Source organism: Hydra vulgaris, chromosome 04 (genome assembly GCF_038396675.1).
Source record: "Hydra vulgaris chromosome 04, alternate assembly HydraT2T_AEP".
Lineage (NCBI taxonomy): Eukaryota > Metazoa > Cnidaria > Hydrozoa > Anthoathecata > Hydridae > Hydra > Hydra vulgaris.
Window position 1 is genome coordinate 20,875,001 of NC_088923.1, and position 60,000 is coordinate 20,935,000.

The 60,000-nt window shown below is 27.8% G+C and overlaps 3 protein-coding genes across 6 annotated transcripts; 1 reads left to right on the top strand and 2 right to left on the bottom strand.

Moving 5' to 3' along the window:
- Positions 1 to 9,974: 9,974 nt before the first annotated feature.
- On the bottom strand, positions 9,975 to 12,978 carry LOC136079643 (uncharacterized). 3 transcript variants are annotated; one of them, XM_065795748.1, is made up of 4 exons: positions 12,660 to 12,978; positions 11,917 to 12,040; positions 11,665 to 11,766; positions 9,975 to 11,580 (listed from the first exon to the last, which is right to left on the bottom strand). In XM_065795748.1, exon 4 carries the CDS (start codon positions 11,561 to 11,563, stop codon positions 10,088 to 10,090), a length of 1,476 nt encoding a protein of 491 aa, XP_065651820.1. In that variant the 5' UTR covers positions 11,564 to 11,580; positions 11,665 to 11,766; positions 11,917 to 12,040; positions 12,660 to 12,978; the 3' UTR covers positions 9,975 to 10,087. The 3 variants fall into 3 exon arrangements, with proteins under 3 accessions (XP_065651820.1, XP_065651818.1, XP_065651819.1); XM_065795746.1 differs by having other exon boundaries at positions 9,975 to 11,766; XM_065795747.1 differs by lacking the exon at positions 12,660 to 12,978 and having other exon boundaries at positions 9,975 to 11,766; positions 11,917 to 12,082.
- Positions 12,979 to 20,174: 7,196 nt separating this feature from the next.
- On the top strand, positions 20,175 to 21,140 carry LOC136079266 (52 kDa repressor of the inhibitor of the protein kinase-like). The gene has a single exon (XM_065794992.1). It carries the CDS (start codon positions 20,175 to 20,177, stop codon positions 21,138 to 21,140), a length of 966 nt encoding a protein of 321 aa, XP_065651064.1.
- An 11,635-nt stretch (positions 21,141 to 32,775) lies between these two features.
- LOC100215136 (uncharacterized) lies at positions 32,776 to 55,015 on the bottom strand. 2 transcript variants are annotated; one of them, XM_065795749.1, is made up of 9 exons: positions 54,909 to 55,015; positions 54,710 to 54,782; positions 52,591 to 52,699; positions 52,346 to 52,448; positions 46,559 to 46,642; positions 46,398 to 46,484; positions 45,414 to 45,483; positions 42,107 to 42,549; positions 32,776 to 33,197 (listed from the first exon to the last, which is right to left on the bottom strand). In XM_065795749.1, exons 1-8 carry the CDS (start codon positions 55,002 to 55,004, stop codon positions 42,128 to 42,130), a joined length of 1,044 nt encoding a protein of 347 aa, XP_065651821.1. In that variant the 5' UTR covers positions 55,005 to 55,015; the 3' UTR covers positions 32,776 to 33,197; positions 42,107 to 42,127. The 2 variants fall into 2 exon arrangements, with proteins under 2 accessions (XP_065651821.1, XP_065651822.1); XM_065795750.1 differs by lacking the exon at positions 42,107 to 42,549.
- Between the last annotated feature and the right edge of the window lie 4,985 nt (positions 55,016 to 60,000).

A 60,000-nucleotide genomic window follows, 5' to 3' on the forward strand; every position in this document is an offset into this window, starting at 1 on the left:
TTGCTTTCATTTAATTAAAGTAACATAAATGTAAACTTTAATTAAATGAAAGCAATCTTTTTTCCTTATTTCTCAATTTTGATATCAACTTACTTGCTATGAAATAACAATTGCTTTTTTTTACTTAAAGTTTATATTTCGCAAACCATAAATTTTTGAATAATTCGTTGGTTTTGTTTGTTTGTTTTTTATTATTTGTCATTTTTTCTTTTTCAAATATATTACTATTACTAATCACTCAAAAAAAAAATTTGTAAAGTGATTTTCTATTAGTTTATATATATATATATATATATATATATATATATATATATATATATATATATATATATATATATATATATATATATATATATATATATATATATATGTATATATAATAAATTTAGTAAAATTATATATTATTATTACTATTATTATTATAGTTGTAGCCGTAAAATATATATATATATATATATAATATATATATATATATATATATATATAAATATATATATATATATATATATATATATATATATATATATATATATATATATATATATATATATATACATATATATATATATATATAAATATATATATATATATATATATATATATATATATATATATATATATATATATATATATATATATATATATATATATATATATATATATATATATATATATATATATATATATATACGAAAATAAATACCTCTTAAAAAATTATAAAAACAAATGACCAAATTAAACTATCCCCATTCCAAAGAAAATTATTTCATAATTACTTTCTGTAACTTCCCTTTAACAAAAAAATATAGTAATTAAAAATTTTTTATAATAATTTATAACTTCCTGTAAAATATTTTTTTCTATAAATTGAATTTTTTTTGAGATTTAGTAACTCTTCCTGATGATCCAGCAATGGTGAAACTTCAAGTCGAAGATAAAAGTTAGATAAGTGTTTTTTACTAATTTATATATATATATATATATATATATATATATTATATATATATATATATATATATATATATATATATATATATATATATATATATATATATATATATATATATATATATATATATATATATATATATATATATTATAAATATATATATATGTTTCAGATTCAACCAAAACTGCGTCAGTTTTTAAATACAAATAGACACTGCATATTCAAGGTGTGGTCTTATAACCACTTTATATAATTTATACAATTTTTCATCAATGATGGTGAATGTCTTTTTTAGCATACCTAAAATTTGTAAATATTTCGAGACAACTAATTGAATATGTGTCATTTAGGAGTCATTTTTAACCTCCACTTGAGGTTTAAAATGACTCCTAAATCGCGTTCTTTAGAAGAGTTTCTTAGGCTTTCATTTATAGCTTGGATATTTTGCAAAAAGTAACTATACATAGGATTGGTTTTACCATAATGGATAACACAGCATTTTGAAATATTTAATTTAAGTACCCAAGTGTTTGACCACTCGTATATCAAGCGTAGACGATACAGCAGATCAACGAAATTAGTCTGCAATAAAGTTTTAGTAAAAAGTTTAGTATCGTCGGCAAATATTTCAGAAGTTTCAGTAAGTTGGGCAAGATCGCTTGTAAAAAGAATAAAGAGGAGCGGGCCGAGAACAGAACCTTGAAGAACTAAAAAGGAATTAATCCATTGTAGTAGTTAGCCGTTTATTCCGAATGATTTAATTTTAACATAAGTCTGTTGTGAGGTACGGAATCAAAAGCTTTAGCAAAGTCAAGGTAGATTAAATCTATAAATTGGTGCAATGCTAGGAAAAACGAAGTAATATCAAAAATCTCTATTAGATTGGTTACGCAGATTTATGGTGAAGGAAGCTATGTTGATTTGAAGAGAGCAGATTGTTATCGTTGGTGTGCTTTAAGATTTTGTTCTTTACAATTTTTTCAAAGATTTTGCACGCAACCGAGGTTAGTGAAATAAGTCGATAGTTTTCAGGAAGTAGTTTGTCTCCTTTTTTTATAGACCGGACTAATATTTGCTAATTTCCAGAGAGTTGGAACTATTCCAAAATTAAAAGATTCATAGAAGATTTTTGTAAGCGGAATTGCGAAGTTTTTGGCACATATTTTAAGTATTAAAGGGTGGAAGCTGTCAGGTCCCAAAGATTTGTAAAGGTTTAGATTGGTAAGTTCATTAATAATATCTGCAATAGAGAAATCCAAATTATTATTATAATTGTATTTAGGTTTAACTTCACTTTTATTTAACAATGGAAAATTTTCGAAGCTTTCAAGAGTAAACATAGAATTGAATTGAGAGTTCAGAAGTTCAAGTATATCAGGAAGAGTTTTAGTAATATTCCCTGAAACGTTTTTGAGAGAACGAATTTTATCTTTAATTTTTAGTTAGTTGTTAATGTATTTGTAGACGAGTTTTGGCTTGTTCTGAGATTTTGATATTATTTCTTTTCATGTAATATTTTTGCTTTATATATTTCAGCTTTAACGGAACAATTAAGACGATTGTAATTTGTTTTGAGATCTTTATTCTTCTATTAAGTTAAGCAGTTTTTAAGCCAAGCCAATTTTTTTGCTCTTATTAAGCTTTTAATATGTGGAGTAACCCAAGGATCATACTTTTTTATTTTTTAATCTTGGCGATAAAAATTTGTAAGCAGTACGATTTTAAGAAATGAATATATTGAACATTTGATCCGCATTTTTGTGTAGAAACAAAATATCCCAATCGATTGATGCAATAAAGTTTGATATTGAATTATAACCACCTTTGTTGAAGCTAAACAGTTGAGATTTGTATTTGGGTAACGGTTCTGAAACTAAGATTCTCCAAGTATTACTAAAGTGAACCTCAGTGTTATTACCTAATATAGCATTAGGAGACAAATTTAAAATAGAATTATTGATGTAGGTAAATAATAAGTCCGACATATTTTTTGAGGAACCATAAGATGTCTGGAAAGTAGTTAAATGTTCCAAAATTCATTCTCGTTAGAATTTTTTGGATTGAAAGATTTAATACCATTATTAGATCACTTCTTATTTGGGAGATTAAAATCACCAACGATCAAATAGTCATCGTAGGCAATAGTTGAAGGGGTATAGTTGAAGGAAAACTCGCAAAAGACATATATTATATATAGACATGTATTATATATATATTTAATTATAACTCTTTTGTAACCTTTTTTTTCCTGACACTACGCTACGGTGGTGGCTGTTAAGTCTAGCTAAAATGACAGTTGAGCTACTTTTAAATGTAAAGATGTTTAAAAAGCCTGTCAAAGCCTAATAATTACTACGGCAAAAACAGACAACATGATACTCCTTTGGTTGTAAAGGATACATAAACTCAAAAGGCTCAAAAACTTTTACTGAATCGCCTGCATATTTTGAAACCCTATACAGACTCAGAATAGGCAGAAATTCGCGCAATCTGATTCGCTGATTTTGAAAGAGAGGCTTTTGCGCGTATGTTTAAATCAGAACCAATGTCAAAAAACGTTTAAATAATAAAAGTGAATTTGAGTAACTTCATATAAAACCAAATAATAATAGCAAAAAAAAATATGATTTTTCTATCCAATTTTGTGAAATATAGTACAAATACTTATACAAACCCTCACAACTCAAACATCCGTGATTTTCAGAATTTTTTCTTAAAAATAAAGATTTGAAAAAATTAGTTTGTTTTTCTAATTGTTTTTATAATTCTAAGATATAAAAAAGACAACCATTGTAACAAACTATTAACCAGATGGTGAAACTTGACTATGCTGTGATTCTCATACGATAGATTTTTTAAAACAGTTTTAAAATTTACCTACTAATATCAATAGACTATTATTAACTTGGTATAATTTTTTTTCAAATTAAGTTCCCATTTATTCAATCATTTAGCAAGAAAAGTATTTTGAAAAAATAACCTAATTTCTTTTTAGAACTTTACACTTATTACTCCCATATATAAATTATATACAACACTAAAAAAGTTTGAGAATATTGCTTATTGGTTGTTATAGCTAGCCCAGATGATTTGCAACACTCTTAAATTAAAAGCAATTGTAAGCAAGAGCGAATTTAGATATCTTTTGGTAATGTATAGTAATAAAAGATCACAAAGCATTGCAGCATAATAAGCTATTAGAAAAAATCTATAACCTGATGTCCACAAGTGTGTTTTGATATAGTAAACTGATTACCAAAAGCAATAAATCTCAACTTAGCACACCTTTATGAAAAACTAAGTGTAAAAAGGTAGAAACAAGAAAGATTGCCAACATGCAAGTTCATGTTGTTGTTTATTTCAATTTCAAAACTCAATACATGTTTGTTGATAAATAGCTTTTAACCTGAACAAAATACTTGTTATTGTATTCTATAATTAATATAAAATGTGTATCCTTTAATAGCAACTGATGGTAAATAATATTAAATAAAGCAGCAAACTTTGATAAATTTTATATATTTATAATGCTAATAATTTATTTTACATTATATATTCCAGAAAAAAAAGAAAATGTCTGCTCTAAAAAAATTAGAAAAAAAATCTTAAATAAAATGTACTTCATATTTACAATTTTTATTCATAGTTTTATTATGCAATTTTTAATATAACCAATAAAAACAAGTGTTCTTTTTTTAAATTTCTGTGAATATCTCTTGTTTATTAATATAAAAACAGAGATGTGTTATGTTTTATTTTGATGTAATATTAATAACTTTTTTTTAAAACTTGCTACTTCAAATGTAAAAGCTAATTTTGATGAAGTTATTTTTATTACAAAAATTGCCACAATTCACCTTTATTTGGTTAAATTTTTTGACTTTAATACTCAGTAAAGTTTTAATGTTCAGTGAAAAAACAAATATCACTTTTTTTGTTAAATTTTCCAATAGATTTTTATCCAATTTATTATTCAAATTATTTCCATTAGATTAATATCCAATTTTCATCCTATATAATATATATAAAGAAAAATATTGATGTACGCCTTATCAGCCTTCTCAAAATTTAGGTTGAACAGTAACTTCTTCAGGGTTCATAGATTTATATGGAACATGTAAGCTAGTTTGGCAAAACATCTGTAAAAATTTTCTTTTTCCAAAATTTTAAATGTTAAACTGTTTATAATTAACAAGTTGGTATAAAGATGCAGTAACGAGCTTAGAACAACCTCTACCTCAGCTTAAAATTTAAACTTTTCATATTATAAGTACTTTACCAGAAGTCTGGTGCAATTGCATATAAACTTTGTATCGAGTATGCTTTATAAAACACGGACATTATATTTGATGAGAAACACATTTAGAAATCTTGCAAAATTGCACACATGCAAATTCAAGTGAAATATTTCAAGAGTTTATACATACAAAACACATTTTATAATAGCTTTTTTTTTGATAATTCTCTTTTCTTTTTTTTATTACTCTTTTTTCATTAAAACGATTGATTTTAACCACTTAGTTTAGTTTTTTAAATCTTTTTTTCTTTCAATTACTGCAATACAAAAATGCCACAATCATTTGCCATAATCTACTTTTATTTATGCCATAATCCACTTTTATTTGGTTAACTTATTTGACTTCAATACTTTTTCTTGCTTTTAATGTCAGTGTTTATATGAAACTGTACAAAAATTACTGTTCTGTAGACAAACATAAATATCACTTCTTTTGTTAAATTTTCAAACATTTTATAACTTAATGCAGCCTGCCAAAATTTTTATAAATTTAAAAAAAGTTTTTAATGGTTTAACACGATGTTTTATTAAAGTTACGTAATAAAAAAATATATCAGCCTCCTCCAAACTATGGTTGAAACAAAGCATGAAAACAAAATCTCCTCAGAGCTCATATATTGACATGGAACATGTAAGCTAGTTTTGCAATTAGTACAAATTTTCTATTTTAAAAAACTCTAATTTTCAACTCTTTATAATAAACATGTAAATCAGTTTATAAATAAAGTTCTTCACCAGTAGTCACGTAAAACTGCATATAAACTTTGTATGCTAAAGTGCTTCACTATTAGTATCGTACAACATACTTATATAAACTATGTATTTGAGAATGCTTTAAGGCCAAGGGCATATTTTAAGAGAAACACATTTGTAGATTTTTTCAAATTTACTTCAACACATTTTTTTTTCGTTTCTTAAAATTAACAATAGATAAAATCTTCATCACCAAGATAAACTTTATTAAAATTTTTACGAGTGAAAATTCTCTTGTACAAATAGATTTTGATACATTTTAAATACTCTGAAGAGTACTAAAAAAAAAAAAATTTCCTGTGTTAATAGTAACACATGACTTGTATTGATAAACTTAGTATATCATAACTTTGAAATTTATTTCAAAAATCTGTTTGTTTTGATTTTAATTATATTTTTCAACAAAATCGCACTTGCCTCTCTTTCAAAATCAGCGAATCAGATTGCTCATTTTTCTGCCTATTCTGAGCCTGTATAGGGTTTCAAAATATGCGGTCGGGGTAGTCGGTAAAATAACTGCAACCGGTAAAATAAGAACTTTTTTTCAAACCATAGCCTAATGGTTGTTAATTATGTCATATTTTATTTTCCATTTGCTGTTAATTTGTTTTTAAACGATATATTTTTAAGGACTTCAGTTTTATTGATTAATGCATTAAAACAATTATTGATTTAAATATATTGATTATAAGATTATTGAATTAAATATTCTTCTGAAATGGATAACCGATTTTTTACTTACGAGATCTAAAGTTTACGCATTTACCGGTTCGCAGTTCGCATTTTACCGACTGTCGGTGGTTTTTTTTAAAAGGCAAAAAATTAAATTTCATAATTTTAGCATCAAAATTTTGCGCAAAAAATTTAATAGCGTTTTAAGTAGATTAGAGTCGCTAATTACCGCATACAAGTAAGTAAAGAGTGACCACAAGACTTGGGCACACTTATCTTGAAGTTTTAAACCACGCCGAATTCGGTTCAGGGTCGTTAAAGCGAATAACGTTGAAGCAAAAAAGTTACTGGTTTCTATATTTCTATATTTCTATATTTTATATCTATTAAAAAAAAATTAAAAAAAAAAAAAAACTTATTTAGTATATACTTTGATATACTTAAAGTAGTAAAACTAATAATATAAAATTGTTGATAAAACATTAATTTAAATTATAATAAAAAGTTAATTTAATGCGTTTAAAATTAAAGATAAAAACCAGGCTGTTTTTTGTTTTTAAAAAAAGAATAAAGAAATTATTCGCTTTAAAATGTTTTCGCTTATAAACCTTTCGCATTAACCTTTCGCTTTTCGCTTTGTCGATGATTTATTGGAGTTGTGCGGTGTAATTAGAAAATACGGGATTTGGCAAAATAAAGTTAACTTATAAAAAACTTAATTAAACTCATGAGAGAAAGTTCAAATAGTGGATGGAATGGTTAGTTATGGTCGCCAGATCACCAGATTCATACTTTCATTCGAAAGAATGAATCTGGTGCTCTGAAGAGAAAAAAAATATTGAAACAGTATTCCTTAGTAAACAAAAAGGTGCTCTAAACAAGTATTTTAAAATATCCTGTGGTACAATCACAAATATCCATCAGTAAAATTATTACTATCACTGATAGTAATAATTTTACTGGTGGAGAAATTTCAAGTGGATCTTTATATCCAGTAGACAGCAAAGTTGTCAAACAATCTCTATAAAGTGAGCATAACATATTCTTGACTCAGGCTGTTACTAATGAAGAATTGTTACTAATGCCTCCACTGTAATTACTATTACTTATGTAGAACTTAAAAATACAGATGAAAAACTGTTGATAGTGTGACATTCTAACTACTGATAAAGTAAATTTGCGTGAATATATTGGAAAAAACAATAAAAAATGATAATAATGTAACTTTTGGTATTGTAGCTTCCAAGTATCAGGAACAAGTTGTTTAACAGCCATTAGGCAATCACCCTGGACTGTGGCCTGAATACCTTAGTGATCGCAATTGCTCAAGTTTTGTCAAATAAGGTCCTGTGCGTATTGAAAAGTTTTTCCCTCGAGATGAAAAAGATTCTTGAAAATTCACTGCTTATTACTACACTAAAGTTCTTCCTAATGTTGAAAAAGTGGCTAGACGTTTGTCGGTTTATTTAAAATCTAAAAATGCAGTGCTCTGTTTTTACCCGTCATTTTTAAATCTGAATCTTTTGCTTGCATCATTTTGCTAGTTAGGTTAATACGAAGGAGAATTTCATGCCAGACACCTAGTGAAACTAGGAAAGAAAAACTTTTCAATTTAATTCGAAATATTTCAGCAATCGGCAGGAAAATAATCACCACTAATTATTTTATATAATGCGTACTATATTTGGTAACGTAATGCTTTCACACTGTTTATGCGTGCTTCTTACTGAGTGTCTGAAAGTGACTTTAGAGTAAAATCTTATTTTTCAAGGCAATTTTTAAGAATATGCCATCGCTTTCTAATAAAAAAAGGTGTACAAATCCTGAATAAAAACGAAAAAAAAAAAAAACTCAAATTATGACAAACACAGGGAACAAAAAAAGCCAAAGGGCCTAGACTAGAAATTCTTGCTTGAATACCAGAATCGCAACCATTCATGTTTGTTCGATTAAGCAAACCTTGACCTCGACATTTCTGCGTGTTTAATCCTAGTTTCTTTAATTCATTTAAAATATTTGTCACATGAGCTCCTGTTTAGCAGTCTACAGGTAAAAACGAAATGAAATGTTCCTTTATGGCAATTTCTGGTTCTATCTGAACAAAACGAATAGTCAGCGACATTTGCTCAGTGTGAGACAGATCTAGAATAAAAGAAAATTATTTTTTTTTTTGTTCTGCATAAATCATTTCATTTTAAATATTTTTACCAAGTAACTGAAAAAAATTTGATTTGCCTGAAGTGCAAACCAGATTTAATTTTCTTCTGAAGTAAAGAAGACACAAATATTCCTTGCAGATTTTTGTGATAATGGCTATATCAGTTGCATTTCAGACTCGAAAGAGCTTGCAAAAGAATTAGACATGGAACCAGAGTTTATAAACACCCATTTCTTAAGACCATGTAAAAAAAAAAGGTTATTTTTTTACAAAAGTATTGATGACCCTATCCAAGATCCAAAAGAACGTTATCGAATAGAATTCTTCAATGTTATTAATGATGATATAGTTGTCATTGAAAGAAAAGTTTAATAAGTTTTAAACTTCTATTAAATGTGTCACTATTAAAATGTTTGAAAAGTAACAGGCTGCTGGATGTGTTTCCCATCTATGTGCGGCTCAGGATGTGTTTCCTAATCTATGTGTGGCTCTGGATGCATTTCCAAATCTATGTGACTCTGTGAATTATAGAAACTATGCCAAATACTATAGCCTCAGGAGAGTAAAGTTTTTCTAAACTTAAGCTGATTAAAACCTATTTAAGAATTACAATAAATCAAAATTGACTGTGCAGTCTTTAATTTCTATTGAATATGAAATTGACGGTAACATGAATTTAACAGAAATAATAAAAAAGTTAGCAGAAGTCTAAGTTCGGATAGTTTCTTTCAATCACTAAAATGTGTCTGTCACTGTGGACCAGAGTGACCGCCAGTTTGAGGTGTTCCCCAGGTCTAATTTTTTTTTTGCAATAGCTAGATATACATTAGTAGACACCATTTATAACATTTAGAACTTCTGGGGTGTTGGAATTTTCGAAAAAAAAATGAGACAAAAAAATCAAAAAATAGCTATACTTATCACTGTGGACCTGAGTGACCACCAGATTAAAATGTTCCCTAGGTCTGATTTTTTTTTTCAATAGTTGGGTATACACTATTTCTAACATTTTGGGAAGACACTATTTATAACATTTTGGGAAGACACTATTTATAACATTTAAAACTTCTAGGGTGTTAAAAAAAATTGAAAAAAAAAAATTTAAAAATAGGTGTAACTTATCCTATACAAATAAAAGCACAAAGTAAAAAAGCTTTATGTTAACTAGTTATAATATAAGTCTAAATCTATAAATAATATACTTTACAATATATACTTGAAATTATAAACATTAAATTAAATTATATAATTATTCAGTTTATTTAATGTTTTTTGATGCAAACTCGACAACACTGGATTTTAGTCGTTTTGCATAATCTATATGGTTAACTCTTCGTTTGTATCTATTCCATGTTTTTTTGAATTCATGATGAATAGCTTCTTCTGTTTGCTCACAGTAAACTCCTAGGCCACAGTCAGTAGAATGAAGAAAAGGAAGTATATGACATACTGCTATGTGAACTTTCCATGTAACACTGAGCTTGATACCCTCAAATGTGGCATGCACGTATTCAATCAAATCTGCATAGGACTTTTTAAACTCCAGAACAGCAGTGCTGATGTTATCCCCTGCTACCATACCAAATGCTTCTGCTTGAAGGCATTTAAACTTTCTAACACAGTTTACTATTGGTAGTAAGTCATATTTTCCATTGTTTATAATATCTCTTTCAAGTATATCCACCAACTTCAGGAACTTGCTTGCATTGTTTCCATCAAACCCTATGCCTTGGTATCCTCGAAACATGATGTAGTTTGATTGTAACCACTTCTCAAACAAAGGCCATACACTAACTAGAAGTACTGCAAGTTTATTTACTATTCCCATTAGAACATGGAGCTCAGGAACAGGAACCAACTCTTCGAGAAGAGTTTCAGGATCTTCCTCTTTGTACAAAAGTCTTGGATTTGTAACATTTTTAAAATGTGACATTTTTGACTTCTTCTTTCCGTCAAGGGTAAAGTTGTTATAATGATCATCCAATGACCTAAGTGTTCGTTTAATTCCAGGCTCAAGAGTGCAGGATCCCTCACAATATAAACAACTGTATTTCCCAGCATGACTACTAATTCCAAACACTGAATTTGCACATTTTAGATCAAATGCAACGTAAAACTTTACATCGTTTAAATTCAGGGGCTCAATAAGCTTCCAAAGATTATCGATAGCTTCAGAAACCCCCTCAACAATTGCTATAAGAAAGGATCTTTTTACTCCAGCATCATCTAGCTCTGAATCTGAAGAAGTTTTTTCCAGGGGATTAAACACATTTACAGTAACTTTAAGGAATCCCTGACCTGAATCCATAGCTATTCTCAATATGGAGTCATGTGGATCCATTCCTCTTTCTGTAATGACGTGCTGTATAAATGTAGATGTATCTTTTACATGAACCAATGTTCTAGTAATGGCTTCTTCTCCATCCATAAAACCTACTTCTTTAGAAGTGTAAAATTCATCTATACGGTTATGGAGAGCTTCAATTTTTTCAAAGATGTTCGCTTCAATACAGGTTTGAGTTCCCATACTAGATCTATATTTGGAACAAAAATTCTTTGTTTGATTTTTTGAAAGCTCAAGAGATTTAACCAACTCCATAACAGTACCAAAGGACACCTGTTTCAGCTCAATTCGGTCAGTTTTTTTGTCAGGAGTTCCAACCACAATGTTCAAAGGAGACCCTTGAGTAGCCAACTGAAACTTCTGTCCTCTACAAATATTTTCAGCTTCCATCTTGTGCTTAAGTATACCTGGCAACATACATAAATAAAATATGTTTATTATTTGGAATTTTAAATATGTATTTATATTAAAGAACAGCTTAATATACTTGCCTGAGGCTACCCGTTCTAAATATTTAGGTCCAAGCTGTTCTGCCGCTTCAATGAGATTGTTCACAGCTCTGCTCTCTGTACAGATATGAGCCACTCCTTGCACTAAATATTTTTGTTTGAAAACAAATGAAAAAAATTTTTAATTAACTAAATATTTTATTAAGTACAATAAATTTTGTTATGCGAAGCATTATATATATGAAGCATTATATATATGAAAAAATAAAACAACAATAATAAAAAAATTCTAACCTACAAAGCCAAAGCATGTTGAACATAGTCTGGAAGACTTTGCATGTTCAGAATCATTAGAAGCACTGATTTCATCAACAATGTCTTTGATATTTGATGATCTTCTAAGATGCAATCTATCAATCTAAAATAATGGAAAAAATATTGATCAGTAAGTGATATTATTTTAGCATACTAAATGGTATTTTACTATACACTATGTAAGTTTAACTATATATACTATATAATTAAATTCTAAGCTTACACTGTAAACAGTAAATAAATAGTTAATAAATAAATAGTAATTAGTTGTTTATCTTATACAACCTTATATACATGTTTTGTATAACTAATATTTATATACTACAATGTAGTATATATGTAGTATGTATGTAGTATGTATGTAGTCTACATACATACATATTATACTCAAATACTTCCATGCATGTCATACTTAAACTAAGTATATGTATATACATATACTAATCGTGCTGTATATATAATATATAAAGTTAAATACATTTTAAGTCTACGCATACAATAGAAAAACTGAAAGTTTTTTTAATAACACATGTATTATTTTTTAATACATGTATATGTATTAATAACATGTACTAAGTAAATGTTGTAGTAACATGTATTAAAAAAAAAATCTGTTCTATATTTTTAGTTAAGAAACTGTGTGATTGTAAATATAACAAAGTATTAACTAGAAATTAATAATAATTATTATACATAAAAAAACAGATTAACATGAATTTTACCTTGGATATCTTCACTATCCAGTTCCCTAGGTACCGTCAACCGGGGTGACTTCGGACAATTTTCGAAGAAAATATTAAATTGTTTCATTAAAATCAATACAAAATGGAAATATTTTTGTTGAACGTACCACTGTAATTATAAAGAACATGAAGAAATTTTGGCTTTCAGCTTTCCAATATTTTATTAGCATTAAAAAACGGTCTAAAAATCAAAAAATCAAAATCGGGAAATGGGGTGACTCCGGACACTTGAAGCTTGAGATTTTAAAAGTTGAAATTTCAACAACAAGAATTTTAAAATGAATGTATAACTATGTAAAAAAGCTGCTTAATTAAAAAAAATTTTATTTCGAAAAACAAAACAAAAAACAACAACTATTGATAAACTATTTCAAATGTACATATAGTTACTGATACAACTAGAATGATTAATTAACTACAATGAAGAATCAATTGCTAATCTTTCTCATTTTGTTTAAATTATTGACAACTGTAAAAGTAAATCATATTAAAATCATTGTCTTTTAAAAAATTCAAAAAATAGTTATAGTTTTGGGCATACAATGCAATCAGTCGACATGGCATTTTCCAAACACTTTGAATGGTACCAACGACCACAACGTTCACAACCACTCCAATCAATTAAAACTTCCTCTTCTTCTTCACTAATTTCAACGCTTTCTTCATTATCTTCTTTTCCACAGATGAAACAAAGATCAGTTTCAATATCTTCAACTACATTTAAAACTACCCCAGATGCAATGTTCAACTTTTTGCCCCTTGGTTTTTTTGTTTCATATGCACCACGATGAGACATTAGCAAAGTTGTAACTGAATCGTTTAAAATGGATGCTGTTGATGTACCAGGTTCCTTGTATTTAGGAATTCTTTTTAAAACCTTTAAACGGTTTATTGGATATAGCCCGCATGTAATAAAGCCAGAAACCAAATTCTGACACACTGTCTCTTGCAACTTAATTGATAAACTTTTTAATAGAGCTGGAAAATGTTCTTTGGGAAAACATCCAGTTTTTCTGCTTTGTTTTCTCCACTCATATAGTACATGTTTCCAACAACGCTTCATTGGACCAAAGACAGATACATCTAATGGCTGCATTAAATGTGTGGCATTAGCATTATGCTCCTTAGCAATTTTAATAACATCTGGATTAAAATGACAGGCCAAGTTATCTCCTAAAAGAAGCTTGGGTCCATTTAAATGTTGAACATTTGGCAAGAAGCATGTTTCAAACCACTTGGCAAATGTCTCCATATCAAACCAACCTGATTTTGTGCAACTGTATATTGTTCCCTGTGGCCCTCCTGTTACCCAACCTTTATAAACGTTCGATGCTCTATAAACTACCATAGGTGGTTGTAGTATTCCTGAAGCAGAGCCACACCACATAAGAGATATTGACGTTTTACTATGTTCTTGAACATTTTCCACACGTCGTCTTCCTCTTCGAACTAAAACAAACTTTTTTCCAGGATTATCTGAAAGGTTTGTCTCATCGAAGTTAAATATGTTTGAAGGTTGAATATCACCAAGAGATTCATAAGTTTTTTCAAATTCATCAAAAAAATTACTTATCATTTCTACTCCTAACTTTGATCGTGATTGTTTAATGTTAGAAGCATTTCTGCCAGAAATATTGTTTCGTTTCATAAAAGAATTTAACCAGTCATTTCCAGGTATCTGCAAATTGAAACTGTTTGACCCATTACGATTTTTGAGGAAATTAAAAGCCATCATTCTGACTTCTAATCTTCCAATAGGAACCCCAATCGGCAACAGCTTCTAGCATTTGAGCAATGAGTACCTCATCTGCTTTGCTTATAATTGTCTGGCCTTTAACCTTCTTTAAAGTGGGTTTTCTAATGTGATCATGCAATGTTGATTTTTTGACTTTGTGCTTATCAGCAGCTTTCCGAATACTCATGCCTTTACTGTGATCTTCTATAGCTTTTTTTATATCTTCTTTAGAGCTTGTTCCATACAACACTTTTAAGTTTGTTTTACGTTTGTAGTTTCGCGCCATTGCTAAAAGAAACTGAAGTAGAATAATAAGTAATGGTCTGTCCGGAGTCACCCTGCAGTCCGAAGTCACCCCGGTTGACGGTACTCCACCTTGTTCTTGTCGAGATCATAGAGGTTTCTGTGGCAATTGTTACAAATAACCTTGGGATAGTTGGTTACATCTAAACTATACTGACTCCAGACGAAAGTTTTTATCTTTGTTTCAATTGCTGGAGTGATCTTTTGAATTTTAGATGACTTTTTCCCGAACTGTGTAAGACAAACAGCACACGTTTTATGTAAACAGTCCGCCATTGTATATACAATTTAATAATTTCGCGGACTTTCAACCGAGTTTTCACCTAATTTATTAAGATTTTTATGGCTAAAAATAAATATTTTTGAGCAAATTTTTTTTGACTTTGTCCAATCACTCAGAAGTTTTTAATGTCATAAATGGTGTCTACTAATGTATACCCAACTATTGAAAAAGAAAAATCAGACCTGGGGAACAACTTAACCTGGCGGTCACTCTGGTCCACAGTGCTGTATTAATGTAAACTATGTGAAAGAATATGTATTACTTTTTCTCTGAAAACACACATACGTTTCACAATTTCGTATTTTTATTTCTTTATTTATGTAAATTATACTTGTTAATTACTGCTCAATAAAAATTACACAACTGATTATAGGTTAAAGATTTTGAAATAAAAAATTGATATATGTAGGTTACATATTTTTACAAGGTCTTAATTTTTGGTTGCACGGGGCCCCAAATGAAACGGCATTGGCTAACATCTTAGAAATCTTTTAGTATGCTCATATTATTAATGTGCTCATATTAACAAGGTGCTCATATTACCTTAATCTACCCTACATTAAATTACACCATTGTACTAATGTTTCAATAAAAGAAATTACGAATTGGGGCTCGGTGATGAGACAAATTGATGTCAACTACTTGCTCCAGCCATTTGTTTTATTATTTATGTCATTTTATAAATTGTAACTTTCTACGGTAAAATTAAAAAAATGACAGTAATGAATAAATAAAATATATATATTTACGCAGTACAGTCAAAAAATAACATTCGAAAAAGTTTAGCGACTTTATTTGGCAATAGAATTGCGTCTAAAAAGTGTTTTTTTATTTAGAAGTTCATTAAACTTTAAAATAATTATTTTTTTAACGGTTTTATCATGATTCATCTTTTAACAGTTTTATTACAGTTTTATAGAACTAAATAAAACTCTTAATAGAAAAGATTATCAGACATAAAATAATGCTATAGTTTATAGCATTATTTTATGTCTGATAATCTATTCTATTCAGATCTAAATACAATGAAAAAAATATTAGCCGACAGTTATTTATGTTATATATAGAATACTTTCTTTTTTTTAAAAAAAATTAATTATGTCAATATCATTAATCCACATACAAAATTTCGAGTTATCCCAAAAGATTTGCTGAAAGGGAACAAAAATATGGTTTGACTTAACAAAGTTCGAGTTGAGAAAACTCAAATTTAGAATAAAAGAATATATATATATATATATATATATATATATATATATATATATATATATATATATATATATATATATATATATATATATATATATATATATATATATATATATATCCAAAAAACATTTTAGCACATTTCTTGTAACAAAAGTCTAGCTTTAACATAGTATTTGCACTAAAATTAGTCTATAAAGCCACATCATAAAAACAGAGGCAGTAGGTCTTAAATAGCTATACTTTTACCTTAATCGAGCATTTCTTGAATTGTCTGATTAATATGTTTGTACGCGTATAAAGACATTTAATCTCTCGATTTATATCAGCATTATCAAACAAACCATTTTCTATTATGTGACCCAGATACTTGAATTTGTCAATGAAAACTAATTCACACGCAGCTAAGGTAAACAGTGTAAAATTGCTTGACACAATCTTACATCTCTGTTTTGGGCTAAATACCATACACACCGTTTTTTTTTTGTATTAAATGACATGTTAATGGCAGTGGCTTCAACATTTAATGCAGTTAATAATTTTTGTAATGCAAACCAAGACGAAGCAATTAGTACAATATCGTCGGCATATGCGAAAAGATTCAAAAAAGTTTCACCTATCTTACATCCAATATGCATACTCGTAGTATTGAAAATCAGTGTTCTTATATAAAATATGAACAAGAACGGTGAAAGAATTCCACCTTGCCGTACACCATTGCTTATGTTAAAGCTATCAGAGTTTACTTTCTGACATCTGATAAACATAGTTTGATTCTTGTACCAAGATACAAGTAGACAAATAACATTCTTGGCAATACTGATCAATTAATTTAGAAAACAGTTTCCATTAATAACGCCATCAAAAGCTTTGTTGAAATCTACAAAGCATGTGAATACATGGCTTCTTCTAGAAATATAGTATTCAACTGTCTTTTTTAAATAATATGTAATTTTAATAATATGTGGAATGATTTTTCTTGAAACCAAACTGAAAATCATCAGCATTCTCATGAGATTAGATTCTTTCTAATAAAATACCTTCAAGTATTTTAGAACAAGTGGGAGAGATTACGATTGCTCTGGAATTATTTACATCTGTTAAGTCTCCAATTTTAGATTTTACTAGAGGTATTATCGTGGCTTCACAAAATGTTGGAGGTAAATGTCCATACAACAAGCATAAATTAAAAAATATACTTAGATAGAGAGACAGTCTATGTCCTTCATATATAAATGATTCCATAAGCAAGTCATCTGGTTCAGCAGATTTTCTCTTTTTTTGCTTATGCAAAGCATTAGTAACATTTATAATAGTAACTCTAACAGATATGTCTAGCAATAAAGAATGCACTTTCTTTTCAAACTGTATTCTATGCTGGTTATTATTAAGTGAATTACATAGTGTTTGAAAATGTTTCTTCTTGAAAATTTATATATAGGGGAAAGGCGCCTATGATGGCATAGCGCCTATGATGGCATACCGGTCATATTTCCATTAAAATTGGTTTTGGTAAAAAAAATGATTAGACCTACATGACTATACTAAATTTACGTTAGTTTTAGTGAAAAAACGTCCCTTGTGCACAAGTATTGTTTTTATAATCAACAAAAATCGATTTTGGGATGTGCTGTTGTAGTTTTATTTCCTTCATATATTTAAGATTGTGATTTTACTATTAACTGTGCAGAAATGAAATTTTCATGCATTTTATATTCAAGTTTTGTGCATTTAGTGGAATAGTTACTTTAATTTTATCTTTTGAACAAAGCAGACACAGCTTGTTTTAATGAAAATGATGAATTTTACCCATGATGGCATACTGACGAGTTGGGGGTGTTGAAATATTGACGAGTTGGGAAAACCTTTTTTTTATAAGAAAAACTTATTTTTAAGTAAAGTTAAAAGAAAGCGATGCTCCAAAATTTTTTTTTGGTCCAAAAAATACGTAAAACGCAATATATCCTATGCGCATGCGCAAAATTTTACAATGCTGGTGTGTAACATGAAATGGTAAATTAGGATGGTTTCGAGTAATTTCTGGCTTTTCTGAGGGAAGACTCTAAGGTTAAATGAAATCATTAAGTTACCCTGTATCCTAACTAGCCCCATCCTTCCCTATGCCATCATAGGAGCAGTGGTTGCCTATGATGGCATACTTGTGCTTTTTTTTACAATAAGAATAACTTATAAAAAAAATAAAACTGATGAAAACTCCCAGGGTAATTATTGTTCTAGATGTAACAAGGAATGTATCCATATCAAAACTTTTATTATTGGTCTTCAGGATACTGAACAATGAAGCTTCAAAGTTAAGTATGCCATCATAGGCGCCTTTCCCCTACATACAATTATATATATTAATTGTATGTATATATAAATTTTATATATATATATATATATATATATATATATATATATATATATATATATATATATATATATATATATATATATATATATATATATATATATATATATATATATATATATATATAATTTATATATGCATATAATTAATATATATAATTTATATAAATATATATATATATATATATACATATACATTGTTTAAACCCTCCTCATACTGAGGGGGTTATAAATTTCATGTATTCATAAATTTTGAACGCTGAGAGATAATACTATGAAACTTAAAATTTATCGATGAGTATAAGTTTAAAAGAGAATAGTAAAAAAATATTTTATTATCTTGTTGTCCTCACCTTTTTGGATTGCAATTTTTTACAAAGCACCATTATTTGACATAAGTATAAACATATTTGTTATCGACAGTTCTCAAAATGTAACCGATAAAACATTACCCGAAGTAGAAGAAAAAGAGGAAGTCATTAAAGATGATAATAATGTTGACAAAAGCTTGTCATGCGAAGTAGACCAAACAAATTTACAAGAATGTGATATTAAAGAAGTAGAGAAACGATATGATATTGACGAACTCTTGCGCGGAAATCAAGAATTATTACCACATGAAATAAATTATATAAGAAGATACATCAATTTCCGAATACATCAAAACATGGTTGCAAACGCGCTTGTAAAGAAGAATATTTACAAAATAGATTTGTCTACAGCAAAAGTGAAGACGCAGTCTACTGCATATACTGCACTTTATTTCTAAAGCAGGATAAAAAAAATCTTTGGGAGCTTTTGATAACCGTGAATATAAGGATGGATATAAGGAATGGCACAATGTTTTAGAGAAACAAAAACTACATATAGGCAATAGATACCATAAAGAAGCTATCGAACATTTTTAATGGCATTTGTTGTCGTTTTGAAAATCCAAGACAAACCATTCCATTACAAAGCGATAGCACTTTAAAAAACCGACAACAAATGTACCAGTACATTGTTGAAACATTAGGTAGAATAGTGCATTTGATGGGGAAACAAGGACTTGCATTTCGTGGAACTTATGAAAAGTGTATGGAAAACTCAGACAAAAAAGGTAATCTTGGAAACTTTCTTGCAATTGTGCAAGAAATAGCTCGCCATAACGCTGAACTTAATCCACATATACAAACACCATTACGCAAAGATGTCAGCTACCTTGGCCCTAAGAGTCAAAATGAATGAATTTATAAAATTGGAAAGAAATGTATACAAGAGCGGCTAATTAATCAAATCAAAGCTGCAAATTACCATTCAATTTCAGCAGACGAGGTAACAACTGCAAACCAACAAATTCTATCAGTATGTATGAGATACGTAAACGGAGAAAAAGAAATTAGAAAAGTATTTCTTGAATTTTTGACAGAATCTTGAAATTTTATAGCGAAAGTGGAATTGATCTTAGTTCTTGTAGAGGCCAGAGTGCTTGCTGTAGCATGTTGCAGAGATCCGTTGTAAATCAACTAAAAGAAAAAAGATTTTGATAGGGATGTGCAAAACATGATGGTCAGAAAGAGATGCTGCATATGAACACTTTTATTTAGCAATACCATTTATGGCAGAGGCATTAGAGATTATTTTAGGAATACACTCTAATATAGAACAGTTCAATATAGAGTTTAGTATGGATTGGGACGCACAAAGAAAAAGAGAGGCCAACTCACTCCTTAATGCATTCAATAAGTTCGAATTCATAATTGGTATTATAACTTTGTACTGCTTACTTCACCCGTTGTCGTATATAACAGAGAGGTTACAAGGGCGCACAACTGATATTGTGTATGCATACAGTAACATTCAGGAAATAATCAACGATTTGAACCACCTACGGAAAAATGTTGAAAAAGAAACTTACGCAATTTACCAACAAGCTACTCGTATGGCAAGTAAATCATTTGTAGAACCAACCATTCCCAGAATCACAATGAGACAGGCTTACAGAAATAACGTACCTGCAGAGATTCCCCATGAATATTATAAACGGGCCTTGATTATACCTTTTCTCGACACCATCATTTCAGAAATCAAAATACGATTCCAAAAAACAAATTGCATTGCTGCTAAGGTTTTATGCTTGGTTCCCTCGATAATTTGCAGTGAGGAGATAACTGCTTTCCAGGAGTTAGTTGAAATGTATAAAAGTAATCTTCCAAACTCAGAAGCTGTAGATCAAGAATTCATGTTTTGGAAAAGAAAATGGTCTGCTATTAAACCTAAAGATAGGCCTAATACTCTTGCTAAAGCCATTAAAATCTGCGATGAAAATCAATATCCTAATCTCTTTGAGCATCTGAAGATTGGATGTACACTACCCGTAACGTTCGCAGAATGTGAACGCAGCTTTTCAGCAATGCGAAGATTAAGAACATGGTTGAAAGCCAGTATTACTGCAGATAGACTTGGTTCATTAGCCATCATGAATATCCACTGCAATGAAATTGTTGATTATAAACAAGTCTCAAAATTATTTTTTACTTTACATCCTAGAAAATTGTATGAAAAAAGTTTAATTTTTGAATAAAAATTTTAAACCATTTATCAAAGCTTGCTACGCCTACGCAGTATAAAAAAAGAAAAAATATTCGGAAAACAATAGGTTCGTTTATTTAAACATTGTTTACACAAATATAGCTATGTTTCACGAAAATTTTATTAAGTAAATTTAGTAAGATATTTGTTTGGTGTTCTAAAACTGCCTTTTTTTTCTGAAAACGACCCCCCATGAAAAATTTCACGGTACAGCCCTGTACACTGAACAATACTCCATTCAAAATTAAATACTGACTTACGATGGAAATTAGGGGTTTTTCAAATAAGTGAAATATATGATGAGCCGATTTGCAAGCAAAATATAGGATGAGCCGATTTGCAAACAAGCTTAGTATGAGAAAATGACGAATAACTGAACTTTTCTTAGTTGCGCATCAACAAAAATTGATTTTTTCTTTGTCCATTTTTAGGGCAAGAAATATTTCAATTGGTCTAATATTTAAATAGATGATAGATTTTAGTATATAGGATGTGAAAATGGAATTAACTCAAAATTTTTATTTTTGTGACTTAGCGTGTTTTGCAGATAGACTCCTCATTTATATATATATATATATATATATATATATATATATATATATATATATATATATATATATATATATATATATATATATATATATATATATATATATATATATATATATATATATATATATATATATATATATATATATATATATATATATATATATTTAACAATTTTCATTAATTTATTGTCTGCTCTTATAATTAAAAAAAAATTAAAAAAAAAAGGCCTAAATTATCCTTAGTAGATTAGGTACTGGAAAATAAAGCGCCTTAGCAACGATTCTTAGAGAAAGTACTTAATCGAGATTTGTGAAATAGTTCTGTAGATTTTTTATTATGCTAGCACGTTTTAATTTACCGCACTTTACACAATGAGTAACGAAGAAAAAAAAAAAAAAAAAAGACTTACAAAACGCTGCGTTGCAACGTCTTCGAAACTGCTAATAATATTTTACTAAATAATTTTTACGACTCTGATGCGCAAACTTTTCACAGAAATAACTTTGATTCGAAATACTTTGAAACAGAAACTTTTAAAATTGAACTTGAAACTTTAAAAAATAATTTTACTGCAAACACATTTATATAAGAAGTATAAATAAAAATTTTGATAAACTAAAACACTTTTTAATAGATTGCAATTACTCATTTAGTATGATTTGCATAACCGAAAGGTGGTGTTCTGATGAATCATTTCGAACGAACTCAAATTTTAAAATTCCAAATTATAAACTAATATCTTTTGAAAGAAAAACAAATAAAAGGGGAGGAGGGATCGCAACGTATATCCGAGATAATCAAGTGTTTAAAGTTAGACAAGACCTCTCCATCTCTGACACTGATAGCGAAGTCTATACTATTGAGATAACGGGTAATAAATCAAAAAGTATTATAATTTCCACTTGCTATAGACCTGCAGAAGGTATTATAATTAAATTTTCAAATTTTTTAAATGAAATCTTTATTAAAATAAATGGCCAGGGAAAATAATTTTTCTTTATGGGGGATTTAAATACTAACAGTCTAAACTACAAAGAAAAGCGGTCACTAAACTCTTTTTTGAGAATCTATTTCAATTGTGTATCCTTCCAACATTCAGCAAACCTACTCGGGTAACCCCAACTAGGGTTAGGACTATTGTAATTGTAATGAAAACAACTACAGTAACAATAATTATTGTTATTGTATTAACTTAATTTAGAAACAATAACAATACGTGTGATTTACAACTATTGTAATTCTGTAATACAACAACAATAAATATTGTATTGCAATTCATCTATATAAAACAATAACAATATCTGAAAAAAAAATGTATTTTAATGACCCACTACAATAACAATAAATATTGTATTGTAATTCGTCTTTGTAATACAATAACAATATATTGTTATTGTAATAAAAGACATTAACATTTTTATTTAAGAAGAATTATTATGTTTAACTGTTTGTGTTACTAAAGTTAATTTTCATATATATTTTAAGTTCCTTTGCAGCATTAATATCAAGAGGAAAAAATAAAAGGGCTGAATAAAATAATTTATGAATGTTATTTATCATAATAGTAAAGCTATCATCAGACAGGCAATATTTTGTGGCCATTTAGAGCTTAGAAATACATTACAAGATAGGTGATGCGAAATCTAAATATGTAAAAAATAAAATTTGCAATATATTGCAAATCCGTAAATAAAAAATAGCAAAAATAAATTAAGTTCGTCAGAGATGAATATAAATACGTTAAAATACGTTAGCTTTTCTACTTTAATGTAAAGTAATACACTACAATAGTTATTGTAATTGTTTTCATCAAAACAATACAATAGTTATTGCAATTTTATTTCATTAAAACAATACAATACAATACAATAGTTCTCGAACTTTATTGTATTGTTAAAAAAAAAACAATACAATACTTATTGTAATTGTTTTTCATCACAGCAATACAATACCAAAATAAAATTTTTTTATTGTTTCAGTAATATTACAATACAATATTATTGTATTGTAATGTGTAATTGTATTTAATTTTTACAATTAAAATTACAATAGTCCTAACTCTAACCCCAACTTCCGTCTCTGACAATATATTAACAAATACATTTCTAGAAACCTCTTTAAAAGCAGGAATTATCAAAACCGATATATCAGATCATTTTCCTATTTATTTTTCATTGTCTCAAGATTTAGGAACCTATAACATTCCTAAAACCAAAATTTATAAAAGAAAAATCGACCAGTTCTCTATTAAAAATTTTAAAGACTCGCTATCGGTAGTAAATGGGGATAGAGTGTATCAAGAATGTAACCTTGGGCACACAAATTACGCATACAATTTATTTATAAATATTTTTCTAGATCACTACAATAAACATTTCCCTGTTAAAGAGAAAGAAATAAAGCTAAAATATTCAAACTGCCTATAGATAACTAACGGGATTAAAAAATCATCAAAAACAAATGAAAAACTCTATATCAAGTATTTAAAAAACAGAAACGAAACTAACTTAACTACATACAAGAAATAAAAAAATCTATTTGAAAAAATTATAAAGAATTCAAAAAAAGTATATTATTCAAAACAACTACAAAAAAGCAAAAGTGATATTAAAAAAACATGGAACATATTGAAAGAAATAATAGGTAAAAAATCATACAAAATCAAATAATTTACCTGATAAAATTATCGTTAACGAAATTGAATATATCGACAAAAATTTCTATTGTGAAAACTTCAATAGTTTTTTTGCAAACATAGGCCCTAACATGGTTTCAAAAATTCAATGCCCTGATATCTCCTTCGAAACCTATATCACAAACCAACATTTCTGTTTAAATATTTTTCTCAACTAAACTATGAAAAACTAGAAATTGCAAAAAACTTGCTTAAGACGAATAAGGCCCCTGGGATAGACGTCATTTGTAGCTATATAGTTGTAAGTGTGTTTCCGGTGATAAAACAACCAATTTTTGAAATATTTAAATCTTCAATTATTACAGAAACTGTACCGAATATATAAAAATAGCTAAGGTAATACCAATATTAAAAACCGGAGATTCATTTACACTAAATAACTACAAACCTATCTCAGTTCTTCCTGTATTTTCAAAACTTTTGGAGAGATTAATATACAATAAACTGTAATCTAACAAATAACAAAACCCTAAACAGTTTGGCTTCCAAAAGCAACATTCAACCGAACACGCAATTCTTGAAGTTATAAATAATATAAATTACTCTTTTGAAAACAAAAAATACGTCCTTGGAGTCTTTATTGATTTATCTAAGACGTTTGACACAGTAGATCAAGCTATCATAATTAGGAAAATGGAAAAATATGGGATAAAAGGTGTTGCACTAAACTAGTTCAAAATTTTTTTACTAGACGGAAAACAATGCGTTATTGCTCATAAAAAGAAATTTTCAAAATTACTTAAAATAAAATGCGGTGTCCCCCAAGGTTCCATTCTTGCACCTCTTTTGTTTTTAATATACATAAACGATCTTCCTAAAGCCTCAAGTAAATTGGATATCATAATGTTCGCAGACGACACCAATTTATTTTATGCATCCTCATCAATTACAATATTTTATGAAACTACAAATACTGAACTTGAAAAAATAAACAGTTGGTTAAAATCTAACAAATTATCGCTAAACACAGAAAAAACCAAATACATTCTTTTTCATTCTAACCTTAAAAAAATACCACCCGATTTACCTTTGCTAAATATAGATACTAAAGAAATAGAGAGAACCCAAATAACCAAATTTCTAGGGATACTTATTGATGAGAACATCTCGTGGAAATCACATATAGATGTATTAAATACCAAAATATCAAAAAACATTGGTATCCTTTACAAAGCTAGTTCTATACTTTCTCCTGATAATTTAAAGTTCCTATACTTCTCGTTCATACAAAACTACTACATATACGCTAATGTTGCATGGGCGAGTACTCATAACTAACCACACTAATCGAAAACAAAAACATGCTGCAAGAATAGTTTTTAATAAGGATAAACTCTCGCATGCTGAGCCACTTTTTAAAAATTTGAAAGCATTAAATGTATATCAAATCAATATATTCCAAAATGTGTTATTTATGCTCAAATATAAACTTGAACTTGCTCCTTCTCACTTTTCAAAGAATTTCTTCCAAAATAGCAAAAATAGATACCATACCAGAGGAACGGGAAACTTCAACGTACCTTTTAAAAAAACTAATCTTTCGCGCTTTTCCATTTCGTACCGTGGTCCTTGTCTCTATAACAAATTAATATCCAGAAATACTCAACTGGAAAATCGAATAACTTAAATACTCTGAAAACGTTATTAAAAGATCTCATTTTAAATACAAACAACTTTATGAGTTTTTATTAACCCCAAAGCATTCAAAACTATGTATAAAACTAACTTTGTTCCGAAACCAATGTAAACTCTAATAACTCTAAAAACTCTAAATAAGTCAAAAACAACAGCAATAATAAAAATATAAAAACAAATAATAGTCTTATTTATCAACACTTGAACGACTATATATTACCTATTTAGTAAATCGTGTATCTACTTATATTTATGTGTATTGAAATAAAATTAAAAAAATTAAAAACTTCTTTTTGTCTGCATTCTTTGTTTTTTGCATTTTGGATTTTTATTTTCATTCTGCCGAAAACTGATAACATTTTTTTTTTTAATATAAACTTATTTTAAATTGAAATATCCAAAAATATTAGTAACGCATAGCGGTTTCTTGATGACAAGACCGTCGGTCTTCAGCAAGTTTTCCGCGTTCTTTGAAGTAATTTCTAATACTTTATAGTTTTATTTTATATATTTTTTGTATAACGTAACTTTGTGATTTTTTTTTTTTTAATTTTACTTATTCTGTAAAGATTCTATTATATATTACGATTTTATAAAGATTTAGGAACAAAAAAATTAAAAAAAAAAGATGTAGTTCTTGTGTTATCTTGAAAAATACGAGTCCAATTTATATAGTTGTTTTGTGTGCTTATGACTAAATTGTTCATTGAGAACTCTTGTTGGTTTTCAATCTAATGTCCTGCATGCAGAGTTCCTATTGAGCGAGACATTAAAACACTATAATAATAGCTCGCCAGTTCTGTAGTTCTGTAGTTTAAATGCAAAAAAGGCCTTCGATAGCTGTAACTGGGATTTGCTGTTTGAGAAACTTTAATACAACAAAAACTTACCGCTATCAGTAGTTTGCGCACTACAATTAAAATACCACTCGGGTACAGCTAATACGTGATGTATTATCTTGGACATAAATCAAATAATTTCCACTTGTCTCAAGGTGTGCGACAAGGATCCATTTTATCGCCACATTTATACAACATCTATACTGAAAGTATATTAAGTCAAATTGTTTCTGGTTGTAAAGTTGGAACAACAGTAATGGGTTTATACACTGGTATTTTTGCTTATGATATAATCCTGAAAAGTCCTACTCTTTCTGGGCTACAAGAGTTGATCAATAAAGTTCAAACACAATGTCAAAACCTCTATATCAAATTAAACACAGAAAAAACCGAGTTCATTATCTCCGGTAAAAGTTTAGTTGCAAAAAACATATTAAAAACTAACGGTTTTCCCTGAAACTCAATAATAAACTGAAACACCTCGGATTCCTATGGGAAAATCAAGGCCATGGACAAAATAGAGCTATAATCCAATCAGCAAATGTAAACGAAAGAATTATTCAATTTCAGTCAATCTCCAGAGCTCTTATAAAATCTGGAATTCGTTTTTGTCAACCATTAACTATCGTGCATTTGTTCAAATCTCTGGCTATACCAAATCGTTAACAAATTGAGTAATGTTTAGCTTAAGAAATTTGTGATTATAACAATACTTTTTTTAATAAAGTAGACGCTGTTGGAAGATCAGCATTAAAATTTCTCTTTCGTATTTCAAAATACAGCAAAAACTATTTGCATTCCTACTTTAAAATTGATGACGTATCTACCATCCTCGTTCAAAACAAATTGAATCTGCTTATCAGATCACTGAGTAATCCGACTTGTTTTTCCTTAATTTTAACTCAAATATCTGATGTTAATAAGGATAACTGCTATATCAACGAAGTAATGAAGATTTTTAACCGTCTGGAGCTAAGCTTCATTCAGTGTTTGATTAAGGGGAAAAAATCATTATCAAACGACGTAACGATGACGTAGAAGATAATATAGCGGAAATTTTAAACCAGTCCTTTGAATTCTGGAACATCAGAGAACAAAGAATGATATTCAAAAACTTGATGGAAGAAAGCATTCCAAGAAGAATCTAAATTAGAATTTCAACTTAGAGTATAAACTATTAGTTTTATGCCCTTTGCATTTTTTACCTGTAACTTTGGGTGATGAAAATAATAAATAAATAAATAAAATAAATAATATCCATAAATTAAAACCTCATATTCGTTTCTGTAAGATGTAGATAATTACCCTTTATTAAAATTTTCTTTCATTGATTGATGTTTTTGATTAGTTTTCTGATAAATGGATACAAAGAAAAAGATATGCTAATGCAAAAGCAACGAAAAGAAAATTTCATAAATTAGAAAAAGATTCTCTAAATAATTCACATGTTTTACAACAAATTGTTTTGTCTGCGCATTCACCAAGCAATCTAAGTGAATCAGCATCTAGAAAAAAAAAAAATAAACTTTCAGTTGCTTACATTGAAACCTCTAGTGTGAGTACAAAGAAAGAATCAGAGGACATTTGTCAGGAAAAACTTGTTGAAAATTATGATGAATCATCATTTGTCAACCTTTCTGTAAGTTTAGATGGTTCATGACAGTGCAGAGGATTTTCCTCAATGAATAGCATAGTCACAGTAATACCTTATGGAAAGTGTATTGATGCTTGTCGAGACAAAAATTTGTTACCCCTGCAAGATATGGTCAAGAAGAAAAGGTACTCCAGCTTACGAGAACTGGAAAATCACACATAACTGCAAGATTAATTATAAGGGTAGCTCAGAAAGTATGGAATCTGTAGGAGCTCTACAAATATTCAAGCGATCTGTCAAGGAGCTTAAACTCAAGTACACGACATACATTGGAGATACCAAGTCTTATATGTAAGTTCGTGATGCAAATCCATACACAGAAGAAATTATTGAGAAAAAGATCTTGGCAGTGATGAATTGTTCAAGAAATGTTTACATGCCTAAAGTCAAAATGTCAATGAATCGCTAAATGATATGCGCACCCAAAAGAGTTAATGTGAAAAGAACAGTTGTTGAGATTGCTTTGGCCTCTGCAACAATTAGCTTCATTAATGGAGTTCAGAATTTACTACAAGTATTTGAAAAATATGTTGTACTTGGATATTTTACAACAAAAAGTTCTTTAAATGTAGATTACTTACGCGTAAATAATCTACATTTAAAGAATTTTTTATAAATTATAAGAATTTTTCATAAAATATAAGAATTAAACACGTTTTTTATAAAATATAAGAATTAATACGCATTAAACAGAATGAGATAAAAAGAACATGTCGCGACGTTAGAATTATCTTGTTCTAAGTCCATGTTTTTGCAAACTGAGAAAATCGATGTCAAAGTTTGAGTTTGTTTGCTGCTAAGTTGAAAAAAATTATTTGGGAATTAAAGATTTTCTTTAGATTTATGATTGTTCCGTTGTTAATTTTTAAATAAAAAAAGCTTATAAAAATTTCGCTAACGCCCATATTTTCCCACCCACTTTTGGAGATAGAACAAAATAACTTTGGTATTTTTTAAAACACGAAAATGTTATTTTGTTACATCTTATATATTAAATATATTAACTACATTTTTTAACAAAGACTTGTTGAAAATCGATGAAATTTTGTTCTAGGTAGTCATTCTTCTTACGCAGTGCTGTTGCACCCCTACGCCCCTAAATTAGGGTTGTTGGGACCCGGCGAATCTATGGGAACTCTTTTTAAAATAAAAGTAGTTTTTTTTTTTTTGTAATACCTAAAAATGGAATTTTTTTAAATTTATTTTGGGAGGGGTTCCGACCCACTAGCTATTGCACTGTTCTTACAAGTTTGTTTGATACCTGTTCGCGCCGGCTCTGAACAAGACTAAGACATCTAATTTAAAACAGAACACTTCGCTACATAATAAAAAAAGGGTAATATATAGCGTATAGGAAAGGGATGAAAAATATTTATCAAAGAAATAGCTTTTTTAAAATTTTCTATCAATTATTTAAGTCTTACAGATATTAACACAACAATTAAACTAATCTAATTACAAACAACACGCAAGATGAACTTGATTTTTACATTGGCGTTTTCACAAAAATACAATCTTCGATCAAATAGCAACCATAACTATCAATTGAGCAGAGTAAAATCGCAAGTGTCAAAATTCTCAATTATTAACCAAGGTCCGTCATTATGGAATCAGTTAAAAAATAACAATATAAAAGATTTGAAAAGCACTTCCTCTTTTAAACGACAAATGAAATTGCATCTCCTTAACTTCTGATATTTATGCGTGTATGTTTATATATGTGTGTGTAAGTATGTTTGCATATGTGTTTGTGTATGTGTATGTGTATATATGAGGATGTATATATGAGTTTTTATTCTTCACCTAGTATTTTTCAGAAAAAATATTTTATTGTAAATTTACTAAAGGCTTGTGGGCTTTAAATGTTATTTAATGTTATTGTAAATTATGTTATTGAGTTTTATTCTTCACGTAGTATTTTTCAGAAAAAATGTTTTATTGTAAATCTACTAAAGCCATGTGGGCTTTAAATGTTATTGTAAAGGGGCTCTATGAAAAGATTGTGGTGACACCAGTCATCCGTATCTTCTTTGAGCTCCTGTCTGTCTTATATATATTCTTTGTGTAATGTAAAAGTTTCATTGTAATTTTATTATTTTATTTTATATAAACAGCGAAAAAAAAAAAAAAAAAAAAAAAAAAAAAGATTTTATTTTTCGTATACCTGTGATTCTATTACAAGAGTTTAAGTATTTATTAAAAACTATTATAAATAATAAGCTAAATAAGGAATTTTATCAAGATTTCTAAATAATAATAATAATTATGTTTTATATATCAATACTAAATAATTAATAGAGAAAGTCATATATAAAATCACTTTATTAATGCTTTGTAAAATGCAATATCAACAGCAGGCATGTATGAATACCTGGAAATGATATCATTGGCTTTTTCAGCAGATAAAGACTGATAAGGAGTACGTAAGCAAGCTGCCATTGGTATATTTGTCTTTAATGGTTTGGTAATAATGCTTGATGCTGCTCGCTTGACAAACTTATTAATACGAGCTTGTGAATAATTGTCTGAAAATGAGATTTTAAAAAAAACATGGTATGGCAGTCCGTTTCGATAAACAAGATTTTTAACTCTTGTATAAGGCACTAACTTATAACTTGAAAAACCAGCAACAACTGAAAAACTCTTCACATCTATTAATTGCATTTGGTAAACAGAGAATGGTTTTTTAGTCCAAAGCTTTCTAGTCCAAGCGGACTAAATATTTCTGCAACAGAAAAGATTTTTCAATTTGACTATGAATGTTATCACATTCTTGAATGCTGGAGTGACCTGGCTCGCAGAACTTTTGCTCAATGACTTTACTGTCATTTTGTTTTACGTTTAATCAGCTTTACGTTTTCTAGGTATTCCACCATAGGGTGACCTACGAGAAGGTGTAACACCAAGCGACTCTAAAGATTAAAAAACTCCATTACCTTTTTACTTGATTATCTAGGATGCATAAATAATAAATTATTTTGTTTTTTATGCATTCTGGATAATCAAAATAAAAAATTGGCAAAATTATAACGCTAATTAAGTGAAAAAATACCTTTGTTTTGATTTAGAGCATGTTCCATTTTTTGGTCAATATTTTTAGTTGCCATTTTGAAAATTACAATAACAACAAAATTATTCCGCACAAATATGTAATTGTAAATATATGATTGGTTGATCGGAGTTAAAATAAGATAACATTTTCAAATTTGCTTATTTAGGAGATAGAACAATGCAATATGGCATGCAACACAGTATTAAAAGTTTTATATGTTTTCAATATAAATAAAATAGAAAAACATAGTGCAAAACTATTCAAAAACTATAAAAACTCGATTTTTTCAAAAAGTGGAGATAGAACAAGATAATTCTAACGTCGCGATGTGCCACAAAAAACAGGAAGAAAAAGCTACAAGCTATTAAAAAAAAGGCTTTGTTGACCAACATTACGAAGCAGAAGGTGCATACAAAAAAGGTCGTTTTTAGTAGGTTTGATTGCGAACTTTTAGTATTTTTTTAAACTGTTTTTTTGTTAGTGATTAGCTTTTGTTAGTGATTAGTTCTGTTAGTGATTAGCTTTTTGTGTATCTTTTAATTTTTTTAAGAGAAAACTTTTTAACCGCTCATTGGAATTTTTTCAAATATTTAGCAATTATTCTTTAGTGCATTTGTGATGCGCTGAACCAAAGTTATTGAATGTTGTTTATTGTATAATTTTTAATTTAGCACATTTTTTGAACATAAATAAAACTTTTTGAAAAGTTTGGTTTGTAAAACATGTATGGTTCTCAAGATATTCTTGTTAAAAATAGGCTCATTTTTTTGACTAAATTTTGCTAATTTATGCAAATAATTTTTGAGCTGAGGGTTAAAAAAAATTAATCTTGTTATTTTTTGAAACGCTTTAATCCAACATTTTAGAAAAACATTTTCGTTCCCATATAATATCTAGCTTTAAATTTTTTCCCTCTTAAAGGGTACTACCACCTTAAGGAAGGCTACGTAAACTTCCTAGTTAAATGCTCTTCCTCCTTGCCAAGACCGTTAGACCATCTTTTCTTTTCCAATAATTGTTACTTCAAAATAAAATAGAAAAATAAAATTCTAGATCAATTTTTTAATTTTTTTTTTTTTGATTACATAAATAAACCCTTTTTTTTTTTAGCCACACCAAATTTTTGCTTAAACAACTCAAAGGAAATAAATTAAAAAAAAAAAAAAAGTTGAACAGAAAGAAAAAATAAAAGAACAATTCAAAAAAAAAAAAGAAAATATTTACAACTTTTTACAACTACAAAAAAATTTATAAGTAGCGAAATAAAACACAATTAAAGTTGATAAGTATCACATAAACTTTTTTTTAAAAAAAATCCTCAAAATAAGAAATAGGTCTCCTAGCAACAACCTTAGAATTCACAAAACGTGAAATCGGGTTAGAAAGCAGTGAAACAGACGGTTTTATCGACTGGATATTAGGCAATGAACTTGATGATTTCATTGTTTGGCTAGTAACCAGCGAAACAGGTATTTTTATTGGTTGGTTAGTGACCTGTGAAACAACTGATTTCATTTTTTTGTTTGGTGTAATTGGCAACTGCGAAGCAGTTAATTCAGAATTTTCGGAATTTCGAGCAATGGCTTGAGTAGTGAGATCGATGATTTCCTTATCGAAGCCCCCTAAAATAAAAATTAAAAGATATATTTATCAAAAACTTCTTTTCGTTAAAAAAACCCGATTGAGTGGCTTCAATATTGTTAAATTCCGATCGATTGAGTGGCTTCAATATTGTTTTATGTTTATTTGTATAAGAATTAAAAAAGTTATGTTTATTTGTATAAGAATTAAAAAAACCACCTTAAAATAAAATCATATAAATTATAAATGATTTTCTTTAATGGTAACATTGTAATATTTTAACATTGTTTTATATTATTTTGCTTTTGATTGATTATTTTGATATATAACAACTTGTATTTTATTAATTTCTTTTGCAAAAACTTTTTTTTTGAATATTTAAGAATTAAATAAAAATAAAAAAATTAGGTATTAAGAGTCATTGCATTGCAAATGTCTTTTACACTAAAGACATTTTAATTGATACAAAATAATATTTAAGAACAAAGAAGTTATTATTATTATTTTTAACACAACAAATAAGTTAAAAGTAATTCTTCTATGGAGACCAAGTTGTTCTAAAAGTAATATAACAAAACATCCAAATATTACGTTAACAAATTGAGTAATGTTTAGCTTAAGATTTGTAAGTTCAGGGTGGCCAGCTACTAGTAAATTCAAATATACGATCGTGTATACATTCATACTTATATATATGCAAATTCTGACGCATTTTGCAACAATGTCATCCTGTTTTTTTATAACTACAACATCAACTAATTGACGTTTCCAGTATACTTTAACTGCTGATTTACACTGCATTGAATGATTTATATCGTAACTTAGAAATTTTTAAAAGAATACTGGGAAGCTCATACTCATGGATAATAATATCACAATGTGCTTGTTAACACTGAATCCTTTTTTATTTGCGCTTTGGCCTTGTGATAAAGCAAAAATGAGAGCAAAGAATTTCCACAATGTTAAATACTTCAGAGTTTTTGCAAATACACACCAAGTTTTAACAGTATAGTATTAACAGACATAGTCGATTCATTTAGACTCAAATTTTAATCTAAATCGAACACATTCTGCATCAACAAACTCATCATATTGATGTATTATCACCACTGTAGTTGGAAGCCATTTTGATTTATGTAATCTCTCAGCAAGAGCTTTGAATTTCAGGGTGGATACGTCTTTGTTTTGAACATTTCATTTAAAAAATAATAAAAAAAGCATTTGTTGCAAAATAATATTTAAATAATTAATGAATAATAATTTCAAATAAGAAATTTCAATTTCTTGTAATTTTTGCAATAATAAATCCCATTTCGCTTCTGGTCAACAATTTAAAAGAAGATAGTTTTATTGTTGTTTCTATGTCAATTTAATCTACTTTTAGCTGGTTATTAGATTTCCTGACCTAAACCTTAAGCTCACAACATATATCCTGTTAGAGAAAAACGCCACTGTAGGTCAATTTGAAATAGAATTAGAAATTCTTCAAGTTTTATAGTTAAACTTTTAAAAACTTTATTCACATAGAAACAAGTTTATTGATTGTCTACAAGAGCTTTCTAGCTCTTATTAACCCAAATTGGTCTGAAGACCCTTTATAGTAGGCTGTGCCGATTTGTAGTTTATAGATTTTAATGAATTAGGAAAAAATTGTTGTTGAAATTAACTGGAATCTGCTTCATTGACAGATTATTTTTCCATAGTAAAATCTTAGAATAAACATTTTCTAAACAATGCATAGTCAAACAATTTGTTCCAAGATTTCAAAAATGAAGAAGTATTTTGAAACAGAAGTAAAAAATTTAATTGAAATAAAACTTTTAAATTACAAGTAAAAAAATTAAAAAAAAAATAATCATAAAATGCAGTATAAATCTATGTAATAATCAAACATAACAAAAGAATTTTTTGAGTTGTTTCAGAAAAAGGTTCTAGAATTTTGAGGACTAATAGAATTTCCTAACTGTCCTTCACAAAAACTCACAATGCCGAGTGTATTATTTTTTGAAAGAAAAGCCAGCCCTACAGTGGTGGCACAAAGTCATGACCGCACGCATATTTTGATCTCTCTAATAGTGTACTTAGGCAATAATAACTAATTTTGTAGCGATTTTTATTCGTAAACCTTACTAAATATCTAGTTACCGATGTGGCGCGTTATTAGCAACCAAATATCATTATTTTTGTTATTATAATTACTGTAATTTTTGTTAATTACTGTTCTGTGTTGATTTGATCAGAAATTGTTGATATCAGTTTGGTAAGTTTAAGATTTTTCTAGCATTGTTTTAGTAGATGTTTACTTGAAATTAATGTATTATCACTCGACTACATATTGTACCGGAGCTAATATTGAGAATAAATTAATTAGATTTAATTATAATTAGCAGTGCTAATTAGGATTAATTAGTCTTAATTAGCTATAATTAACAATTTTTTGGAACTTTTTAAGTTTTGTGTTTCTAAACATTTGTTGTAGTTAAATAATGATTGAAATCATGTTTTCTTTTATTAAACAAACATTTTATTATTTTTGTATTATAATTTTGTAGAACATTGTGTATGCCATGTATCAGAAGCTATCAACTGAGCAATGACTGAAGATCATTGTTATGATTAAACAAGGCATTTCTTACAGAGATATTGCTGAGCAAATGAAAATTGGACTGTCAACTGTTATCAGAACAGCCAGAAAAGAGAAAGACACCATTACAGTGGCAGACTTAGAGCGTGTTGGACGACCTCGTAAAACTACCGCAAGCAGGATCGGCATTTGGTTCGGGCGAGTATGTCCAATCGTTTCACCACGGCTTCAGTGGTGAAAAACCATGAAGTTCATCTGGCAGCAAGGACAGTTAGAAAACGCATGCAGCAAGTTGGTTTGAATGGGAGAATTGCTGCGAAGAAGCCTTTATTGCGACCTGATAACATCACGAAAAGAAGGGCATCCGTGAAGATACACAAAACCTGGACTGTTGCACAATGGAATAAAATATTATGGTGTGTTGAAGGTACCTTTACTGTTTTCTGTGGAGCTAAAAGAGCTTATGTGAGAAGAGTTGGTAAATGATTTAGTCCTCTGTGTGTAGCTCCCACAGTAAAGCATGGAGGAGGCTCTCTTATGGTATGGGGTTGCATGTCAGGATCAGGTCATTTATATCGTTGTACGGGCACGGTAAACCAGGATAAATATTTGGAAATATTAAAGACACAAATGAAACCATCAGCAAACAAACTATTTGGTAAAAACCAACCATTTTTCTTTCAACAGGACAATGCTCCTTGCCACAAATCTAAGAAGGAAATGGAATATCTCAAACGTGCTCGTACCAATGCTATTGAATGGCCTCCACAAAGTTCTGACCTGAAACCCATTGAAAATTTGTGGGAGGAGCTCTTCAGAGAGGTACAGAAAACCATACCCAGCAGTCTGGATGATTTGTGGTAACATTTGCAAGCTGCATGGCTAGCAATCCCTGTTGACACCATCCAAAAGCTGGTACAGTCTATGCCAAGACGTGTACAGGCCATGCTCGATGCACATGAAGGGCATACAAAATACTAGTCTTTTAGTCAGAATTTCTTATGTTTTATTAGTGGCGCTTATTACTGACAATGCAGAGTCATTTTTATTTCAATGTGGTGCTGTTTTATTTTATATTGTGCCAAAAATGAATAAAATTCTCTTGTTTTTCAACTGTGGTCATGACTTTGTGCCACCACTGTATTCTTTTTTAACGAGAATGCTATTTTTTAGTAAATAAAATTTTGATTAAATTTTTTAGTAAATAATTATTTCTATCAACTTTAAATCATTTAATACAAATTAAGACAGTAGTTTCACAAAAAACAAATAGAAACGCATACGGTTAAAGTAATACATAAAAATATATAATAAAGAGGTGTTTGAGTTTTTACATATTATTTTATTATTTTTTTAATTGAAATAAAATAAATTAAAAAAATATGATTTTAATGTCCTCAAATCTATTATACCGAACATATATTATTTTTATTGCTGTATAAACTTTTGTAGTTGTAATTTCTGAAAGTTTCATTTTTTAAATAAAAGGTGAAATATTTTTTATGAAGAAATTCGTTATTTGTCTTTATATTATTCAGGATTTTTTGTATGATAAAGATTGTATATTTGAGCAGATTCTGAACAAACAACACGAAATATTGCACAAGTGTCATTCAAATTAGGTAATCATTGATGCAACATTGTAATCATTGATGCAACATTGTAATCATTGATGCAACATTGTAATATGTCATTGATGCAACAGTTGAGATCCTCTTTAATCAGTTTCACTCACTTTCCAACAAAATAAACACAAAACTTTTTAGTTTTTAGAGTATTCATATTAAGTGAAAATTTTTTTTATTACTTAATAGATTTAATCACATTTTTAACTGATTATTTTTAACCTGTTATAAGTTTGTTAAAATTGTAAACATTATAACTTTGCAAAGATTTATGAGCATTAGATCTTTATTAGACGTAACTATAAAATAGTTAAATATATTAAATATATTTACAGCTGAATATATTGTTAAATATATTTAAAGTCAAAGGGATTCCAAACCTCTGAGACACAATGTGTTTATATTAAAGAGAATAATATTAAAGAGAATAATAAAAAAAAATGTTTGGGCTAAATTTTTTTGATTAAAACAAAAGAAAAAAATGCATGCCAAAAAAAAACTTTTTTTATTTTAGTCGAAGCTCGCCTTCTCTGTTTTATTGAAGGCCAAAAAGTCAGCATAATATATGCCGCAATTTACAGACTTGATAATTTATTCAAGCACATTTTATTCCTAAGATTTTCAGTACATGACGTTATTGATTTTTATGTTGGTGTAAAAGATCGATTATGTAAACAAACAAAAAAATTGATGATGTCAAGCAGAGACGTGGTGGCACCTGAAAAACAGGTACGAATTTCCAGAAGAGGGGCCTGGTTAAGTACTTTTAACGAGAGACAAATAAGCAATCAAGGAAAATTATATTTATACTAAAAAAAGTTTTTCAAGGATACAAAATATTACGTAACTCATTTGTATCAGCACAGTTTTTTATTATGTCTGAATGGGTCAAATTCCACATTTTCTCATGTTCCACTGACAAAAGAACACGTTCTCCAACATGCTCTGATATCAACCGATTTGCTAGACTAGTTTTGACATGTTCTCTTGTGCTGAATTTGTTGGAATTGTACTAAATATTTTGTATAGAACTGCAACAGAATGGAATACAGCATCTAACATAGTCTTCAACATAAAATTGTAAATGGTGAGTAAAGAAGGCAAAGCTTTGTTATCCTTCTCAGCAGCCTTTCTGTAAACCTCAACAAATTCAACCACTTCAGTAGTGAATTAAACTGATACCAATTTTGAATTTTTCAAGCATTGATTGAATTTTTTATAAAAATTTTTCAAGCATTGATTGAATTTTTTATAAAACACTTTTGCCAGCCACTGATCATTAGTCTGAGTAAGTCGCTCATCTTCTATTTCATTGAAGTCCAGTAGTTTCTTTTTGCGAGTCCTATTCTCAACAAATGTGTGCTGTTCAAGCTGAGCTTCAGTTGCAATTTTAAAAGCAGATAAAATAGCATTTTGGTCAGCACTGTCCCTTGATACTTGAAGCTTTTTCAGTGATACATCGACAGACATTAAACCAAACGAAAAATCAAGTGTTTCTCTTTGAAGAATTTTATTTAGGGGACCCAAAATAGTAAAAATTTCTTTGAAGAGAAATAAAGTCACAATTGTTTCATATGACGGTATAAAAGACCTTGTGCTTTACTTCGAATATTCATTTTAAATTCCATGTCATTTAAAATTTGTTCAAGACAATCGATTACTGCACTGTATAGTGTCAGCAGTCGGTCTGTAGCATTTTGTAAGGCATTGAAACGAACATTGTGGGTAGCAGCCAGTTTAATAGACTAATTCACATCCTCAAGAAGAGATTTGCACTTCTCAAAAATATTATTTCGTTTCCTTGAGTTTCCGTACAAAAAAGTCTTTAATTTCTGCACATTACCAGGCTTGTTTTCTGTTCCAACAAAGTTAACAGAAACAACGGAAGATTTTGCATAAACTTTCATAACCATGAAGTCTATGAGATCCACAATAAATATTTGTTTCCATGGGATAACACTGCTTCAAATCTGTTGCAACTCCTTTGTTTATTCCTTGCATCTTGCTCGCACCATCAAAGGACATGCCTACACACTTTTAAATATCTACGTTAATTGATTTGATTTCATCTTTGATTTTTTTACTTTTTCCTTCACCAGTAGTTCTCCAGTTTCAACTATTGAAATCCGATGTTCCTTTACAACGACCTCTTCTGCAGCAAGCGTAACATAACGTAATACAGTAGACCAGTGATATTACACTCTGTGTTTATCATGGGTCATCAGGTGATGGAACCAATGATATTACACTCTGTGAGCAAACACAGAGTGTAATATCATTGGAAAGCTGATGGTGAAAAGAATACTGAGTTATTTACCTCTTCTAAAATACCCTTCTTGACTATCTATGTCGTAGTATGAATTAGCTTGTTTTGTGTATTATTAGAAAGAGGCGTTATTCTAGCACCCCTTCCAGCAGATTGTTTTTGAGTAAGGCGAGCATTTGAAATTTTTTCATTCAGCACCTCATCATACTGACTGAGTAAATCTAACAACTTTAGAAATTTACCCACGCCACATAAAAAGATTTCACTTTTTTCAGAGTCATTGCAAATAAGTTGGCTTCCTCATTTCCACGTAAAAAAATACTCTCTGCAATCAAATACCAAATAGCATCAAAAACTCGTATTAAGTATTGATGCAGTTTCTCCGCCTTTTTACGTTTTTTGTTCAGATGTCTCATGGTTTCAATATTTAATATTTTATCAATTGTGGAGACTGAGAATGCATGGACCATAGCTTCACCAGCATTTCGATGGTTTTTCTAGATGCAATGCTTTGTTATGATGTGACTTAAGTTTGACCAATTATCAAACCCATCACGTAAAGAATTTGTCTCCTCTCTTGATCCATAGCATAAACAAACAATAGTATAGAGTAAGTTAGACCTTTTGATGACCTTTTCTGCACAATTTCAATGTCATTAACTTTAACCGATTTAGTGTAATACTTAGATAACCTTGAATGTTTTGTTGGCTGATTTGGCCCAATTACATTTAATTACTTTTTATCAATTGTCTTTGCATTTTTTAGCTCTAGAAATTTAGCTGGATCATTTTATTAACATTTACAACGTTGTCTAGTTGCTTCTGAATAATCTTTTCTGCTAGAGTTAGGTCTGCTGCTGCAGTTACAGGCACTTCATAGTTACCCATTTCAACAGGCACTTTCTCAGTTTCAGTAATGTTTTGGTTTCAGAATGTGCTTGAATATTGTAGTTTTGCTCCTTTATCTGCTGCAATTATGATATCTTGATTATTGTCTGTTTCTTGTACAGACAATTGGTCACTAATCTCTGTTATTGGCTCTGTTTCAATAATAGGCTTACTTGTGATATTCATAATGGATGTTGATGTTAATTCTAAATTCTCTGTTGCTGTAAATGATGTCCCGCTTTTCTCTGTATTTGTGGCCCTTGCACTGACGCGAGACTTGCGGTTAACTTTAATTGTTTTGGATCGTTGCCGGCTGCTTTTAATTCATGTTGTCGTTTTTAAGCATTTTTTTCAGCACCAGATATGTATTTTCATGTTGATTCTTTCTTTTTTTGTTCCTTCATTTCTCCTGAAACATAAATGAATATAGAATTAAAACTAGTCTTATGATAGAAACCAGGGCATTGGTTTCTTTCATTTGAGTTATAACTATTATCGGTCCATGGAATTTATACATAGTGGTACTATTTATAAATTCCATGGACCGATAGGTAGTAGACTGGAGCATATTGAGTAGTAGTGAATGAAAATAATAAAAAAAATTCATTAAACACACAATGTTATTTATCAATTTAACTTCGCTCGTTGTTCAGCTGATTCAATTGCTCTAGCTCGAAATTTCCGTTCTCTTTCTCGAGCAAGCCAAGCTAACCGACCATTTTCAGTTTCCAGCTTTCTTTTTTATATTTAGCTTTCTTCTTAATATTTTTACATTGATATGATATATATTTTTTTTACTTATTTACTTTAAAAATTTTAATTATTATTTTTAATTATTATTTATAAGTTAAGTATTATTTTTTTTATTTACGCTAAACTAAAGTTTAGCGTATTTCTTTTATTATTACTGCTGACCTAGTATTTGTTTTGCGCAGACACCAAATAAACAAACAAACATACGTGAAAGCAAGTTAAATAAAATGTTGTAAAAAATGCCCTGATAGAAACTTATAGAACTAAAGTAAACTTTTTCTGTTTGAGGATTGGGGGCCCAGTTTCCTGAGCCAGATTAAGGGCCCAGTACAAGTCCTCGTACCCTCGTACTGGGCCACCACGTCCCTGATGTCAAGTACTAAAACTTTTTGGAATAAAACGCGCTTGAATAAATTATCAAGTCTGTAGATTGATATATTAGGCTGACTTTTTGGCCTTCAATAAAACAGAGAAGGCGAGCTTTGACTAAAATAAAAAAAATAGTTTTTCTTGGTATGCATTTATTCTTTTGTTTTAATCAAAAAAAGTTAGCCTAAACATTTTTTTTTATCATTCTCTTTAATATGAACACATGTCTCAGAGGTTTGGGATCCCTTTAAATATTTATTCACAGTGAGTTAGTTTTAAGTTAATAAGTTTTTTTTCTGCTGTAATTAACTTTATAATTAACCAGTATTTGTTTTTTGCTTAAAAAAAAATACTACTGCATAATAATTACATAAAGAATTTAATAAATATTAATTTCAAAAATAAGAATATATTTACACCTTATACTCAATAATGTAATTAAGATCCATTAATATGAACACTTACATTTTTATTTAGAAAAAATCTCTATTTGAAATATCTCCTACCAACAATCTTAGAATTTACAAACTGTGAAATTGGGTTGGAAAGCAGTGAAACAGAGGATTTCATTGATTGGATAGTTGGCATGGTAACAGATGATCTCATTGGTTGAATAGTAGACTGCGACATTAATGGTCTCATAGGTTGGCTTGTAACTGGTAAAACAGATACTTTCATAGATTGGGTAGTAACCAGGGCAACAGATAAGTTCATTGAGTGAATAGAAACCATTGAAACATCTGATTTATTTGGCTGATTAATTGTTATAATGGGTGAAATAGACACTGGTGAAACAATTAACTCAGTTTTGTTAGAGTCATTAGTAACAATTTGGGATGAATGTTGTTTATCAGATAAGATACTTTTAGATGATTGAGTGAGATCAATGAATTGCTTGCTCAAACCTCCTAAAACAAAAGTATATATAAGATATATTAAAATATAAATTAAACTGTAAATGCATTTGATGAAAATTTAGTGATCATAAAAAATGAACTAATTTTACAACTTGTCTTTTAAAAATATAATACACCCTGAGCTAACATGAACTGATTCTAGTTGAAAAGAGTAAGAAGAACTGAAAAAACAAAAAAACAACTGTTATAAATACTTATAATGACGCCAGTGAAGCAGATTAATTTTAAACTTTTCTTTTTCAAGGTTACGATATTATAACTGTGATCTTTAATTCGTTTCAAAATTTTGATAAGCAAAAAATTTTTAAAAAAAAAATATCTGAATAATTTGTTTTGATGCTTTGTAGCACTTACCATGTTCTCTTTTATTTATGGTAATTGGTTTAAATATTTTTATTGGTTGAACAACTTCATCAAGATTTTATGTCAGTAAAAAGTGTTACTGAGGTAAAGATATGGTCTCTGTATACCAACATTTTTTTTGCTCGTTTGTTAAGCACTTATCTGTTGAAGTTAACACAGTTCAAACTAGGGTTAGGGTATCTACAGTATTTCAAAATGCTATTATAAAAATTACATATGCGCAAAATCTCAACACGTTTCACGAAAAATAAAAATTTAAATTCCATAATAACGACTTGGAAAAAGAAACTTGCAAAATGATTCATTTCAAAAAAAGACTTTAGTAACAGTCCCTTCCAAAGAAGCAATTCGAAACATGCACTTAATACATACAGAAAAGACTCAAAAACATTAAACTGTTATACAAAACAAAAATGCTATTATTTATTTTATATTTATATATATATATATATATATATATATATATATATATATATATATATATATATATATATATATATATATACACACACTAAATAAAAATGTTGTTAATTGATTTTTCAATCATTTATACATATATCTATGGTATATTTGTGACTCTGTGTGTGTGTGTGTGTGTGTGTGTGTGTGTGTGTGTGTGTGTGTGTGTGTGTGTGTGTGTGTGTGTGTGTGTGTGTATATATATATATATATATATATATATATATATATATATATATATATATAAATAAAATAAATAATAGCATTTTATTTTTGTATATGTATATGCAAGATGGCAAATGGAAAATTATGGCTTTTCATATAACAACTTAAAAAAGAAACTTAAAAAGGGTGGAAAAAAAATTTATGTACAGTTTATTATGCATGTTTTATATTTTAAAATACCAATCTTTTTTTTTACCAAGATTTTTTAAACATTGTTAACATTGTTTTATAAGCATCATTTTTTTTTGAAGAAAAAAAACGTTTAATGAAAAAAATATTATGGTTATTGCAAATGAATAGTGTCTACAGGTACAACAATTTTAGTGACATTAGTTTGAGAGGCATGTTTATTTTGCGATACTTTTGGTAAGTTAGTGGCAGTTTCTAAAGATTTATAAAGTTGAAGACAGAAAACATATAGCTTGCCCCAATATATATATACATATATACAATAGCTGACCGGACCCGTAAAAATACAAGTCTTTGTAATTCCAATTCACACCAACCTTTTCAATACTTTTTCCTTATATATACCCTAGTTGTCCGGACCTGGAAAATGGGTCTTTACCAAACCGACTATTTCTATACTTATCTATTCTACACCAATCATTTCTATACTTATTCCTTACTTAATTCAATATTTTTTAATAAAAAAATTCATTCTAAAAAAATTGCTTTAAGAGCAATAAAATTAATGTGCATCTTTTCTGCATATCTAGAGCTTATAAGAGATTTTTAAAATGGTTTCAATCTTGCGTATATATTCATAGCAAAAAAGAAATATAGCAAAAGAGACTTCTAATTGTTAAAATAAAACTTTAAAGTTTTCTTATACTATACATATATATCATACACAATTGTTCCAATATACCTCCTCCAAACTCAACTTACGCTAGAGGTTTACATTTACAGACATTTGCTAAAACAAATTGCAAAACTAAGAAGATGACATAATTTTAGCAAACGGAAATTATCAAGAGATGGAAATATCATATCATACCAAATCTAAAATCAAAGTTTCAAATTTTCCAATCAAATATATTTCGTGTTTTTTCAATCTTGTCAATTTTTTTAATACAATAACATAAATACAAAAATTCAAAACAACACAGTTCAAGCAAAAAAGATTTGTAATTATTAGAAAAGTTTATTGCTATGCAATAAACTTTATTTTCTCTAAATAAAGCATGATTTTATTTGCTATGCAATAAAGCTGTGCTTATTATCAGGAAGAACTCTTCCTGATGATCCAGCAATGGCGAAACTTCAAGTAGAAGAAAAAGTTAGATAACTGTTTTTTACTAATTTATTATTGCTCTGTTCTTTAAGAACATTGAGCACTCTATTTGTAAAATACACTAACATAATTTACATATATATATATACATGTATATAGGGTGCGGAAAAAGTTCCTGTACAAAAATATCAACAGCAAAAACAGCAAAAGCTTTAATTTAAAACAAAATAATACTAAAAGAATATGAAGGAATACAAAAGAATACTAAAAACACACTATATATTGAAAGAAAACACCATACAGATAACTTTTTTTAATTATACTTTTGTATGGAAACTTTTTCCGCACCCTGTATATATATGTATATATATATATATATATATATATATATATATATATATATATATATATATATATATATATATATATATATATATATATATATATATATATATATATATATATATATATATATATATATATATATATATATATATATATAAATATAAAATAGGTAAATAAATAATAATATTAAAAAAAAAAAAATTTTCATAAATAATGACCAACATACGATTTATTTTTACAATATTGATAGGAGGAACTTTAGCTCTACTCTCTTCAGCAATTGGTTCGAGTTTTCTCTAAAAAATAAAATAAAAATCTAGAAGGATTTCAAATTTTTTATAAAAATTAATTAATTTTTTTTTGTTTGTGAAAAATATATTTTTTGTTATGTTGTTGGGAATGAGTACGATGTTTTATATTTTTTGATGATTCACTTATGGTTTTCCTTCCTAAACAAAGTACTGGCAGATATATATAATTTTTTTGTCTGTGATTTGGTTCTAAAGACTTATGTCATGGTTTTAAATGATAATAAAAAAGTTTTTGAAAACCAAGCTTAAATGGTTTTTCCTAATTTTTTAAGTCAAAACTATTTAGCTAGTATAAAGTCTAGATTACAATAAGGTGTTGTTATTTTGATAAAAATCAAGAAAGAAACAACTGTCAATTATCAATATATGCAGTGCCCAAAAATGTTATGGTTACAGCAAAACTACAATTAAAAAAAAAGTTAACTCAATAAACCTGTATTACCAGATAAAGTTTGTAGCAAAAAACTGTAAAAGAAACCCTACTATATCGGAAAATAATACCATTTATAATAAATATAACTGTAGAAATGATTTTAAATTGAAATTATTTACTAAATGGTAAATGCTTATCACCAAATAAAAAGTTCAATTAAAAAAACAAAAACTCAATTAAATAAAACTCTTATGATATTGAAATTTTTGTTTATCATAACAAAGATTGTCATTATATATCACAAATTATCTTAATAATAATTATCACAAATATCATATATTACATTTATCTTATGTTGAGAGTATAAACAAAATCATTTAAAAATAAATAACTTGATATAAATAAATCAATAAAAATTTATATAAATGAATATATATAATTAAAAAAAAACTTATATGAAAAAAAGGTTTAATAACAACAAAGAAAAATAATTTAAATAAATTAAAAATAAATGAGACAAACTCACTTTTTGTGAAGTTAGTTTAGCTTTTTCTCTTGCTTGTATGATATTAGGCGTAAAAAACTTCTTTACTTCTTCTGCTCCTTCAACAGACTATTTATGACAAAGATGTGATAACAAAAATCATCGCAAATATTGGGAAAAAAAAATTGAGAAAAAAAAATTACCTCTTTATACTTTAAAAGAATCAACTCTCTAAGTTCTTGAGGATACAATGGTCCAACCAAACTGCCACAGTCGATGATATATACCTGGAAAAAAAATTCCCAACTTGAATATTTAATTAACCAAACAAAATAATGGTAATCATAATAAAAACGTAATGTATATTATATAATATACATCATTTTATATATATATATATATATATATATATATATATATATATATATATATATATATATATATATATATATATATATATATATGTATTTGCATTTAAAAAGTTTTTAAAAGAGGAAGATAACTGTGTCAAAACAGTCACAAAAAAAAACTTCGGTTGAAATTTAAATAACATCAAATACATTATTCAAAATGAAATTTACATGACTTGACATAATATTAACTTGAATAGCAAACTTTGAAATTGAAATAATTTATATTTTTTCTAAAAATATTTTTATCTTTCTTGTGTGCAGGAAATTAAGCATCATAGAACCCAATTTTTTTATTCTGTACTAAGTACTGAATACCCAAAATAATATGGACAATATAAAGTTAAGTAATAAAGAAAAAATTTATGTTATAAAAAACATTCTAAATAAAGGACTACATAATGCTAAATAACATTCCGGAAGAAACCAGAAATCAGAAAAAATTTTTAATGTTATTTTCATCAGATTCAAATTAAATGTAAGGAAGAATGTGAAATTGGACCAAATAAAAGACAGAAGTCTATTTGGTCCAATTTCACAAAATGGTTTAATCATTATTGGCTTTGAGTTTGTTTTGCATAATGCTTTATTTCGTGTAGATTTCAAACATAATGGTAACATGTGGATGGTAAAGATTTAGTTGCAGCATAAACATTCTTGTTGCGTTGTTGCATGAATTTTCTTTTCTTTATTATCTTTGCTTTAACTATGTCTTCCTTGATTGCTAAAACCTTTTTCAATATTTTTTTTTATCCCTCCATTGAGTCATGAACGTGGGTAACTAGCATTTTCCTTGTTCACTTTTGGTATTACTTTTTATGCAAAAAATACAAGTTACTTACACAAGTTACTTCCAACGATTGTTTAATGAATGAACAAATTTATTTAAATTATTAAAAAGTGTTATATATTATTTTTAAATTTTATAAACATTTTTTCAAAAAACTGTTTAAAAAAATACAGTAGTCTATTTAAAATAGTAATTTTTAATTATTTCAAGCTCTGATTAGTCAAGTTAAAAAAAATTTTTTAAACAATTCTTAGTAAAATAGGAAAAAAAATAAAAAAATAAAGCAATTAAATCATTTCATTGCATCAGTAGATTTAATTTAACTTATAATTTAAAGTAATTTAAAAAATTATCTTTCAAAAGATTTTAGAAAGACATGAAAAAATAGTTTTAAATGTTTAAATTTATCATAAAAACATATTCCTACATAAAAAAAATTTAAATTTAACATTATTTGTTAATTTACACAAAATGCGTTTATTTTAAACAATCGCTATGAATAATTTTTTATTTTATTCTTAGTTTTCTGAAGTTTTTATTTTACGCCTTCGCGTAAAATAAAAACTTCAGAAAAGATCAACAATTAAAAGTTATAACAATTTTTTTTATAGCATTTAAATTGTTAAAACATCAAAAATGCAGTGGTCAAATTGTAAAAAAATTATAAGCGTGGTCAGTTACAGAGAATGATCGTATTCCATTCCTGTCAATGCCTGTATATATACATATATATATACATATATATATATATATATATATATATATATATATATATATATATATATATATATATATATATATATATATATATACATATATATATACATATATATATATATATATATATATATAAACTTTCTTTATATATATATATGTATATATATATAAAGAAAAGGAATCTTATGTAACAAGGTCAGTGTTATTTTGCAACAGATAGGTTTAAAAAACTATGAATTTACTGATCAGCATTTTTTTTATACAGCAGCAAAAGAAGTTTAATGTGTGTTTTGCTTCATAACTGTAACAAAACTACACATTTTATGTCTTTAAATGAAGAATACACAAATCAAGGTAAATAAAGCCTCTCTGGCTTTATTTACCTTTAAAACAGTCATGACAACCAATACCACTGGTCAAAAAAGGTTTGGCTAGTACAAGAAGAGCCTTAAATTGGTACAAAAAATTGTATAATATACATAAATGTGCCTTTAGTTAGCTAGGACCACATAATACTTCCACCATTTCATATTAAACTCAGCATAATGAAACAGTTTGTTAAGGTGCATAACAAAAGTGACAAGTGTTTCAACTTTTATTTAAATTTCCAGTTTTAAGTACAGAAAAATTGAAAACTAGTATTTTTAATGGGCCACAGATTAGTCTCCATCAATAACTGAAGTTGAATCCAAAGCTGGGAACTCATTTGTTTTGGTTAAGAGTAAATTCCTAGATAAAAAGAAATCTGAAAACCATATCAAGCTTGTTGAGTGCATGCTATCAAACTTGCAAAAGCTAGGGTGCAGCATGAGTTTAAAAATACATTACCTGCAATTTAGACTAATTTCTACAAAATTTAAACAATTTCAGTGAATAGCAAAGTGAATGATTTTATCAGGATATTTAGGTAATAGAATAACATTTTCAAGGAACATAGGACTCACATACGACGGTATATTACTGCAGGAGTTTGCAACAAGATTTACCTAACCTTGCCCATTGAAGGAAATCTGATAAAAAATCATTTTATTGTGTTTAACAGAAATTTTGTTAACATAAAACCTAAAACATAAACTTTAATCTTAAATATAAACTTTCTTGAGTCAAAATAGTATATCTTTATATTTCAAAAAATAATGCTGTTAGCTATTTCCTAGTACTTTTGGGGAAATCACATGTGCCACAAATGCTAGTTTAAGCAACCTTTTGCAACACTTATCTAGAAAAACATGTTGAACATCTCATGGTGTTAAAAAAAGAAAAACATCTCGAAAGAACCTCATAAAGAACTTAATGTGCAACCATATTTTTGAGTGATCTGGGAAGAATTAAGAGATGTCTTGCAAATGGTGCAAAATCTTACTATTCTTAATATTATATTTCGTCTTTAGCATGAGAATATCAATGCAATTGAGTTCCTTTTTGTTTGGAATTCAATAAATTGTGAACTCGATAGGAAAAATAGTAACTTAGCCAAAGATTTTCAAAAAATGAATGATCACTAAAGAAAACGCACTTCAAGAAAATTCACTGTTTTTTGCAGTAGCTTACGTAGATATTAGGCATGGGCGCATGCTTATGGCAAGTGAAGACTAGGTTTGTTTTTTAATTATTATTTTATTTATATAATTTTACAAAACACATATGCGAAAACATATAAATATTACCTTAGATAGCTGCAGCTTTGCAGTGTTTGAAAAATCAATTAAAAACTGATTAAACTGGCAAATAAAGATAAAGATTCAATAAAATCGAAAATGCAATATTGCGCAACTCTTTTGCAGTTCTTGTTGCTAACTCTGATACAGAAAACAAGGAGAATGATTTTCCAGTCACAAAGCAAAGACCAAACTGCAAAAGAGTCGCAATATTGTGCGACTCTTTTGCAGTTCATTTTGCAAACTCTGATCCAGAAAAGAAGGACAATAATTTTCCAGTTGCCAAACTTATTCTGTGTGAATGGGAGATTAAAGAGAGTTCTGAAGAACAAACTCAGATTCAAATCGATATAATTGAAACATAGCAAGGCTTGAATTAAGTGATAGCGAATTGCAATATCTGGAAATATTTTTAGTTATTAAATTCTTAGTTTATTAAACCACTGTTTTAATGAAATGGTCATTTATCATATTGCAAAAATTAATTAAAAAACAAAAAAAATAATAACAGTCAAAAGTTACATATTTTTAATTGTTTGCTTAAACATCATGCAATTTAAGGATTATAAATAAAAAAGCAGTTATAAGAAAATAATAATAATTACTAAATGTCTGAAAACTTTGCACAATAATTTAAAAATCAACCAATAAAAAATTATTTTAAAACTATTTGCGCATTGTATGAAACATTAAAATCGATTTTTGTTTAGGCGGAACTGGGGAATTATTATTTACAAATTCAAATTTGTAAATAAGAAATTAATTTATTATTGATAATAAAAATAATAATAATAAATCTATATTTAAAATAAGTTATTAGAGTTTTTTTTTGTTTGTTTTTGTTTAAAACAACTATAAAAAGTTTAAATTAGTTTTTATATATTTTTATAACTCATCTGTCTTTAATTTTGTATACATATCTGCTAAAGGGTTTTGGGTATTTATAAGAAAATATTGAATAAGATTTAATTTGATATCTTATTTCATGATTTCTTTTATTTAAAATATTTGATCACTGCTAAATTCCTTTGGACTGTTGTGATCTGAGGTTGGTTTTTAATATTAAATTGCTTTATTTTTTTAGTTTTATCTCATGATTTACAAAATGAAATTATAATAAATTATAAAATTAGAATATTAAAGCTTAAATCATAATTTTTAATAATAATAAAAATAATAGTAATAATATGGCTTTAAAATGAGATTTTATATCAGAATTCAAAATCAATAAATACTTTTTACTGAATAACAACTATTAAGTTTAATGATAAAAACAGCTTTAAATTTTTAAAAAGCTAAAAATTTAAAGACCGGAAACATTTCCAGATATCACAATTGGCAATTATTTCAAGCTCTGCAAAGTTTCGAGCAGCTCTATTAACAATTCTGGAAACTCTGTCAAAAATTAAAAACACCGCCTGCATCCTAGATGGAAAAAAAAAATACCCCATTAAAAGCAATTAATCTGAAAAAAATACCCCATTAAAACCAAATCACAATGTTATTTCCTATATCTCAAGTAAGTGTTGAGCGACTATTTTTGGTTTTAAAGAACCTGACCTATAAACCATCATAGTCACTTTACATCTGATTTAATTGGTGATATGCTTTTCTTGTGCATGAATGATTTTTTAATTTGATGCTGTATGGTTTATTGATGAAGTATATATTGGATTATTTTTTTTTTATTACTTTAAAATTTAACTTGTTGTTAATGAAGGTTGTTAATGAGATTTGTAAAAACAAATGTACAAATCTTTTTATGATGTAATGGTCTTTTGATTATAAATAAAATTGTTTTGCTGTCATACATGATTTCATTGCAATATTATTTGTAACGTATAAACTATACTTTAAAACTTAAAGAAAACTATTTTTTACATCCGGAGTCCCAAAAAATAGATGGCACGCACACCTCATCTCTTATTAACAAAAAAATTGAGTAAGCTTTTAACAATTTTTGAGTTTTCAACCGCATTTAAAAAAATTTATTTTCTTAAAATGTTGTTGGCAATATATAAAATTAATTTAAAACAAAAGCTTGTACTAAAACCAATAACGAAAAAAACTCTGACAAGAACTTGCTTGGCTTTCCAGGCATCTTTAAATGAGTATTTCTCAGCTCTTGAGCTCATTTACTACAGCCAAGACATGTATATACAATATATATGAAAAGCAATAAAAAAAAAAAATAGACAAATGTTTCTAATTTTTATTTAAATTATGAACAAACTTAATTTTAACTATAATTGCGCAAAGGATTATTTCAACAAGATTTTCTTTCCATATGCTTTGCATTATTATTAACATTTTTCTAAAAATAACGAAACTTTTACAAATAATTATTTTCCTTATTTAGATGATATTAAATCAGTTTTTTAACATATACACAAAAATATACAAGTTTCAACATACATTACATAATCCATCTTCATAGATCTCACCCACATCTCCAATTGATACTTTTATTTCAATTATAGCCAAATCCTTTTCGTTTTCAATAAACAAAAATGATAATCTGAATATGGCAAAACAAAAATTTCAATAGATGCCATTTAAAAATTTTAATAGATGCCGTTTTTTAATATCAAAGTATAAAACTTAAAAAATTAATTTTTAAAATAAAATTTAAATGTTATATTTAATGTGAGTGAGCTAACCGATACTTATCTACTGGCACAAAAGGAACAAAGTTCCTTACAACACTATCAAAAGCAAGTCTATAATCATCTTCCGTTTTACGGGTGATATTTCCACCATATATACATCCTAAACATTAAACATAAATTTATTAAAATTATATTTATATAATCAAATTTTCTTTTCAGATATAAACGAAGAGACAAAACCACCTGGTCACTCAGTCAGAAGACAGAATCCTGATGACAGAATCCGATGATAGTGAGTGAAAAAGTGAGTCCGAAAAAGAAGTATGAGATGTAAGATTTATAGAGATCATCACATGGTCAGAACCACCAAAGGGAGAAAAAGGAAGAAACTGAAAAAAAGCTAGGGTCAGAGACAAGACATAAACAAAGATCAAAGATCTAGTAAGAGATTAAGAAATGCAGAAGTTTTAGGCAGTTTTTTTAGTGCCAGCAGAGTCAGTGGCATTAGAGCCACTCAGTGTGATGACAATTAAAGTCATATTGTTATTGGTAACAACAATATTGGCAGAGGGGTAAAGAAAGAGGGCGTGGTCAATTTGATCAGAAACAACATCTAAAAAAGTCTTGGAAAGAAGGAGATCAATAAAAAATAAAAAAAAAGGTGATTGAATGAAAAGGTGCTAAACGGAAGCACATAAAAGAATGGTCAGGGGATTTGAACCTGATTTCACTACAAATAGGTAAATTGATGCCTATATATACCCCCAAGCCAAGCATGTGACTATTAGAATCTTTCCATATCAAAGGTAAGTACCCATCAACACTCAGAAGATCAGAAGAAGAAATAACGGAACCTTAATTAGAATCACTAAGAGCAAGCAAGTCTGGGGAATTTTACAAAAGAGGTAAGATTCAACTAATGGAAGGTTGCTTCGCAGACCAAAAATATTTGTAAAAGAAATCCTAAAACAGTTAGGTGGTGGGTATTTTATTTTACATTTAATATTTTGGGTTATTTTTGGGATGATTTCAGTTTAAAGTGAGCTTGACTCATTCAAAGATTACACGGCCTCATAAGCAATGAGCTATGCAGTTGTCTCAGTCCTATTAATTAACCTAAAGTCATATGTGTATCTTTATGTGGCATTAACAGGAACACCATCCCATGTGCAACATGGCACTGTTATTAGTTTGATATTTTGTAGCTGTTGATAGAATCAGCCTCTCTGAGAGCTACCACAGAGTTCGGGAAACCTAACTACCAGCCAGTCAAGAATTATTCTGCTTACCTGTAATTGAAAAAAAAAAAGTTAAATTTTTTCTTCAGTTTGGCTTTGATTTTCTTTTGTTGCAGAAATAATGTGATGGATAAATGCTCCTCATACTGTCAAAAATAACTAACAAAGTATGAAAATAATGGTAACATTTTCTGAAAAGATGAATTGTTTATTTTGTCATAAAAAAAACCACCAGGAATGTTTTGATAAGACTATGGAGAGTTACAACTGGGCTAAAATATATATGTTAATATTTCATATCTTGAATTATTTATATTTAAAACAATTTAAAAAGAAGAATATAACTCGATCCTGAAAATGGACTTGTCTTTCTTGGAAAGTTAAACAGGCAAAAAGTGAAAAAAGCTTGAACAACTAAAACAATTAATTTGTCAACCAAGAATGATAAATCCCAAAAAATAACCTTAAAGGTCCTACTTTTACTTTATAATTGTCAATAACACTTTCCATTCTAATAGATTTAATGATTGTGACTGATCTATAATTTCATCTTAATTTTTTGAACATGGAAATTGTAATATATGAGAATATGAATATACCACACCCATGTATTAAACATGCATTATTCCTGTTACAATCTGCTACAGTCATTATTCCTGTTACAATCTGCTACAGTCATTATTCCTGTTACAGCTGTGTTGCAGTAAAAAAAAATTACTGATGTAACAGTATGGTGTAACTGCGAATTCCAATAGTCATTTCTCAACTAAGAATTGCTGTTCACATTGAGACTTTTAATTTGATTTTAAAACTAAAAATATAAAATACACAATAATAATATGTAATTGAAAAGAATAACTTATTATTGAAGTGTTATTATCTTATTAAAAAGTTTTTTTACTTATAAACTTTAAAAAAAAATTAAAAAATACCATCTGAACCACAGCCAAAGTAAAGAATACCACCATGCGAGTTTAAAAAAGCATTACAATATGATCGAACTTTCTAAATAAACAAGATTTTCATTAAATATATATATATATATATATATATATATATATATATATATATATATATATATTATATATATATATTGGTTATTTCTATACTCAGGAAAAAAAATAAACATACATCTTTAAATGAGCCGCTGGGATATCCTATGCTTTCCAAAAAAACTACTTCTCTTCCTTCTTTGACCTTTATATTTGAATATCTCTTTAAACCCATAAATACTGAACCTAAAATAACAAATCTTATATATATATACATACATATATATATATATATATATATATATATATATATATATATATATATATATATATACATATATATATATATATATATATATATATATATATATATATATATATATATATAAATTTATATATAAAACCTATACAAACACTCAATGAATATTAAATATGGTAAAAAATGACTCTTAACAACTTTTGTCTTTAAAGTTGACAAAATCAAGTATACAATATGTAAAAACCACTAAATTATTTGATGAAACCTATTAAATTTTATTGTATTTTAAAAAACGACAAAAACACAACTTGATAGACTAGTGTGTTGTTTTTCTTTTTAATTCAGAATGTTTTTTCTTTTAAATTGAAAAAAATTGATGCCCAGCTCAAACCCTCTATGAAGAGCTTCTTCTTGTACAGATCTCTATATTTTAAGTCAATGTACTAAAGCTAACAGCAGCAGGCTATTTAAGTGTGAAATCAGACTGCTCTCCTAAATACGCAATAAAAGTTATATATATACAGACCTCAAAATTAGCAAAAATGAGGTCAGCAATCTAATCACGTTAACCTGTTAGAAGTCAGCATCAAGTAAGCAAAAATATTTTGACACAAAGGTTTTACTATAAAACAAAGTGAGGTTGGCAGGTTTTTGCTGACTTCAAACACTTTTAGGTAAAGTCGACACTGTCTAATCCTGTAAACACTTTTAGGTAAAGTCGTTGTCTAATGCTACAAACACTTTTAGGTAAAGTCGACATTGTCTAATGTTACTGTCTAAGACAGTAAAGTTGACATTGTCTAATGCTGACCCTAATTCCAAAGGATACATATACAGACAGTATATGTAACCAAAATCTATATATGTATCCGAAGGATACATATACAGATTTTGTAATTATTTGTCTGTCATAAGTATCACCAAAGAAATGCTTGTTTTTAAGTTTGTTTATTTGTATTTTGATTAGAGTACTAACAAGCTTTTATTTTACCCAACTCTTTTTTTTTATAATTTTGACATACAACAATAAGTATCTTTATCCTATATTTGTATTACCTGGATTAACATTCATTTCAACATTTAAAAACAGAAGTTTTCCAAAAGTTGGGGGAGGGAGGATAGGGGAAAATTATCCCCTCCGCCCTTCCTGATCCTATGCCAGTGGTTGTGAGAGTTTTTTGAAAAAATGTTGCTATTTTTGTTGCAGTAAATTTGTTGTTTTTTCTGCAAAAATTTATGCGATCAGGTAAATTTGACACTTTGACATAAATATTTACTTAAAATCCCAGTACCTAATAGATTTTTAAAAATTTAATTTTTTATTTTAAAAACAAAAAGGTAAAAAACAATTACTCTGCAAAGTTATGGCTATAAACTAACTTAAATTAAGTGACATTTTAGCTTTTATTGCTTCATACTTCAACAACAATCAGTGAGGAAAAAGTTTTCACATCATAAACTATCACCTGCACACAAAAAAGCACTCCATATTATTTCTCATTCTAAAAAATAATCCATAGAAATAATTAGTTTTGAATTTGCACATCAATTTTATTTAGCACGAAAACAATGTTATTTTGTTTTGCTCATCACATTGCAAAAATAAATTTTCAATTTCCTGATTTGAAAGAAATAGTATCATTGCAGCAAAAGTTTAGATTAATGTTAGACAAAATGGTAAGCTGTATTTTACAATCTGATGTATGCATTAATAATGTCCATCGTATTTCAAATGAAATGCCTAAAAAGCTTATGTAACATAACAATAATAAAGTAGGATTTATGATAGATGAACCTACCACAATTAGCAAAATTACTGCTGACAATCAGTGAATATTTCAGAAATAAGTATCACAAATATTATATTTTTTGACTTTAATGAGTTAATCAATACATAAGCTTCTTAAATTGCAAAACTTATAAACTATCTTATCACTACTCTTGGTTTTGAAAATAACATTTTATAATCTACTTTTTTGCTTGTAATGGTGCTTCTAATGATTCTAGTAACTGATAGGTGTCAACTAGTAATTAATTTGTGTTTTTTTGAAATAACTATGCAGCATTGTATTAAAACTTTTATGAATCTTTATTGAATCTAAAATGGACAAGATAGATTCAGTTTCTTTTCAAGGACTTGAAAAGAAATTGTGTGATATCAACTTTGTACTAAACATTGGACTTAAATTAGATGCTTTGATAAAACTGGAAAATTTTTGTAAAGTTACAAGAAAGATAAACTTCTTTATCTAAGGCACAACAGTTAATCACCTTAAAATGCCATGTACTTCAATGAGAATTAATGAGAAGTAATTCTTTACTACACAGCTTGCAACAGAAAAAAAAACATCAAACTGCAGATAAGATTATTTTTTAGTAAATTAAAAAAAAATCCTAATTCTAAAATGTTTACCAATAGAGCTTTACATAAATCTTTACAAGACAAAAAAAAAATGATCCAAACTAACTTAAAAAACTTTGATAAGAAATTTGCACATTTTTGATAAACTTCAGAGCAGAAAGACAATTTCAGAGAGCAGAGACGATTTCATCAAAAATTGAGCATTCAATATTTGTGAAAATACTAAAGAACTTTATCCCCTAAGTATTGCTGATGCTGTTGATATAATCAACGTATTTATAGCAATTTGCTCAATTGTTAAATAAGATAATCACCAAATTTCCTTAAATTTGTTTTTAATTAATTTTGGAAACTTGAGTTATATGCAATTTGTTGTCAATTCTATTTTTTACTGCTGCAAGCTATGTTAGGTAATAATATTCACCAGAATTATTTTTCATTATTATACTTTTAAATAATAATAGGCTATACCCTACTATTATTTTGGCAGCTATTAATTTTTACGAAAAAAAAAATATATTTACACAAAAATTAAAGAATAAATAAAAAAAAGGACTTCTTTAAATGGCTTGAAAATTTTACTAATTCCATTTCAAAACAAAAATTAAAATTCTAATTTGTTTCACGCGGTAAACATTTTTTTTTGTAATCATCTGGTATTCTCACGTGTGCGCAAAAATATAAAGTTACGGACTTAACGAAACCAAAACGAGATGATAAATATATATATATATATATATATATATATATATATATATATATATATATATATATATATATATATATATATATATATATATATATATATATATATATATATATATATATATATATATATATATATATATATATATATATATATATATTAGGGGGTTGATTTTTCAACTTTTTTTTTAAAAAATCAATGGGTATATTTTTAAAAGCTGACATTTTTATATTTATTTATAAAATTATATACCTTAAGACATTTGATTGCAAATATGTCACCCGTAAATATGAAATTGTAATATGAAAATAAAAAATTGTAAATGTTTTTTAACAATTTTTAATGTGTAGCACAAAGATATTGTAACTATAATAATTACAATATCATTGGTGTAGCGTAATACAAATAAACAAACATATAAGTATATAAGTTTGAGTATACATTGTTTGAATACATCCGATGTTATCAATTTCTGCCAGCACAAGATTGAATTATTGTCATTAGCAGTCAAGATAAACGTGTTCCAATCAAGATGATTTTTTGTGTTTACTAGATTTCATTTTAATTTTGCATGTAACTTAAAATTGTTTCAATTTACTTTATATTTCAGAATGTCCAGAACAAGCTCCGAGATAGCTGAAAAACCTGAAAATATCAAAGCCTGGACAAAAAATCTAGTCCACTTTGAGAAATCAAAATCAACAAGATCTCACATACACAAAGTTTTGCAGCCACTTGGCATTATGAATAAAATGCCAAAAGCTTATTCTGTTATTGGTCGGTATAATTACTTATCAAATTTAGAGAAGTCTGTGTATTCCAGATGTAAAATGGTTGGCGCAGAATTATCTGATTTATGGCTTAAACTGAGTTTACCAAAAATTAATGAAAGGTCTATAACAAAAAAAGTAGAAATTTTTATTAAGAAATATCATTCTGTTCAAAAATCCAAACAATGTTTTGAAGAAAAGTGGGATTATTTATTTGATATAACCAAAGTGAATGGTAACTGGCTTAGCAATGAAGATAAAGAATTTTATATATTACAGGTGAAAACTGATGGTCAACCTGGTTATTGCACATCAAAAATTGTTAAAGTACATCCATCTAAAGCTGGCAAGAAGAGAACTATCATAGCTGAAACAGGTACAGTAGAGGTCAGTGATGACAATAAAGGAGACAATGAACAAGATGATGAGCAAGATTCTGATTATAATTCGCCAGGCCAAAAAACAAAGAGAAAATATGAGAACACCACTGTTGCTGTTAACTTAGTTAAGAAGTCAAAACTAAGTATTAAGAGATCAGCAGAAGTTTGCAAAAATGTATCTGAATGTGGTGTTAATGTGCAAGCACCATCCAAATCTGGGGTTTATAGAGCTACAATGTCAGAAGCTCAAAAAATGGAAAAGCATATGATTAATCATTTAAAAAATGATGATTGGGTGTTGCATTTTGATGGTAAAAGAATTTCTGGGATTGAGTATCAAGTCTTGATTTTAAAAAATGCAGAAAAGGAGGTCAAGTTAGCCATTTTGAAACTGGGTGATGGTAAAGCTAATAGTATTTACAGTGGAATAGCTGAAGTGCTAGATAAATTTCAACTATGGAGTAGTATTAAAATTACAATATCTGATATCACAAGTGTTAATACTGGAAGTAAAAATGGAGTTGTAAGCCAACTTCAAAGAGAGTTTGAAAGAAAAAATCTTGAACCAGTTCAATTTATTGGTTGTCAGCATCATGTGTAAGACACAATTTTGAAGCATTCCATGAATGAAATTTTAGATGAAGGAAAAAGCTCATCACCAGAAATACATTACAAATTTATTGTAAACCTGCAAAATAACTATAAAAATTTAAAATCAAACTTTAAGCAAGGTGAAAAAATTTGTAAAGTAAAG

Bases quoted from the DNA above. Each gene is read 5' to 3' on its own strand.
- LOC100215136 (XM_065795749.1), bottom strand. From the start codon at position 55,004: ATGGGTTTAAAGAGATATTCAAATATAAAGGTCAAAGAAGGAAGAGAA. The intron at 46,485-46,558 runs GTAATTTTTTTT...TGTCATAAATAG, and splicing joins TTCTTTTAAAGTATAAAGAG to TCTGTTGAAGGAGCAGAAGA. The intron at 45,484-46,397 runs GTGAGTTTGTCT...TTTATTTTTTAG, and splicing joins CTAAACTAACTTCACAAAAA to AGAAAACTCGAACCAATTGC.
- LOC136079643 (XM_065795746.1), bottom strand. From the start codon at position 11,590: ATGTTGCCAGGTATACTTAAGCACAAGATGGAAGCTGAAAATATTTGT.
- LOC136079266 (XM_065794992.1), top strand. From the start codon at position 20,175: ATGGCAGAGGCATTAGAGATTATTTTAGGAATACACTCTAATATAGAA.